General features: G+C 40.5%; 3 protein-coding genes and 1 long non-coding RNA gene across 8 annotated transcripts; 2 read left to right on the top strand and 2 right to left on the bottom strand.

Annotated features, from left to right (window-relative positions):
* Positions 1-1,025: 1,025 nt before the first annotated feature.
* On the top strand, positions 1,026-28,621 carry lrsam1 (leucine rich repeat and sterile alpha motif containing 1). Of its 2 annotated transcripts, XM_076757977.1 has the most exons (26): positions 1,295-1,373; positions 1,971-2,035; positions 3,339-3,523; positions 3,817-3,873; positions 4,986-5,030; positions 5,293-5,370; positions 5,619-5,687; positions 5,785-5,869; positions 6,397-6,518; positions 6,611-6,701; positions 7,860-7,969; positions 8,096-8,125; positions 9,642-9,764; positions 16,642-16,781; positions 16,935-16,979; positions 18,084-18,154; positions 18,787-18,886; positions 20,548-20,635; positions 20,785-20,859; positions 23,045-23,125; positions 23,416-23,511; positions 23,689-23,787; positions 23,868-23,999; positions 24,633-24,699; positions 24,892-25,094; positions 26,766-28,621. In XM_076757977.1, the coding sequence occupies exons 3-26, from the start codon at positions 3,452-3,454 to the stop codon at positions 26,886-26,888; spliced, it is 2,202 nt and encodes a 733-aa protein (XP_076614092.1). In that variant the 5' UTR covers positions 1,295-1,373; positions 1,971-2,035; positions 3,339-3,451; the 3' UTR covers positions 26,889-28,621. The 2 variants fall into 2 exon arrangements, with proteins under 2 accessions (XP_076614091.1, XP_076614092.1); XM_076757976.1 differs by lacking the exon at positions 1,971-2,035 and having other exon boundaries at positions 1,026-1,373.
* A 7,814-nt stretch (positions 28,622-36,435) lies between these two features.
* LOC143338182 (uncharacterized) lies at positions 36,436-38,287 on the bottom strand. Of its 2 annotated transcripts, none has more exons than XR_013079225.1 (3): positions 37,836-38,287; positions 37,520-37,621; positions 36,436-37,374 (listed from the first exon to the last, which is right to left on the bottom strand). It is a non-coding gene; the product is annotated as an uncharacterized LOC143338182 (long non-coding RNA). The 2 variants fall into 2 exon arrangements; XR_013079224.1 differs by having other exon boundaries at positions 37,788-38,237.
* Positions 38,288-38,338: 51 nt separating this feature from the next.
* Positions 38,339-49,080, top strand: ndor1 (NADPH dependent diflavin oxidoreductase 1). 3 transcript variants are annotated; one of them, XM_076758035.1, is made up of 15 exons: positions 38,339-38,453; positions 39,049-39,241; positions 39,421-39,498; positions 40,509-40,606; positions 40,696-40,794; positions 42,213-42,314; positions 42,408-42,611; positions 43,074-43,201; positions 43,918-44,129; positions 44,523-44,630; positions 44,803-44,917; positions 45,998-46,141; positions 46,235-46,353; positions 46,903-46,997; positions 48,061-49,080. In XM_076758035.1, exons 2-15 carry the CDS (start codon positions 39,107-39,109, stop codon positions 48,203-48,205), a joined length of 1,782 nt encoding a protein of 593 aa, XP_076614150.1. In that variant the 5' UTR covers positions 38,339-38,453; positions 39,049-39,106; the 3' UTR covers positions 48,206-49,080. The 3 variants fall into 3 exon arrangements, with proteins under 3 accessions (XP_076614150.1, XP_076614151.1, XP_076614152.1); XM_076758036.1 differs by lacking the exon at positions 38,339-38,453 and having other exon boundaries at positions 39,022-39,241; XM_076758037.1 differs by lacking the exons at positions 38,339-38,453; positions 39,049-39,241; positions 39,421-39,498; positions 40,509-40,606 and having other exon boundaries at positions 40,702-40,888.
* Positions 49,081-50,930: 1,850 nt separating this feature from the next.
* ntmt1 (N-terminal Xaa-Pro-Lys N-methyltransferase 1) lies at positions 50,931-56,291 on the bottom strand. The gene is made up of 4 exons (XM_076758038.1): positions 56,154-56,291; positions 53,412-53,571; positions 52,141-52,393; positions 50,931-51,985 (listed from the first exon to the last, which is right to left on the bottom strand). The coding sequence occupies exons 2-4, from the start codon at positions 53,568-53,570 to the stop codon at positions 51,729-51,731; spliced, it is 669 nt and encodes a 222-aa protein (XP_076614153.1). The 5' UTR covers position 53,571; positions 56,154-56,291; the 3' UTR covers positions 50,931-51,728.
* Between the last annotated feature and the right edge of the window lie 5,145 nt (positions 56,292-61,436).

The raw sequence follows: 61,436 nt of genomic DNA, 5'->3' as shown, positions 1-61,436 counted from the left end.
AACTATTCTAACCACAATGTCTGTTTCATGTCAATGCCTTTATTTATTTATTTTGTAGTCCACTGCCTCTTGTGGTCTAACTAAGTCTGAACTACAGTCACACATCACACCTGCAGAGGTCTGTAATAAGGACAGCAGAGTTTTTACTGTCTGGAAGAGTGCTGCCCAGGGATATGGAGTGTCAGAGGTTATTTAATAGTCTTATTAACCACAATAGGCTTATATGAGAAGCCACAGGGGAATCAGTGTGTTTACTCTGTGGGCAGGAATAATAAAGGTGAAAATGAGTGTGTTATTTTGCTCCATCTACAAACAGCTGAGGTGACTATAAAACATTAAGATTTGATGTGCCTTAATATCACATCCAAACACATTTGCCTGTATTAGTTCACTTAGCTATAAAAAGGTGGAGGTTACTCACTTTTCGTCTTAATTTAACTCACTGGAGCCTAGTCAGTCAGGAAAAGTATGGTCTTATTTGATCTTATTCTGAACTCTGCAATTCCAACATAAATGTGTAAAGGCTGACCTCTGGTGGACAAACTGCTAACATGCAAGGTTGAATGTCATGCACCCTCAGGCAAGCGAAATAAAAAAAATGACGACGCATTTACTGTAATGCATTTTATAGCGGTCTCGTCTCGAAAAAAGTATTTCTTTTCTTTGTACCTTTGTGAGCACAACTCGGCGGGGGGGTGGGGGGTGGGTTCATGTGCCCGTGGCCAGGTATCTGCGGGTAGCCACAGTGAACGCAGCGTCCCCATTTTCCACAACCAGTACCAAATCGCATAATCTTTTCCAGAAAACATCATTTATATTTGTATAGTAGAATCCATGGTAGCCGTAAAATAAAGCGTTACGCCTTTTTTTTTTTTTTTTTTTTATATAAGACAAGGTGTGAACTATATACTGTTTCAGTTACTGTGTAAGTCTAACGTTAAACTGACACTTTTATGTCATAATACTACACACTCCTTCCTACAGAGGGCGATGTGCATTTTATGGATATTTACAATCTGCTGACTAAAAGAAGAAGAGAAGACGGTATTTGTTGTGTTTTCATTAAGCAGCTTTTACATGAGGAGAGGAACCAGGTGGACCGGGCCCATACAATTAAAACCATATTATCGCTGTTTATCAATCAGTAAATAAATATCTCTGTATTTATCTTATTCCCATGTACTACGAAAGTACCAAAGAATACACTTTAGATTTCCGTCATGGTTTTGACGACTGACTCGGCCAATGACGAACTAGCGTCAAATGTTAACGTTCAACGTTAGCAAACATCGGAAGTCCCCCTTTAATATTTTCAGCTAACATTCACGTCACCCAGGAGAGTGACGAGACGTAAAAACATCAACACACGTCGTGTGAGTATGAAACCTAGTGTTACTTAAACTAAACACCGTCTTCTTATAGTTTGTGGATTATTGTTTACATGCTATCTTTGTTGGCTCTAATTTAGTCAGAGTAGCAAGTGTGGGGAAGCTAACGTTATCAACATTAATGGTGAAAGTACAAGCTAGGCGTGAGGGAGCTAACCAGCTACGTACTGTAAGGTAATCACGTTGATGCTATTGAGATTATCATATGTGTCTTCACGGCGGTTATTATGTGGCGCAGAGTGCCGCTGGGTTGATCACACGTTAGCTATATTTGTGCTAGTTACGCCCCACAACCATGTAGCGCTAATGTTAGCTAAATTACGTCATTTACAACACATTTGCCCACAGAGCTCATCTCACTTAGACAGCTAGATACTGACATAAAACGCACTAAAAGCGTTAAGTATCTATAACAAATGGAGTAGAAGAGTTTAGTCTCTCAAGAGGCGTTGTTAGCTACAAATGTCACTGAAAATGTGATAAATCAAAAGTATAACTTTAAAGATGAAAGAATGAGTACCTGAAATGTGTTTAAGAAAACTAACGTCATATATTTCCTTCTTCCCTCAACCTGTCGAAAAGAAAAGAAAGCCTTTCCATTATCGTGATATTTCCCGGCCCCTTGCCTCCATACTTCCTGGTCCTGGGTGTGTTACTGCTCATCTTTATTCCATTTTACTCACTCCACTTATCTAAATCCACTTGGACTGATTGCTGCCAGATGACATCTCTGTTAGTAGTGAGACATAAAATCTAGGTGTCCAGATAGGACAGATGAGTGGGTCATGAGCACGGTAGACTAACTGCAGTTTGAACGTTGTAGACACAAATTGGGAGACATGGTTGTGGATGTCTATTTCTGCTTTTCACTGTCAAGTTAATTTCTTGCAGAATCAACACTATCTTAAGCATGTTTTCTGCAGTTCAGTTGTATAATCAGTTCTGCATCAAAAGCCCCAAGGCGAGGTCCATGTATTTTTCTGTTCTGTTTGTTGCTACCTTGACCTTGGAGTCCAGCATCAACAGTATGATTTGCTGCATTGGCGGTCTGTCCTACATGTGTTAGCTGTGTTAGTGGTAAAACATTTTTAGTAGAATGTCTCACCATACAATTTGTGTTGCTTTGACAGTGTCTTTTGTTTTGTCCACTCTCATATTTGGAAATTGTATTATACACCCTGCATGGGAGGCTGCTTTTCTGGTGGTTTGTTGCTGTGCAAACAAAGCTAAGTCCCATTCTCAGTATGTCAAAATGAAATGAAAACATGCTTGTAGACCTTTACCATGTAGCACCTGCAGGAAGTCTTGACCTACAGTACCTACCTTACTGATAAAAGCTGGCCAATATGTCAGTTTGAGTATTTCTATTACCACTTTTTTTCAGCCAGGCAGGTTGAAACATACTGAAATGTTAATCAAATGAGAGCTCAGATCAGAAAGCAGGGAGCTTACTGAAGGATGAAAGAGTAAACAACAACAACAACAACAACAACACAGTTCGCCTTTGGAAAGCCATACAGATCCCCACATCTTCTCATCATCAGTTTAGGTAGTGTTATACCCTAAACACTCACTAACTACAGTGTATGGCATTTGTTGTGTGAAATAGCCCCTCTGCTATTTTTCCAGGGTGTTAATATTTGCAATCAGCTGTTTTGGAGGCGATGGAAATGGCTTTTTAGAATTTCTTTTTGATACCACATTTATGATTGAGTTATGATTTCTGATTGAATATGTAAATAGACGCCAAAGCATTCACAGTAACAGTGTTTTAAGGTGACAATATGTTGCTCTGATTAATTAAATCAGCTTTAGCCTGCATAATTTCCAAATTTAATTGTAGTTATGACTCATCATATTGCATATTGTGGAACTTCAAAAACAATATGAGTTCAAGTCATATTGCGTCGTCTGATTAGTCCTTAATGTTACAATTCTCTTAACTTTCAGTGTCGTCAGTGTTTTCCAAAAGGTCCATCGGTCCTCTGGAGCAGCTCTCATTGAAGTGAAGGGGCAGTAAAGAAGTCCAGCAGAGAGAGAGTGAGAGACAGGCAGGACTCAGAATGCCTCTGTTCTTCAGAAAGAGGAAACCCAGCGAGGACTCACAGAAGAGGCTGGAACATCAGCTGTGCCGGGTAAGAAGAGTGTGTTTATGTCACAGAGTTCACCAGCTAACCTGCAGTCACCAGCTCACAGCTTTAGAAGACCCTGATACTGGTCTGAGGGTTGCATCGACAACCTGCATGGTAATGCTCGAGCAACCTGCAACCATTATTGTGGGATTATGAGTATTCTTTTTTGATTGAACAAAAATGAATCTCCCCCAGTGTGAAAGAAGTTTATTTGTTAACATTATGTACCATTGCTGTCTAAAAGAAGGAATATGTTTTCTATCCAAACCCAATAACTGCTGTTCCTTGTTCTTTAGTCTAAGGAGGTAGGTGCTGATGATATCCTGGACATCTCAGCTTGTGAGCTCTCAGAGGTGAGTATATTACTGTTGACAGGAGTGAGACAAGCTTCACTGATGACTTGTCATGATAGTGTCTCATCAACCATTTGAAAGCCACTGTGCTTTAGGATAGGTTGAGTTCTACAACGGCACTATTAACTTAAAGGACAAGTTCAGTATTTGGGGATTTTATTTTTATCCCTTTTCCATTTTTCCATCTCTGTCTTTCTTCGAGGGAGATAAGTAGATGGATATTAATCTCATGTCTGTGTTTAGTACAGAGTTAGAATCACGATGTGGTTAGCCTAGCTTAGCATGAAGACTGGAAGAAGAGGGCAATGGCTACTCTGGCTCTGTACAAACTTTAGAAATACTCACTTTTAGGATCAATGTCAGCTGTAAATCAGAACTTAACAATTCTTTATTAAGATCCCACGATTTGCTTCTACCCCTGTGTGTGTGCTGTGAGCGTGTGGCAACACCTGAAGGTAACCTGTATGTAATCGAGCTTCTCGTGTCTGGACTATTACAGTTGGATAATAAGATTGTTGTTCACCTGTCTGTAGCTAACTATACAGCCAGTGCTGCTCATACTGCTACAGAAAATTCATATAGCAGCTGCGCATGAAACAGATTACTAAACACGTGTTTGTGTTTTCACAGCAGTCATTTTAAATTGTCATTGCAGGAAAAGCACGGGTGTTATGAACAGCATTAATGATGCTCTGTTCTATTCAAGTGTCCCAGTAAGTCATGACAATGTGACAGTGAGTCTGCATGAACAGTACCAGGACCCTAAAACTGAAGCAGCTAAATGGAATTCAGCCATCTTTCATTCAATTAGCTATTCTTACTGCCACATGCCAAAATGTGTTCTATGAAAAAGGCCTGATACCAAACAAAAGACCACATCCAAGTTTTAGTTGCTGTTGAGCGAAAGCTGTTTCATTTACATTCGGACTGAAAGCGACTTGGTTCATGCTCTCGTGTGTAGCTGTTGACTTAAAGGTTTGAACAATTGTTTAACCTCCATTTTATGCATTATAGCTCCACCTTCAGTAGCAACTTCTTTGTACCACATATTGTATTAATTAGTATGTGTTCAGTTCTGAAGATGATGACCTGTATGTTCTGTTCTGCCACAGGTTCCCCCAAGTGCCTTTTCCATTTGCAAGGTGCTACAGAAGAAGGTAAGAATGCAAAATGGAGATAAAGAGTTTCAGGAACATACCTTTTTACCTTTATGTCTGCTTATTTCTGCTCCACATTTAAATGTATAGGCAGGTGCAGAGATCCAGTTTCTTTAAGATAATTTCTATTATATTTATGTATTAATTACTTTCCAACCAATGCTTATAGAACTCCCCGTGTCAGTATGTGCGTGCGTGCGTGCGTGCGTGCCCCTGGTTGAACAGTCAGTAGTCAGACATGTCCTCTGTTGCTCTCCTTCAGGTCCTTATCCTCCATAACAATGAGCTGCGGTCATTGCTTCCCAGAGGAAGTGACATCAGCACTCTTGCCTCTTTAAAGGTAACGTTAACTTAATACAAGCACCATAGGACATCTGAGTGACTGTTAAAACATACAATACAATGATATATGATTTGACCGTTTTGCACATTTGTGAAGATGATGGTGGCGAGTTTGCTCTTGGTTTCAGTTCTCTTTCCACTGCTAATATCCAACCCAACAGTTAGATTAGATTGCTGTTTTAGCAAGATTTACTTCTTCATCTCTAACAAAGAAAAGACTGTGACTGAGTGTGTCTACTGCCAAAGGTTTTGGATCTGCATGAGAACAAGCTCACATTGCTCCCAGAGGACATTGGGAAGCTGGCGTCACTGCAGGTAAAGCCAGTCTAATCTTGAATCCTGTTACACAGGAAATGAATGAATGAATGAATGCTGCTCACCATCCATGAGTGTCCATTTTGTGTCTCATCAGATTCTGAATATGGAGAAGAACCGTTTAAAGACCCTGCCGGAGTCCATTGGGGATCTGAGGCTTCTGCAGACACTCAATTTGAAGGGTATGACTCTAACAGCTTCCAGCTTACTCCCATGAGTGAGAGGACATGCACAAGTCAAATTGTGACATTGTGGATTTCGCTAGATTTCACCACATGTGCACATGGTGTTGAATTGAAGTTAATCTTATTGTCTCCTGGGCAGCAGAATTAGCTTGGACTAAAAGTGTCAACGAAAACCACTAGAGGAATTCGGGACAGGGATTTTATGTATTTATTTTTTTGTTAAAGTCTCATGAATATTTTGGTGTTGCACTGAGATTTTGTGTTTGTGTTGTTCTTGTTGGATTGATTTTGCCAGGTTTTGCATGCATGTTTTACATTTTGATTGTTTTGCATATTTTCATGAAGTTTAATTAAAATTTTTGAAAGAAAAAGAAAACTATGAACAAAACAAAACCTTACTGAGCGATCTTAAATGCCAAGAGGGAGACCTGGCTGGAACCATTAAATCAATAATAAAATACAACAGTCGAGCTGTCTCAGAATGACTGCTTATGTTTCTCCCTGGTCGTTTTGTATCTGTGTAGGTAACTGTCTCAGTGAGCTGCCTGCGTCTGTTGGTTCATTGAGCAGCCTGCGCACCCTGGACCTGAGTGACAACAACATCGTCCAGCTACCCAAAACTCTGGCCTACATCCGCACACTCGAGGTGTGTGTCTTTGGATTCAAACTTAAAGGAAGACAGAAAACCCTTTGATATGTTTTTATGCAAACCCTGTGTGTGTATGTGTGCTGTGACAGAGCTTTACACTTGATGCCGCCATGATGTCCTTCCCACCTGTGTCTGTGTGTACAGAGGGCACAGAGAGCATCCAACGTTTCCTATGCTCTGGTAAGGGTTTGCTTTATGGTACACCCTGCTTACATGCAAACACACACACACACACACACACACACACACACACACACACACTTAACGTTATTGTCATTCAGTAAACAATGAGTGTATGCCGAACGAACCTGTGGTGTTAACAGTGGTGCAAAAATGCTCATTTCGAGTTCAGTAGTCTGATGGCCTGAGGGAAAAAGCTGCTACAGAACCTGGTGGTTCTGCACCGAATGCTGCAGAACCTCTTTCCAGAGGCCAGCAGGGAGAACAGACCATGGTGGGGGTGTGAGGACACAGACACATAGTAATGTCTCCATCACTTTTGGGGACATTACATAGACTTACATAGCCATAACGCTTGCCCTTCCCTTAAGTTAAACTTAACCTTAACCTTATCCTAACCTAAACCCAAGTCTTCACCCAAAAATGTAAAAATTTTCATCATGGGGACTTGCGTAATGCGTGTCCCAGTAAGGAATGTGGGTCTCCACAATATCACTGTGTAAACAGACTTATGTCCCTGCAAATTGGTAATACACATTCTTACATACACCCACAAATTCTCCACATTGTCAACAAAATGGGATCAGCTTTTTCAGATTGAGTGTAAATGGACTGTATTTGTATAGCACTCTTCTAGTCTAAAGACCCCTCAAAGTGCTTGTACAACTCAAGTTTGCATTTACCCATTCGTGCACACATTCATACTGTCATTTACAAGCGTTATCCACTCACACACCGATGGCACAGCATCTGGGGCAGTTTCAGTATCTTGCCCAAGGATACTTCGGCATGTAGACTGCCAAGGCCAGGATTGAACCACCAACCTTCTGGTAGCTGAGCCACAGCTGCCTTGTATCCAACAAGGATTAGGTTTTGATAGTGCTGTGGTGACAGAGAAGTTCTGTAGCACAACTAGCACAACACTAAAGGTGCATCAAGTCGAGGCTTCTAACAGGTTTCAAACTTTGTCCAACAGACGTTGCCTTGATTGATGGTGATTTAAGACTAAATTAATCCCTGCCGGTGCAACTCATCAGGAGTTCTTAAATTTTATTACTATAGAAGGGCATGCAATCCTTCAGTGGAAATGAAGGTTAAAAGGTGTAATGTGTCACTGCGTTAGACTATATAAGAGAATATTGTTGGATTGGTTTTCAGAGCTTGGAGAGGAGTACTGCCCGCCATCCCAGTATCTCCTTCCGGTGCTGGAGAGTGACTGTGGCAGTCAGAACTCTGACTGTTTGGATGGATTGGAGGAGGCCTGGCAGGTACAGTAGGTGACACACTAACACACACAACCCTATACAGGAGTAGAATGCCTATGTAGTGCTGTTTATTTATGAATTGATTAACTGGATGTCTCATTCAATCTTTTCTCACACTTTCTGTTGCAGAGCAAATTCAGTGACTATGAGAAGAGAAAGGTGAGCGACACAGTCACTGTCAGATTCAGCCTGGCTCCAAAGGCTCACACGTTTCATTTTCGCATATCCACAGGTTATACACATCGTCAACTTTGGTCATGGCCCATCGTATAGACTTCAGACAGCTTAGTATAGTGTCCTTTCTTCAGCACTGTCTCTTGGGGGATAGGTTTTGCAGTACCTTATTTTATTTATCAATATTATTATTCTTTTTATTATTAAACTTACAGTTCATAGAGAAACAGACAGTCCAAGGACTAAATCAGCTATTATTGCAGAACAAAGTCACTGAAACAGCTACATCATCATTCTTCTTCTTAAATGAGAGTTGCATCAGCACCATGGACAGCACTATACATCAAACAAACAAGACTATGATGGCAAGTATCTCAGGAACCATTTTGTTGTACTCTCTCTCATATCTATATCTACATTTACTGATACTGGCAAACATACACTGAAAAAGACCAAATATCTTTAATGACATACAAGCTGGAAGACATTTCAGGAAACTGCTTACCTACTTACTACATTTCAGTGGCTTAGACTGGGACTAATAAAACTGCAGCAGGCGTTTCTCAGATGAATGGAATCTCCTCAGGAAACTGTCTTTCCACTGTCTTGTTATTTCTTGGTCAGGTCCTTCTCAAAAGCAAGAGCTTTGAATGAAATTAGCTTTCCGGGGATGTGACATGCTTCTGCGGTGCATAGTGAACACAAGTGAAAAAAATGTTCTCACAGCCTTTTAAACTGTAAACTTAAAGTCCAGTGACACATGAGCCCTCAACTCAAGCCAGGGTCTCTTGAACTGGAAAACTATCCAGGATGACCTGTTTGGGTTTATCGATCTCAAAGTCATCTGGAATTTTGCTCCTTAATTCTCCAAGATGAGGCTTCGCTCAAGGGCTGCTAACAAATGCACAGCGGTTAGCTGCTGGTGGCAAAAACATTGACGCAGGCCTCGGCAGTAGTGGTGGGAGAGGAGATGGCGAGATAGATGGCATTGTGGTCGCTATAGTAGACCTGGTCCGTCATGTTAGAACAGGTATTTTGCTGTTGACAGCTGATTGAGAACACCTACTGTGACAGCACTGATTGTGCAACGTCCCGTTCAGCATGCTTGAATTAGAATATGATGAGTTTACAAATTCCCAGCCACAAATATCATGAAATACTGGTAGTAATTGATGCTACTTTTAGTTGCTGTCCTAAAGGTGGCTTTTCATTGAAGATTCTAATTGTGTTTTCAGTCCATCACATTAATGATTACCTTAGCATAATGTTGTTGAGCTCAGTCATGCCTTTAAAAGCATTTTACAGCTTTCTTTTTAGAGAAGTTGTGGCCCATACTTCATAAGAAAACAAATGAAGATACTGTGTAAGTTAACATTAAGGATACACGTATATTCACTGCTCAGAGGGTTGTGACACTGTGTGAATGTGGAGATACGGTGTGAAACTACACATTGTGTAGAATGAGTATGAAGATGCCCTGACTTGTCCCTCTGTCCTTCAGGAGCAGAAGCAGCAGCAGAAGCTGGCCTTTGAGCGGCACCTGGTGGAGAAGCAAAATGAGCAGACCCAGCTCATACTCTTGAATGCCTCACGCAAGGAAAACATGCTCAACTCAGTCCGACAGGTACACAACATGTTCACTCACACCAGTGTTGGACAGATGCGCATCTTTATCGACTCTTTGATGGAGCTGTGTCTTTTTATGTCGTCATCTTGTTGGATTTAAAATCCTACATGACTCCCAACTCACTGTTGTGGTTTTGAAACTCAACTGTGAACTGTGTTGTCTTTCAAGATATTAACATTGGGCTGAGGAGGCATTTGTGGATTTGGTGGCATATGTGGCCCTGTAACAAAATTAGAAATTGAGCATTAAAACCTTACACAGGTAACTGATTAGCGTGGCAACAGTACATCTTTTCACTGTAGTTTACTGTACAGTTTTCATGCTAGATTGATCTAATCTTTCCTGATGTGATTGTTTTGTATATGAAATATAAATGTTCATTTGAAGTTAGCCTAGCACAAAATTATGGCTTCAAATAACTTGTTTTTCTGTCAAGTGGTAAAAAAAAAAAACAGACTCAGTGTTGAATATACAGACAGGTGACAAATTAAAGTTACTGTGGGATTTTCAGAAAACCCTTGTTTTTCATGACACTGGTGGCTGTTAAGTGAACTGCAGTCAGCTCATGCTCACACTGGAATCCTGAAATGAACAATGAATGCTGGAAAATAAATTCCAATCATTTTTAGAACAACTTAACTCTCTTTAATATCCTATACTTTATTTGGATCGTTGGCTCCATGATAATAACTAGCTTGCTTTTTGCAAATTACTTTATTTGCAAACATTATGAAGCGACCACTGCCAGCTCCATGCCACGTAGCTAAGTTACACCTAGCTTAGCTTAGGTCACACTTGGCTAGTTGGCTGCAGGGAAAGCAATCTTTAGTTACCTTGCTTTGTACTTTTCCATAATTTATCATTAGCTTAAGTCAACTTGGTACCATTTGCCATAATATATAAGTGCCAATGGGGGAATTGTTGGATATCTGTGTGATTTAGACTTGCTCTTAGAGTTGCCACCCGTCCCGTTTTTCCCAGAATTGTTCTCTTTTTTTACCAGCTGTCCCGGGGAAAAAAAAATCTAATTTGATTTCCTTCGTTCTGTAGTCTAGAAAGGTCCCCTGTGCTTCTATGGTCATTTAAAATTGTCTCTGTTTGCTTCCCGTCTATGCGTATGTCACACACACGTGCCCCAGCGCTGAAAGTGGCTCACGCAAGCCAAGCAGGGAGGGAAACTTGACGGAAGAGAGACAGAGCAAGCTGAATTACCAGGCGCCCGTCTTCTTTTCACCAAGTTTTGGCGTCTTAATTTGAAATGGGAGGAGAGACGACTGACGAGGAAGGAGAAGGAACAAATTCATGTAAGCCACCGGCACGAAAAAACGATATACTCATTACAATCCTCACTGGGCGACACTTTGGGTATGGCCAACCCAGGAAGACCATTTTTCCGCCTCTTGTGTTTTGTGTCTGGCAAAAATCTCCATGAAATATGAAGGAAAAAACGCTTTGGAAATCCACGCGAAAACAAAAAAGCATCAAGTTGTGGTATCAAACAGACAAAAACAGGCAGCCATTGCAACTTTTATGACCAAAAAAGGTTCACCAGAAGAAGACATTTGGTCAAGTGTCCCTTTTTTTCACAAATCCAAGGTGGCAACCCTACCTGCTCTATATGAAAAAAGTGTCCTGAATCAACTTTTGTTGGGATTTGGCAGTATCAAAATAAAACTGAAATGAAAATTGAATCAATATAATGGGTCACTTTAGCTGATGAAGTAATTTGGCAGGCTAACTAGCTAACATTTTCAGTTAAATTCAGTTCAGTTTTATTTATATAGAACCAAATCACAACAGAAGTTGCCTCATGGCACTTTCCATGTAGAGCTGGTACAGACCATACTCTGTATATCCACTTGTAGTATTTTGCTAGCAGTAATGTTAGTAAGCAAGCTAAGGTAAGCTAGCCAGCTGTAACTACGCTGCACTACATGGATCTGGCAGTGGTTGTTTCTTAATATTAGCTGATAAAGTAATTTGCAGTAGAAAAGGGAGCCAATTTACCAGCCAGATCAGCCCCTGGAGTCTGAATGAATTAGGTGACATTATCCACTCAAGACAGTATTTGGATACATCATGTATCTAGCAATTTGTCCATGTTACTAAGCAAGCTAATGTTACATAACATTAGCAAGCTAAAACCATAATATTACAATATATTTCACATGTTTTGCCGTAATGTTAGCTTTGACTTTGGACTTTGTGTGTTGAGGTGGCTACTGGTCAATTGTTGATGCTGGTGGACATTTCTAAGCTAACATTAGCTAGTGTTGTACATTGTTGGTGCTGTAGGGGAGCTTCAAGACACCTGGGAGCATGCATAAACGTCACATCCTTTGATTTCACGGAAAACCATCTTGTGTCTTTTACATAGAAATCAGTCGTAATACTAATATGCAGCTGAGAAAGTAAGGGAACGTTTCCTTTTTAAGTTCTGTTACAATCTATTCATGCATTGTCAATTCAGAGAGATTAATACATATAAAGTGCTTCACACTCTTACATATTTTACCATTAGAGGAAAAACCTGAATAAATGAGTGGAGAAACATAACAAATGCAGATGCCTCCACACGGGTGCGCTGCATGGTATAATTAAGCAGTTAACGTCTTGTCATGCTCTGTGGCCTGTATAGAAATGCTGAGCAGCCCCAGTTGTTCTAATTTTGTATCAAGATGACAAGAGGTGGCTAAGTGACGTTGAAAGAGGGTTCATTGTAGGTTCCTGGATGGAAGCAGCTTCAGTCACAAAGACTGCTCAGCTGGCTAGTTTTCTATTAGGAACACTGGCTAAAGAGACATCTGCATTTAGATCTGTGGGGAAAACAGTAAATGGAGTTGGACATTGTGGTCAACTGCGCACGGATTATGCCTGTGATGCTTGTGCATTAGTGTGATGTGTAAGGGAAAACGGAAGGGCAGCTCTTCAACCATCAGCTGACTGAGAATGACAACACAGGAGGTAATCAGACTGTGTCAGCAAGAACAGTCCATAACATAGACATTTTATAGTTACGTTACACAGATGAATACACATGTGAGAGTTCAGTGGTGCACAGACCATATGGACTGGCTGACAGTTGTGGAAAAAAGAGAAATGGTCAGATGAGTCATCCTTGACTATAAAGAATGTGAAGATACATCACACTGTGTTGCATGCTGGGATGAGAACACCATCTTGTGAGTAACAGGCTTTGTAACTGGTGCCTGCTTTGTTGGATAGCTGCTTACCTGTGGTTTGATTGACTGAAACATTGGTTAAACTGGTTAACATTGATGGAGGAAGGAAGAGATAGAGAAAGGAAAGGAAAGAGAAAAGGTTCCCCTCTGGGAGGAACCGAATGCCAAGCAATGGTATTTGGACAAAGTAAGCACAATAAACGACGTAGATGTATATTTGGAAGCCCAAGACTCCATTACAGACCATGATGCACTCCCTCCACTGACATACCGGTCATTGTAAACTATCCCATTTTTGGACTGGTCCCGGAAAGCTCATGAACAGTTTTGTTGCGGCTAGGTGCAAGATCTGCAAATTCACAAGCTGGGCTAGCTGCGAGAGCACAGTCATACTTGCAAAGGTAAGGTGACACTCCTCTTTTTGGCCCAGTCAGTAGACCAAACAAAACGCAAAACTTTCAAAATTATTCAGGGGTTATTTTATTGTCATTGACTGTAGTTTTGAGCTTTTGGTATGTCACAACACTAGTTACACAGAGCAGATGTTCTATGTAATCACTTTCTTCTTCAGTAATTGATTGAACACATTTTTTCTTATTATTACTTTGGTTACTGAGCAGTCTTTCCAACTACATATGCAAGTGACTATATGAGATCAGTAAATCTTTCAGTTATGTTCCCATAGTAAAGTCAGGATAAAGTCTATTACAGGCAGGCACTGCCTCATTTTGGTGTCACTGGTCTGATGAAACCAATGTGTAGTCAGGATAACACACAGGGGCAGAGGTTACAATACTCAGAGGCTACTGTCAGTTGCTTCTTTTTATCAGAGATAATTGCTTGACTAGAGTTTTACATTGTCTGGTGATTCATACCGTACAGTCCGCCCCCACATCCTGGTAATTACTGTAAATTATATTTGAGCAATACATCACGGACTGGAGTGATGTATTGCTTTTATAAAACGGTTACCAATAATGGCAATATGAAAGAGTAATACACAATAATTTTCATGTAGTTTTTAATTAAACAGAAATACATATTATCTAATAAAATAGCCCCGCTGTGAAAAAAATAGTCCCACCTCTCCGTACGTTAGCTCTGCATGTCGTCTATTCCTCGCCTTTTTTTCGGGAGAAAGTCACTGCCCAATCAACTCGACCATTGTTAACCCTATCTGGAGGTGAAAGTTAACCTTAAACATGTGAATTCAACTAATTTAGTCTATTTGTTAACGTTGTCAAAACACTGCAGCAACTTTTTGCTACCTACTCTAACAGTTTGTTGTCATGGATACATTGTTGCTTCTCTGACAATCAGCCCCGTAACGTAAACATGCAAGGCCCCCCCGCAGTTAACTATGAGTGAGTGGTCCCGAAGAATCCACCCAAAACCTCAATGAATGGGAGTTTTTTTAATAGTTTTAGCTTTGAGTGATCACTGACTTTATTAAGCCGACTATATGTGACATCGCGGCAGGCACCTGGAGACGCAGCAGCGGCATCTGAATATCATGACACCAAATTACTTGCCTTTACGAATTTCGTTAGTAAATAATGTGAAGGATTGTAAAATATCATTTCCATGAGGCTGTTCAATCAGACAGTGACAGATCACCCTATGGAGCCCTAAGTGTCATAGTCGCTGTCAAGGTGCTGATCCTGTGACTGACCGTGAACACGTTTGAATGTTGTTAACGCCTTAAAAAAATGGACATCAAAACCGGCTACTTTTTGCTGCGTACTGTAATGGTTGTTGTCATGGAACCATTGTTTCTTCCATGAAGCGGAGTGATATGCTGTGATAAGGCTTTTTAGAATAGTAGCTGTGGTATACGCTCGTTATATCACAGTTAACATCCAATCAGATTGCCGGATTTCACCTTTCCGTTTTATCAATTATTACATACTACATGCACATGCTAACACATTATGTCTGTCACTTTAACTCCTCACAACAAATACTTTCTACTTCACTGGGCTCTGTGGGTCACTTCTCACGAGTATGCCTGTAAAAACAAACATAAAACCGAGTATGTGTAGAGAGTTTAGGCATGAATACCAATCTAACATTGTGTGACAGAGACATTTAAGTACTGTTATCAGAATGTACCTGAGAAAAACCACAGCAGGGTCCTCACAACATGGCAGCATAAACAAAATGATGTCAGTTATCCAGAATTTAAGATGAAGTGATGTCAAGTGAACATTTGCTATTCTCATCAAGTAGTAAGTGCATGTGTGGTATACACCCAAAAATGGTAGGCCTGAATTCTCCACCCCTACAGTGAGGGGTTGTTCTGAGTGATCACATTTATCCTATGATAAAACATGTCTATGCAGATGGGAGTGGTCTCCTCCAGGATGACAATGCCTCAATCCTTAGAGCATGAGGGCTCACTGAAGAGTTTGGAGAGTGTGAAAATGATCATATGCCATAGCTTTCACTATCACAAGATCTCAAACCAATTGAACACCTTTAGGAGATTTTGGACTGACAGCGCTCTCCACCACGTCATTGGGATATCAAATTAGCATCTTTTGGAAGAAGGGTGTTCTATTCCTCCAGCAGAATTCCAGAGACTAGTAGAGTCAATGCCTGGTGCCACATCGTGTAACAGCACCTTACTAAGTGGCCACTATATGTTGTTTTTCCTTTAGTTTGTCACCTGTCTGTACATATCGAGTCAATTTTATTTACATTGTCCGAAATCACAAATTTGCCTCAAAGGGCTTTACAAAAAGTACAACCTATGACAACCTTTATTTTTAGGCCCTTGATTAAATCATCAGATCTAACGTGGAAGTTCATGCTGGAGATGTAGATCACAAATATATAGTTGTTTTTTCAAAAGAGACTAAATAACCTCCAGCTTTAGCAAATGTTACTCAACATGTGGAGTACTTGTTGGGAACTTCTCTTTCACTGCTGAAAGTTGGATTGGATACAATGGATTAATATACATTTGCACTCTAGTGAGTATTTGCAGCAGCAGGAAGGTTTATGTGGCATTGAGTCACAATAATCTATAGTGTCTGTCTGTCTGTGTGTGTGGGTGTTCATGGTAATGAAGGAACATGTCTCCCAGTGCCACAGTGTGTCTCACTGGTATGTTTTAATAGTTTCTGGACAACACTGGACCTCTATGGCACAGAGAATAAGATGTATCGGGCTGTGATACACACACACAATACTTGTTAGTAGGATACATTCATCATTGGTTTTGGTTTTTCATGGGATATGTTTACAGTAACAAAAATAGAGAGTATCACCAGACCTGTCCTTTAAACAGTCAAACGACAACTGAACTACTTGTTTCAGCACTTGTACATTGCCGTTATAATGTGCCTGGGGGACTGATTTAAGTGTAGTGTTGCCTTTTGTGGAATGTTGTTTGCACTGGTTGGAGCTCTCTGCCTTGACAGTCTGCGTGCCTGTGTGTGAGCAGCCTTTATGTTACTCATTTCAGTCCATCTGAGTCCCATGTGGATGATATTCTGCATGACCAACCAAGTGTATGGTAGAATGACATTCTGAGTAACTTCATTTCTGGTGGCTGAAATTTGCAACCCAGAGACGTCAGTACAGCTTGGGAGTTTGTCCTTTTTTTCTTTGTGTTTTGAAACCTGTTCCTCTGTTTGTCTTGTGTTGATTTCAGCTACATTCATGTGTATAATCTGTCTGATGTTTAGGAGCAGGAGCGTCTGGAGCAGGGGGTCAGCCAGCAGCAGAGGGCTCAAGAGGCCGAGAGGCTGCTGGTGCTGGAGAAAGTCCGACAAGCTGAAAACACCATCAGCAGTCGCATCGGCAATATGCTGATGGATAAAAACAGGTAGAACCAGTAGAAACTGGCAATGTAGTGTACTGCTTGTTTTGTCATGAAGAGTTGGTGTTTGTTAATCTGTCACATTATCGATGTTTTATGCATAAAGTGTCCACAGATGAATCTCTGTTAACTACAGTATATTTATTTCAATCTATCCAGGCAGAAAAAAAGTGCAGAGTTTCTTCAAGCCATGGAGGAAGATCGGTGAGTGGACAGACAACTGATCCATAACATCCAGATCTATTACAGCCAAGAGTTATGAGGCACTCCAGCACATGGAAGCACTCACCTAATTGTCCACTTACCAGACTGAGCCTATTTATAGCACTTTCCAAGTAAGATGCACAAAGTGCTTTCCAAGGGAAGGCAAATAAGAACACAATGACAAGCCACAGGAGGTCTTCACACCTTTCAAAACTATACAACATAGAGAAGTAAAACCCTGGCACAGCATGTAGCATGGAAAATAAATTCAAAAAATGAATTATGTATTAAGAAAGTTCATTCTGTAAAATTGAGTGCTTTGAAAAAGTGGTGTTGGATGGTGATTATACTGTGGCTTTACTTAACACCCCAACCGTGCCACAGCTTTAGGTGTAACGTCATTATTTAACGTTATGTTGATATCATAAGTGTCCTAGAAATATCTCATTCTGCCAGCTGCCAGGGTTTGATCAAAAAGAGACGGGACATTTATTCTCAGAGTCTGTGGTTACTTTTAGGTAGGTAAACAGTAAATTCCTTGCCCAGAGCTGGGTCTACACTGTCTGCCTGTGTATACACACCATTACACCTCTGTTTATAGTGCAAGTCTCATGTAAGCAATGGGGGACAAAATCTAGTCTGTCTAGTTTCAGAGTCCTAACATTTAGTTCAACTGAAGCTAATAAGATCCTCTACAGCTGAAGATCTAGTATCTTAAGATACAACACTAAACAGCATTGGGTTAAGTGAATTTGCTATTGGATGGATTGCCATGAAATTTGATTTAGACATTCATGTCCTCTACAGCTTGAATTCTAATAACTTACGTCATCATTTAATTGTTATGTTGATATATTCAAATCCTACACTTTACTGTGATAAAGACATTTGTCGTCTGTACCTCAGTGTCATTCACACAATTTATAGATTAATTGCAAAAATGTATTTATTAGATTAGAATTAATATAAACTGAATTTATATTCCAATTTACACATTATTCCTGATCATGTGTTTGCATTTTACCTGAATTGTTTGGTGTCTGGCCCTGTGCTTACTGTACTCTGCTTACAGGCCATTACTATAAAAATGTTGTTCCTCTTCAGGATCCGTATGGAACATTTGGCTGCCATCACACAGGAAGAAGCCAATTCACTGAGGAAGAAGGAGGTGGCAGGTAAGCACTTTGGCCGATACATAGTGTTCTGTAAGTCATTGCTGGAGTGCCCCTGTTTTTCGTAACCATTAATCAAAAAACTGACTTCATTTTATAATTGTAAATGTAATAAAACCTGGCAAAACACTCATTTAAATATGTCAAAGTATTTCAGTGAATTTACCTATAAACAAAGAAATATATGGAGCACACCGTCATTTCATTAACTGAAAGCCAGTTTAGCGTAAACCTTAAGGGGAATAGTTATATCAGTGTAAAGGTCTCTCCCCCCATTTCCATTATTGTTCAAGAAGTGTTTTGAATAGTTTACTGTGTAAATTCAAGTTCCCTTCGATTTTGGTCAGCTTTTCTCTTGTGTCACTCTCATGACTTAATGTCAACTGTGCACATGAGATATCTCATGAGCAAATTATCATGAAAATTGCTGAGCACATTCATGCTCCTGAGGGGATAAGGTAGGTTGGAATTACCTCATAAACTGTCATCCAACTCCAGTCTCTGAAGAAGGTATGTTTGCAGCAAAAAACAAAGTCAGTGTGGTATGTCATCCAGCATTTTCTCATTATTTGCCATTCATTCCCCCACAACACATTTTCTTTTCCCTCTCCTCCCTCTCCCTGTGTGTGTTTTAGCGGCCATGCAGAAGATGCTGTCAGATAGCTGTGCTATGAGCCTCCTGCAGGAGGCCAGTGACTTTCGCAGACGAAGCCTGGTGTCCGAGGCCTACAGAAGGTTCAGCCTGCACACACACAAATATAAACACCAGATCTGAGCAGATGGTTGCCAATATTGCAAACTGGTGTACAGTGCCTTGCAAAAGTATTCACCCCCCTTGGCTTTTTACCTATTTTGTTACATTACAACCTGTACTTTTTATGTTTTTTTAATCTGAGTTTTATGTCATGGATCTGCACAAAATAATCTAAGTTGGTGAAGTGAACTGAGAAAAAACTGAAAATTGGTATGTGCATATGTGTTCACCTCCTTTGCTATGAAGCCCCTGAAACGTTCTGGTGCAACCAATTACCTTCAAAAGTCACATTATTAGTGAAATGAAGTCCACCTGTGTGCAATCGAAGTGTCACATGATCTGTCAGTATAAACACACCTTTTCTGAAACACCACTAAGCAAGAGGCATCACACCATGAAGACCAAGGAGCTCTCCAAACAAGTCAGGTACAAAGTTGTTGAGAAGTACAAGTCAGGGTTGGGTTATATAAAAAAACATCCTAATCTTTGATGACTCCTGGAGCACCATCAAATCTATCATCTTCAAATGGAAAGAACATGGTACCACAACAAACCTGCCAAGAGATGGCCACCCACCAAAACTCACAGACTGGCAAGGAGGGCATTAACCAGAGCGGCAGCACAGAGACCAAAGGTAGCCCTGAAGGAGTTGCAGAGTTCCACAGCAGAGAGTGGAGTATCTGTCCATAGGACCACAATAAGCTGTACGCTCCATAGAGCTGGGCTTTATGCAAGAGTGTCCAGAAAAAAGCCATTACTTAGTGTTAAAAATAAGGAGGCACATTTTGAGTTTGCCAAAAGGCATGTGGGCGACTCCCCAAATGTATGGAGGAAGGTGCTCTGGTCAGATGAGACTAAAATTGAACTTTTTGGCCACCAAGGAGAACGCTGTGTTTGGCGCAAACCCAACACACGCCATCACCCCAAGAGCACCATCCCCACAGTGAAACATGTTGGTGGCAGCATCATGCTGTGGGGATGTTTTTCAGCTGCAGGGACTGGGAAACTGTTCCGAGTCGAGGGAAAGATGGATGGTCCTAAATACAGGGATATTCTTGAGCTAAACCTGTTTCAGTCTGCCTATGATTTGAGACTGGGACTGAGGTTCACCTTCCAGCAGGACAGTGACCCGAAGCATACTGCTAAAGCAACACTTGAGTGGTTTAAGGGGAAACATTTAAATGTGTTGGAATGGCCTAGTCAAAGTCCAGACCTCAATCCAATTGAGAATCTGTGGCCGGACTTGAAGATTGCTGTTCACAAGGGCAAAAATCAGAGTGGTGAGATGTGACAAACTCATCAAGACTTATCCAAAGCGACTTGCAGCTGTAATTGCCACAGAAGGTGGCTCTACAAAGTACTGACTTTAGGGGGGTGAATAGTTATGCACACTGAAATTTTATATCATTTTGTCCTATTTGTTGTTTGCTTCACAGTCGTCAAAGTTGTAGGCATGTTCTGTAAATGAAATGATGTAAACCCTCAAACAATCCATTTTAATTCCAGGTTGTGAGGCAACAATACATGAAAAATGCCAAGGGGCTGAATACTTTTGCAAGCCACTGTAAATCTAACAAATCAAAGCTTTAAGAAACATGTTGTAAACTTGGCATGCCATTTTTCTTCCCTTGTCTTATGACAGTATGGAGAGTTTAGACAGGAAGTTTGATAAGATGCTGTCCCTTCAAGTTTTGGACAAATCTAAAGCCATTGCCCACATCTTACAGGAGGTATGTGGTGCCTGTGTATGCCTTCTATAATGTCATGTCACCAGTGTGTGTAAAGCTTGGAGAAGAAATGTAACTCAGTATGACTCAAAATCAATCACAGCTTTTCAACAGCCGTGTGAGCCGTCATGTCCTCTGATCGTTCTCTGCAGGAGGAGATGCAGAAAGCAGCGTTCCAGGCCCTGCAGCTGCAGAAAGATGCCGTACACGGTTATATCCGCAACCAGGTGTGTGTGTGTGTTGGGGGCCGCTGGGGGCTCAACCCTGTCACTGGTCTCTGTTTTTGTATGGCGCTGACAGAATGGAGGTCGTCATCACATGAAAAGCTGTGCAGTAGAGGATGTAGATCCATGTTTTTGTTCAGTCCAAGGCTCAACGAGCTCTCATAGTTTACAAGTATCCCTGTTTATCATTTTGTTGTTAGTTCAAATATTTTTTTAGATATACTCTATTTTTCAAAAAATAAAATTACTCCTAAATTATCTGGAGGTGTGGCTCAAGCTAAAGTACCTAAAGTGACTTTTTGGTGTTCCTGGAAGATTACAAAGAATAGTTAAAATAAAATAGAACATCACCAGAGCCATACTCATCTCTTATTGCTCTTCACAGGAACAAATTGTGCCTTTCATTCCTCAGTTTAATATGCTTTTTCACTGGCCTCATTATGACTGACCAGGGACCCTAAAAGTGGAAGCTAGTTAGTGCAGTTTGCCAATATCAGCACTGGTTCTCACTGGACTACCTTCAAGCATGTTGTTTCAAGACCTGCCGTGTCATTGACAGCTCCTGCAAAGAGCTGTTTGTCTTGCTTTGGAAAAGGTGGGGTCTAGCTAGTGTTAGCTGTGTCTGTCATTGGTCTAGTTGTGGTGATGGCAAATGATCAGATTGTCAGAACACACAGAATCAAGTCGTCCTGTGAACTCAGCATTTCATCTGTTACCTGATGATTCCAATCATCACACAGACCAGTGCACAGGGAGCTGAAATCACAAACATTTCCCCCTCAGCCTGTTAACCTGCTTTTAGGCTGTTGATTTTAAAGTGAAATAAGTAACTGTTTTTATTAGAAATTGGTTGTCATCCTTTACATAGTAATGTTGGTATACCAAAAAACTAGCGACAAAGGCGAAGATGAAACATTCTCTTCAACATTTTATGTAAGATAGTTGTATTATTTTTGTTTTGTACCATTTCGGAGGTAAAAAAAAAAAAAAAAGGAAAAGAGCACCATCCAAACATTTGTGCACCCCAAGAGATTCGAGCTCTCAGATACCTTTAACTAAGATCTCTGACGTAATTAGCTTGATCGGGCTGTGGCTTGATCACAGTCATCATTCGGAGGTCAGGTGATGTAAATTTCAAAGCTTTCTAAATCCTGTGACTCCTCAAACCTTGTCCCAACAATCAGCAGCCAGGGTCTCCTCTAAGCTGCTGCCTAGCACTCTGAAAATTCAAGTAATGGAGACCCACAAAGCATGAGAAGGCTATAAGAAGACAGCAAAGCATTTTCATATAGCTGTTTATGCAGTTTGTAATGTAATTAAGAAATGGCAATTAACAGGAACAGTGGAGGTCAAGTTGAGGTCTGGAAGACCAAGAAAACCAGAGAGAACTGCTTATAGGATTACAAAAGACCTTCAGGAAGATTTAGCAGACTATTGACTATTTAGCAGACAATATTACTGATTGGCAGAGACACACAGCTGTGAGGCGGTAATTTCATCATTGTACACAGAGCAACAGGATAACAGCATGGCAGGCTGTACATGTTTATAGAGTCTTTACTCGAAGTGACCAAACTGAAAACTAACTGATGGAAACAGAAAGAGGTCATGGACACCAATGGCAACCCTTTGTCAGGTTGTACCACCGCACACTGCCTGCCCATCATCAGGCATGCAAAGTTTGCTGAGTTTGAGTTGGTAGAAACCAAAAACAGAGCTAAAGAACACAAACGCGACCTCAAATGAATGATAGTGCTGCTCCGTGTCTGCTGGACGTTTAGATAAGTTGTGTACGGCTTGTTTTGCTGCCCCCAAGTGGCCAAAGAATTCTGTTAATGTAGGTGTAAGAAAATCACTTCAGTTTTTTATTTGGAGATGGTGGTTAGAAACTTTGCTTTTATTGCTGGCAGTTAGGAGAGATAAAATTATGCTGATAGAGCTGAAAGTAAATACTCTGGACACTGTGCATTATTGCCATTTTTCCCCTGTTTTGTTCTTTTTTTTTTCACCTGTAGCCCACCAATAGCTAATTCATTTTTACTCATCCTCATTAAGTAAATTATTCTGACTTGTTGGAAACCCTGTGTACCGTTACTCACAGACAGAAAATCATTTCATCAATGATTTCATCCTGACAGCATGTCCCTTCTCCCTGCTCGCTTCATGTTTGCTTCTCCACTGTCCCCAGATCAAGCTCATAGAGAGTGAATTAAAGCAGCTGACTAAACTGGAGATTAAAAGACGCAATCTGGATGCTGAGAACCTGCAGGTGGGTGTCACCGCCTTCTTTCTTTGCCTTCCCACATTGACTTTTTTTCTTCCTGTGATCACGATATTATTTCTTTTGGCTACTGTCATGTCATTTCTCCATGTCAGCACTTTGTAACAGTGCACGCTGAGTTTCAAGAAAATAATCAGAAGAAAAGGGATATTAAACATGATTTCTACTGAGTGGTAATAACAGTCATACATTAATCATGTCATAGCCTGTTTACCAGTGAGTGTGTATTGTCACTCTACTTCAGGGGATGGTGTATGTGTGTATATGTGTGTGTGCAGGAGGTTCTGGTGGATCAGCGCACGGCACTCAGTGATTTGTTGCAGCAGCTGCTGAAGCAGAGAGACCAAAGAGAGAAAGAGCTGCAGCAGGTTCTGGTGAGGAAACAACTTCTTGGGCCAGGCCTCTATTGGCACCACGTCTCCTTTCTTATATAGAATAGTTCATGCTTTCCCCTCTTACATGTTATCAAAATGGTGCTGCTCTGGAGGCAGTGATTGCTCACCTTTGTCCTCTGTCCAGTCATTTACACACACATACTTTGTTTTTTCCAGGCGGAGATGGAGCTGAAGTCTGAGTCCAACCAGCGGAACTACTGGATGATCCAGTACCAGAGACTGTTGGATGCCAAGCCCTTGTCACTGCGCATGCAGGTACAGAAAAGAACAGGGAGGACACAAAGAAACATCTGGAAAGCAAATTGTGCTGTTCTTACACTGTAATTGTATTGCAGGAAGCAGGCCTGGAGAAAGAGTTAGTCAACCTGTTGTGCAAACTGTCAGCTCAGCACTACCTGCCCATCCTAGCTCATCATCGAGTGACATCTGAGGCCCTTCGTCACATGAGCTCCTCTGACCTCAAGAAGGTCTGTCTGCAACATGATTACTAACATATTTCTATCCCATGCCACTTTGACATTGGACATCTTTGACGACATACTGCACAGTGACAGCCAGTTTAAACGTCAGCTGTCTCACCACACCTGTACAGAAGTTGCTGCACCGGTACCATTGACTTGCAGCCTGGAGAACTGCACACCCTCCATTATAATCAGAATAGCACAAAACGGATGCGTCTGCACTTATTCATCATGATCCCCTGTCCATCATTAAATTGTGCAAACTTAGCCTGTAAGTTAGACTGAGTTACCATTTAATGATCAGTTCATTTACTGTGACATTGTGTTCATGAAGCAGCTAAAGAGCTTGACATTTTTCACAGGAATGGGTAGTGACCAATAACAGAGCTAAAAGGAGAGTGCATTTATCAGGTGGACACTAACATGACTCCAAATGAATTCTAGTGTCGCTCTGTATTTTCTGGATGTGTAAATTGGAAACTGATCAATAACATGTTTGCCCTATCAGCTTAGAAGGTGATGTGATTGCTCTGTTTACGGCTTGTTATGCTGCCCCATGTGGCCAAAAATGTAATGCAGATTTAACTATTAATGATTGTATGGAAAAATCAGCATTATTCATTTCTTTTTTTTTTCCAGCTTGGCATTAATGAAATGGGAATCCAGAAAGCTCTTCTGAACTGGGCTCGTGAACACCGCCCTGAAGGTATATTACACACATCTTACATTTCTATATATATTCCACAGTTAAGCTCTATGTACTTCAATGAATCACCAGTTTTGCAATCTGCATCCTGATGTGATTAGTCAAAGCAAAAAAACATGAGCATTGAAACTCATTGGAGGTCAGTGAAAAACCAACCTGTTTCTGTCCACTGATTTTCTCCTCTTCTACCAGGAGCTTGTAAGGCTGTCCAGCAAGACGAGGAGGCAGAAGTTATCCCCACAGCTCCATCTCCGTCCTCCTCTCCATTGCTTCCCAACACCTCGACCTTCCAGATCAGCCCACCACTCACCCCAGGGACCCCTGTCACCCCTTCAGCCCCCAGTCCTGTGGAGGGACCAGGGAGCTCAGAGTGTGTGGTCTGCATGGAGACTGGGGTAAGAAAAACCTTCAGCAGAACAAGAAAATAATATCTTTAGTCTGAGTAATAATTAATGCTGCACTGGTTGTTTCATACTGTTATATTACTATTGGTAGTAAGCCAGTTAGCCAGACATGCTAATAGTTGTAACTCACTTTAGAACTGTGAGAGACTTAGGCCAAGGTTCTGTGTGAGGTGGGACAGGAGTATGCTGCCATTCTAGACAATGCTTGTGATTCCACCAGAGGCACCACAGCACGTTTCAGAAGCGACTCCCTGACTCATATGAGAAAACACCTGCAGTGTCTCTGCTATGTATTTGGGCAGAGCGCGATGTAAAAATCCAGCTGTCTCGTAAGATCATGTGATTTGAGTGTGATAGTTGGTGGTGATAATGATAGAATGTTTGTTTTACTGTTTTTAAAATCAAATGTGATTAAATATATTACAACTGGGTTACTTCACTATTTTATCTTAGATTTTATACTGTTACTGTGGCATAGAATGAAATATACTGTGATAGAAAACGTTGGCCCCCATCGCCCTCCCCTCATGTCTGATTTCAGTTTGCATTAAGAATCTGAGTAAAATCTGAACTCAGAGAGATGATAGAAATGCAGCACCAGTCAAAAGTGTTCATGACTTTTATTAAAGATGATTTACTAAGATTTTTTCACACATTTATTTATCTATTTATGACATTGTTTATTTTATATGTAGTTTCATCCATCAAAAGTCAGGGTGGAGTCTGCCCTTCAATTGGTCGTTGAACTTGAATCTACTGCTAATTCAAGATGGCAGCACCCGGTGTGGCTCTGAAGGAAAACTTGCTACAGTGGTAGATTCAGAAATAGCACAGAAACATAGGCTGCAGGGTGACAGGATGGAGCAGTAGTGCTAGTTGTCATAGCCGTCCTTGTTTTAATTGACTGACTGGCACAATTGAAAATTACATGCTGAAAATCCAAAGATGTCTGCAGTGTTTGAGCGTACCATTAGTAGGTGAATGGAGCAGAGCAGTATCAGGTCAGGGCCGAGGGCCGAGTGGCTGACCTGGGCAATATTCCTGCATGAACAGCCTGAGTGGCTTTGCTGAAGAATCTAAAATATAAAACATTTTACTTTGTTTACACTTTTTTTTTCTTACTACATAAATCTATATGTGTTGTTTAACAGTAACGTCTTGATCTGCAATTGAGATAATAGTAAAAATAAAGAAGGTATGTCCAGACTTTGGACTGGTGCTATATTTTTAGAGTCAGTTTGACTTTCGTTCTTTCATCTTTTTGCCTTCTTTCAGTTTTCTTAATTATCAAAGTAAAACTTCTGATTAATAGTAAATGTCTGAAATCTCCATTTACAGCTAACCATAGAGTAAACTAATGAGTGTCCAGTATATAGGGAGTGGTGAATGAATGAACGAACAAAAGAGTGATTTCGTACACAGAAGCGAACTCCATGGCAACATTGTATTTCCTGTTTGTTTCCTCCAATGTTGCATTTGTCTCAGGTTTGTCTGAGGGGAGCCCACAGTGTCAGACTTTGGAACCCCTGTGTTGGAGCAAACACAGTGTTCATCCTTACACTTTTTGCTTTCGTGTTTTTAATTCATTAAATGTTAAACTTTAGCACACATGTACACACTTGTCCAGATGACTGAATGTATCTTGTCTTTCTGTTTCCCCAGTCCGAGGCAGTCTTCCTGCCCTGTGGTCATGTATGCTGTTGTCAAGTCTGCAGCGACGCTCTGCAGAACTGCCCTCTTTGTCGTAGCATCATATCCCAGCGCTTACGCCTCTACTACAGCTAGAGCCAACTGCAACACTGTGCTAGTCCTTCTCCAACTGCAGCTCTCTTTATGTATGCATGATGACAAGGGGCTGTGAGCTATGTATGGAAAAGCTTTTATCTGAGTTTTCAAATAGCTGAGCCACTTTCCTGTATTAACCATGCAGTACTATGTGTTGTATATGCAGAAACAAGTTTGAATTGAACTATTTTTAATGGTGTTGTGTTTTTGGTTGTCACTGGCATCCAAGCATGTAGTAATTTTGTTCTTTTTAAATTCTAGAATTTTTAATATACACTAAGAGCGGATCACACCATTCACTGGTTGAAAACTGACTGTTCTTTGCCTTATTATACCTTCTCAATTGATGGGTGCCTTTTTCTGGAACTGTCTTTTTTTGTTTTTACAATACTTTATTGTTGTCAACCAAGTAACACCTGTCAAACATCTATATAAGTTAACTAATACATTATCTATTGATTGTTACTGCTTTTTGTTGTCATTGCTGGTTGCCATTGTACCACTAATGCAACTTCATGTTGTCGCTCTTCAATCCATTACACAACTTGTCTTGTCCTCACCGCCAGAGTCCCCCAGGTCCCTCTGTTCCTGTTGGAATCATTTATCTAGTGTTCTGTTACTAGAACAATAATAGTATATCATGCTATTGTTCATGACCCCAGGTTTTCTGTGGTTTTCTGTCTGAAATCCAAAAAAGATGAAGAAATATGCATCATGTAAGCATATTTGAAATAATGAAGAGCTAAATTTTTCTGTCAAGTTTAATTTAAGTTGCGAGTACTACTCGTCATGTAAAACTGTTGTACATTTTCTTTGGCTCTAGAGAGAAAATCACCCTGATTATGTCATCAGGGTTATCTCAGCTCAGGCTTGGAGGCAATAGATTTCAACAGAAATCCGGCATTACAAAGTGGGGGCATGGAATTTGAAAGATAAGGAAGGGTATTTATCTGACTGGCAGGATCTAATGAAGGACGCTATTGAGGGATTGCATTGTGGGAAATGTAGGATCCAGTGTTCTTGGAGCTTGACCCATATTAAAGACTGAAAGTCAGGATTGCTCAGCCTCTGCTGCTTGATTTAGGTTATTCTTGTGTCTCATCCATTCTATCTGTATGAAAGTGCAATACCAAAATGTGAACTACTCCTTTAAACCAGATTCTGACAGATAATAAGGCAGGATCCACCTTGTCGTGCCAGTTTTATTTCCCAACAAAGTTACAATTAATCAAATGTCCACAATCCATTTGCAGTACAGTCCAGCTGGACCTTTTAGGAGCTCCTGGAGGTCTGTGGTCCCTGGCCAGTTGCATGCTTACTTAGGTGGTAATCCAGCCTTGTACCTTATTTTAGTTTCTTTTCCACTTGTCTCTGGCGTATCTTTTAATTCCACTTGTATTTGTCGTACTGTATATGTTGCACATGTATGAACTACCAACACATCACCTGTCTGTAGCCATCACTAATGCTATTGTACTCTTTCAAGTGCTCTTAACTTTGACTTCTCTGCATGTTTCAGGAAATAACTTAAATGTAGTGTGTAAGAGATTCCACCTCCATATAAATGAGACATTTCATGTCAACGAACACTGTGGTATAAAGTAAATGTGTGTCATTTTCCTGCTCTCACCTTGTGGTCAATGTAGCTTTGTGTTGCTGAGGAGGAGATGCACTGCTCTGCAAGCAGCAACATCTGAAAATGAGCTGAAATACAGTTTACAGGCAGAGTGTTATTGTGTCTCCTGTCATACTTGCTGTTGGTCTTGTAACCAGCCTATTTGGAAGCAACTGGTTCAATTACCGCTGAAGGTTCTGAATAGGAATTCATATTATAAGTGTAACATTTGTAGAACTGTTGGTGACAGCATACTGTCGTGATGACATCTTTTCTAATAATAGACGAAAGTTGTAATAAAAATACTCATGGAAGAAGTGTTTAGATCCCAAAGTAAAAGCAGCAATATTACAATGTAAAGTACTCTATTACAAGTGAAAGTCAAACATTCTGAATCTTAAGTAGAAGTACAGAAGTGTTATCAGAAAAATGAAACTTAAAGTATAAAAAAGTGGTAAAGTGGTTTGAGTCGTAGGGGTCAGATCCCAAAGAGTCACAAGATAAATATGAGGAGTCATGAAATGACTTTAGAAATGAACAATATTTGCTTATTCATAGATTCTGGACTTTTCAGTGAGGGAGAAGAAATATATGTCATTTTAAGAAGTTTTAACATGAACAATAGAATAGAATAGAATAGAATGCCTTTATTGTCATTATACGTGGTGTACAACGAGATTTAAGACAACTCTGGTGGTGCTGTGCTAGAAAAAGAATAAATAGCAAATGGTAAATAGTAAATAGTAAATAGTATAGTGCAGAAGAGGCATTATCAGTATGATAAATGACATTTAACAGTGTGATGAATGACATTTAACAGTATGATAAGAGATTTAACAGTATGATAAATTTAACAGTAGACAATAGATAGATAACAATAGACCTCAGAACCGTGACCTGACCCAAGCATGACAATCTTCACACACAACATAGAGCTTTTTTGTGGAGAAATTATGTCACACAAATTATTCTACCAATTGGCTCACAAACCCAAAGGTTGGAAACCGATCATGAAATCTTTCACAATTCATATATTTAGTGAGTGTTCTTTTTTTTTCATGTAAAATATTAATCTGTGACTAGTAACTACAGCTGTCAGATAAATATAGTGGAGTAAAAATTCCAATGTTTGTTTCAGAAGTATAAATCAAAAGCAGTCATTCCTGTTATTAGCCTGCAGAGTTACAGGTTACGGGCTCTACAGTCACGGTAAAGCCACTACATTTAAAGGTGGGCATCCCTCCAGACACTATGACCAACATATGCGATCATCGCAAAGGGGCTTTCTTATCTAGTAATGCAAAAGTACTCTAATAAGTTACTTTTCTGAGCTAATAACATTATAACGAAACAGGATACTTTTTAATAGCAGTAATTGTAGTATAATTTTTTCCAACAGATATATGAAGAATTGAGTAAAACACTGTAACCAATGGTAGATGATAGTAGCAAATATTGTAGTAGAAGTTTAATAGTTCATTTGCTTAAAAGTACAGGAGAAATAAAGAAATGGAGAAGAAGCACATAAAAGGTCAAGATGGTGATACTGTGCAGGGATGATACTGTACAGCAGAGATCACGAGGGCAGGGCGCCTGTATCATGGATCTTTGGGGTTTTCCATGGCCTTGCAGGTGTCTCTGCAACTGTCTTAGCTGGTCTTAGCCGGTTTTAACCGGTGTTGTTTGTGACCTTACAGAACCCTGTGTGTCCTTATATGACCTTACTGTATTCAATCCATGTTTGAGTGTCTGTTATAATCATGAAAGACTAAATGGTCTTATAATCACACTATGATTTACTATGCTTTAATGAATGCTGGTTTGGGATGACTCAATATACTTTACTATGTTTTAATATACTCTCAAAGTGCACTTAAAGATAATGTGATTGTGTGACACGTCTTTAAACTTTATATGCAACTATGGCAATAAATTGTAATTTGGTAATGTTTTTAAAAAATAGAGCCCATGACAATCAGAAGCTAATGGTGTCATTTCAAAAGAATAGAAAGAAAATAAAAAAGCGCATCCTTAAGATGCACCTTTAATGTGTCAGTACAGGTCTGAGAAAGATAGGGAAAGCCCAGGCTGAACAGCGGCCAAAAGATAACGTAATGGTGTAAAAAATAGAAGAATCTTAGAAAAAAGAGAAGATGCCCCAAGGGTGGGGTAGACCTTGAGCTGAACTGTATAAAAGATGGAGCACTGACCATTGTAAGTTGGAACTTCTTCAGAATTGCACTCTGTGTGTTTCTGGATGTTTTCCCCTTTGTTGCCGGCAATAAAGTATTTTTGCTTCTCGAACTCTGACTCCTGCAGACCCTTTTTGAACATTTTTCTGGGACAGCTGAATTTGACTTTTTCTGGCCTGTTGTGGATCGTACATTTGGCCTTCACATTCCATAACATAATCTTGTAATGAAACAAGTTACTTTTAAAAGTAATGTCACCCAGCACTGCTCAAAAATGTATTTAAGTAGAGTTCTTCATTAAATTTACTGAGTTACTTGTACTGAACTGCTTTTCTCTCATATTTTACTTAGTAAAACTCCTAATCCATTACTCATGGGTTTGACTGAAAGTGAGTTTGTCATAACTTGGTTTATGTAAGTGAATTAGTTGATTTAGTCTCTCATAAGATCTTTCATTTATTTTCATTGTTTTTGTGGTAGAAATTGGCTTCTATAACCTGTGACTAACTTAAGAGCTATGGTAAAAAAAAAAAAAAAAAAACATTCAGCATTTGGTAAAACCTTACAGCACTTAAAGACTGTAGGTGGTGTGCTCACTGTTAAGACAAACAAATTAAACCTGACCAGTTTGATTCTTGAGCATTTTAATATTAGAAACCAAGTATATTTAGTTTGTCCCAATGTACACCAAAGAAGAGCTATAACACGAATGTCTGATTTTCCTTGTGGGGCGATGAATGTAGCACCATGTAGTGAGATGAAGCTTCTTGAAGCCTTGAAACCATAGACATATACATGACACCGCATTGACCGCTGGAGTCCTACGTCAACCTCGCCGCCATATTGAATGTGGCAAGAGCGAGCAGAGAAGATGCCGCATTCTTGTGCAGCGTGGAATTGTACTAACAGGTTTACACTCCAAACTCGATTGCAAGGTATTACCTTTCACAGGTAAGAATGAAAAAAAAAAAAAAAAAAAAAAACCTTTTGATTGTATGTGGCCATTATGACATAACTTTACGTACAGAATATGCTGACTTTGTGGCTATAACATGAAGTCCCGCATATAAATACTGCGTAAGTAATACGAAGTAACTGCGCTGATTGTTGTTAGTTGGTTAACTTTTCATATACTCTGTAGGTTTCCCAAAAATAAAGAGCTCAGAAAGAAGTGGGAAACAGCTGTCCGGCGGGAAGGGTTTTCTGCTGGTCAGTCATCCGTGCTCTGCAGTGAACACTTCAGACCAGACGATTTTGACAGGACAGGTCAGACAGTCAGGATAAGAGACGGAACCTTTCCTTCTGTCTTCAGTTTCCCAGCTCACCTCCACAGGGTAGGTGTATAGGCTGTAAGGATTAGATCATTCAGTGCCACACTATGCTAACAATGTTTTCCCTTTCTGAATGTGAAGGAGTCAGTGATGTATTTGGTTTTACACTGTGAGACCATTTCTATATTTCATCCTTCACTTTAGCCCTTGGTTACCAGGACGTCTCAGACCTCAAAGAAGGAACAGGAGACCTTGTCACCGTACTGTTCCCAGCTTGTCCAGGAGACCGAACCCCTGCCTGTGCCCAGTGTTGTTAGTAATAAGTGCTAGCTATGCTTCAAACAGCTGCAAGCTGGTTATATTCAAACTTCTTGTCACTCCCCTGTGCCCTTACAACACCTACTACTCTCTGTCACTCTTTCAGACAGACTCACATACACATATGCACATACATTGAACATTGAAACATGCCAGTATTGAATCTGCAATTGAACCTTCACACACACACAAACATGTGTGCAAACACACACACACACGCACACGCTGCTGGCAGTACAATTGAGCAGAGCTAAAACTAAGAATGTAAGAATGTGGAACATTGGACAGCACATTGTACTGGTAAAGATGTTACGGACTGTCACTGAGTGATGTAATGATGTACCATTTTAATCATCATTTTAATAAAGAAACAGTTTGTTCATTTAAATGTATTTCTCTCTCTCTCTCTCTCTCTCTCACACACACACACACACACACACACACACACAAAAACCAGACATCTCACATAACCTGTTGACATGTGTCCCATATATACCGGCTCAGTTCAGTACAGTCTTACACTATCCTGTTAAGAACTGTTTTGCACAGCTTCTTGCGTGTGCTGGCACTCTGTAACTCCAGGGTAGTTAATTTTGCGACATGGTACAGCCTTACTTTGTGAAATACAGAGACAACAAATGACACAAGCATGAAATGATGGTTCTCAATTCCGAATTGGGTTTCTGCAATGTGCTTCCCGAGTAAAAATACATCTTCTGAACCAATCTCAGCCCAAACGAAATGGTTGACAAAGGACACACTGACACCGCGTTCTGTTGAGTTTTGGCGAATCACACGCTCTGCAGCTCTGACCACCTTCACTGTTCCCTCTGAAGAGATCATCAGCCCACCATTTAAGTTGAAGCAGGTGGTAGCTCTGGTTAAAGGATGAGGGTACAGCAGTTGTGACAAGGCTTGCACGGCACACCTCACATAACAGTTTTTTCAGAATTTCTGACAACAAACCCTGAAATGTAGACCAGGGCATTGTCCACAAGACCACCAAAGCGGGTGGGCAGGTAACTGTGGTCACATATGACTGCAGAAATGTTTGCAAATGGGGACGGGAGCTCTTCCTCTGCCATTAAAGCAGAGTGCATGTCTGCAGCTGATAGGGACACAGTCTCATCTTGTACTGCCATGCTGCCTGACCCACTTGGTGAGACACCACAACAGACCATCAGATGGCGGAAAATGCCCTGGAACTGCCCTGCAGTGGGATTGTTATTCCAGCCTCCTAAAAAAATTAAAAACATTTACACACTTAGTTTACAGAGATGTTTAATGAGGACAGTCAGAGTTATAAAAGATATATCTTCTGAGGGTAAGCCGGGAAATTGTATAACCATTTTTTCCCCACAGGTAGGCTATAAAAGGTAAGTAAGGTAATAATTGTATAACCATGTTTTTTTCCACAAGTAGGCTATAGAACGTAAGTAAGGTAATAACTGTATAACCGTGTTTCTTCCACAGGTAGGATATAAAAAGATACGCACTGGTGTCTGAAGTGCCGTTTACTTTAGGGGGTGGGTTACTTCATGAGGTGATAACCATCAATAGGTGACCAGTCTGAGAGGTCTATCACATCAAAACATACTGTAAACTACGGATGTATAGGTATAAAAAAAATCTCTACTTGAATTTGCCCACCCAGATCGTACCGATATCCGGTCTGGCCCATGGACTAAAAAGACTAATTATAAATGTGAAACTTCTACCTGATGCCCTGACAGAATTGAACAAAAGCTCCAAGTGATCGTGACTGAAGTGGTATGTGCAGACATAACGCTGAACTTGGAGCAGGTCAGGAATCATCATCAACAATGTGTCCATGTTGATGACAAAGCCGATGACTGACAGGTACCTTCAAAAGAAAACGTTTCATCAATATGATCGTGGCAAAACAAGACACCTCAAGAGCACCTGGTAAATTTAGTTATTGAAAGGCGTTAATTGACTTTTCTACAAATATTTATAACATGTAACACAACACATGGTGACAGAGATAGTGGCAGCAATACATGTTTCGCTCCAGTAAAGTCCCTGATCGGTAAATGATTTAAATGCACTACAAATCTACTGTGTGCAAAATTACTGGGTGCTTCTTGAGAGTATAAATCAGTGTCAGGATTAGCATCCTTGAAATAAATTATTTACATCCAGGATGCTAAAGCAACTAGGAACTATATTAAAACTGAACTAGGAGAGCTTGAAAACAAGAACATGCCATACATACCATTTGACACCTCTATGACCTGAAAAACACAGAACACAAGAAGATTCCAACATACACATACAAACATCATAAACAAGAAGAAATAGGGCAATACAAGATATGCTCCTAAAAGCAGGAGGGACTCACATTACCTTCCGCCTCCGGTTTTGCACACAGCAACATCATATGAACATACATACCATTTTTGACACCTGTCCTGTATGACCTGTAAAATACTGAACAGAAGAGTCAACAGAAACAAAACTGCTGAGAGCAATAAGATCCAAACAAGAGAACAGAGCATCATATGAACTTATGATGTCGTGAACTTTTCATGGAAACCATTCACTATTTTAAAAGACCTCTTTGTTTGGTGGAGGAATGTGCCATCTTAAGTGCCATCAAGTATTCCCTGCCTCTCAACAAGAGCTCTGCTCTCTCTGTCCAATTCAAAGCACCCAGGGGAGCTCTGAATCGTTTGGCACGTGGATTGCGGCTGTTCAGGATGTCAAACAACCTTTCAATCATCTAAAAAAAGCACAAGTTATGATATGATATATCACCCCAACAGTGGTATCGTAACAGGGAGGTCAAATTACTATCTAATTTCAATATATACAACAAGTAAGCATTTAAGTACACAGCTCTGCTTGGATTTCCCTCTACAGGTAAGTATAAACAGAGTTAGGTTTCATGCAGAATATGCAATGTTATATAACAATGTTTGTATGTTGTATTACCTCAATGAATTCAGCTGTTGCTTCACAGTTTTTAAACTGTGAATAACCAAGGTCCCTCAGTGTGGGCAGTGCTACCGCTACAGAGTGACTCTGTTTGTGCAGCCAGGGACACCTTCATCTTCTGGCCATCAAAGTGGACATGCTTGTTTGTTATCTTGTTGGCCACATGCAGTCCATCTTTTGTTTGGACATTGTTGAGATCAACAATGTATGACCAGCTGATTTCTCCAGTGGTGCTGGTCATCGGGCTGTAAGCCTGCAGCATGTTGCGTGCCAGTTTCAACATGTGACAAGCGTCCATCAACACAAACACCGTCAGCAGTCACTGGATGCTCATGAGGGTTTCCCTTTAGCTGACACCTGAGCTGGTTGCACATGTTGACATTGGAGACATGCCCATCCATTGTCATGCAGACCACTCTTATGCCACGTGCATGCAATTCCTCCAGAGCATGGACAACCAGGACCTTCTGTGTGTCGGGTGACAGAGACTTGGTGAAGTAGTAGGCAACTGGAGCTTTCCAATGACCCTGTAAGTCAACCACCATAAAAAACAAGCACCTCCGTGGCTACATCAGTCTCATCCATGCCATCCCCCATATCCACATATCCACATATCCAGACATTTTCTGGGTATAGGGATTGTACTGGACATGTCTTTTGATGGCCATGGCATCCAACATGAGGGCCACAGAGCCATATTTAGCAGGGTCTTGACGTCTTCTCTGCATCATGTCCAACATCACTGTGTTGAGCCCAGGCTTGGCATCCACTGATTGCATCCACCTTTACAAAAAGAAAATAAATAGCTATTTAAGTGCTTTAACCCTTGGATCCCTATTTTGGGCACTTTTTCTTTCTTTCATTTTTTTCTAAGATTGTTCTTTTTTTTCCCAAGACTTTCAAAAATAGTGAAAATAGCACATACAAGCTCAAAACTTATACATCAGTTCCCTGTTTGTTGTACAACATAGTATGCAGGGCTGAAGTGTTTTAAGTATTTTAACCAGTATGTTTAAAAAATGTAATCAAAAAACATGTACTACACCTTTGCAATGTATGTGGATGTGGCAGGGGAAGATGCAGAGAATCCCTCAGGTAACTGTATGCTTTTGGACCATGGAGGTGCAGTGTGAGGGCAAACTCTCTCTGGTCCTTCATATATTCAATTCAATTCAATTCAATTCAATTCAATTCAATTCAATATTCCTTTATTTGTCCTTACAGCAGCATCAGTAGAGCAGATTAATATAAGAAATGCATGCAAATTAGAAACATCAGAATATATACAAAAGAGTGAGAATTTTAAATAAAAATAAAAAGAAAGAAATTGTAAAAAATTGTAAAAAACTGTAAGAAATTGTAAATAGTATTTACAGACTGTTATGTACATGTTTTATTGCATAGACTATTGCACTGATTACTTGGAGCAGTTTTTATTGTACAGTCTGACAGCTGCAGGGAGGAATGACCTGCGATACTGCTCTTTCACACACTTTGGATGTAGCATCCTGTCACTGATGGAGCTCCTCACTGCAGTGAGTGTGTGTTGGAGGGGGTGAGAATCATTGTCTGTCATGGAGGACAGCTTGGCTGTCATCCTCCTCTCCCCCACCTCCTCCACCAGTTCCAGAGGGCATCCCAGGACAGAGCTGGCCTTCCTGATGAGTTTGTCCAGCCTCTTCCTGTCAGCTGTTGTGATGCTGCTCCCCCACCAGACTACACCATAGAAAATGGCAGAGGCCACAACAGAGTCATAGAAGGTCTTCAGGAGTGCCCCACGCACCCCAAAAGACCTCAGCCTCCTGAGCAGATAAAGTCTGCTCTGTCCTTTTTTGTAAAGTGCAGCGGTGTCATGAGTCCAGTCCAGTTTGTTGTTCAGATGAACACTGGATGTTCACTGGTGATGGTGAAGAGTACAGGCGCCGACGAAAGTCCACAACCAGCTCCTTGGTTAGGTACCACGCAGGACGTCTTCCAGAGGCGTGGCACCCTTCCCAGTCTCAGGCTCAGGTTAAACAGATGTCCAGTAATCCCGCTCAGCTGATCAGAGCAGGATCTGAGGAGCCTGGGACTGATTCATGGCCCCACTCACATTCATGGCCCCGCTTTGAAAAAGAGGTCTATCTGAAGATCTGAAATTCAGTTAATACAAACTAGTTAGTAAGTTCCCTTGAAATAATACCTTTATAAAGTCTGACAAAGAGTGTAAACATAACATAAAATTCAAAGTTATCAATTTATTTTACCTGAGTGGAAATATCAAATACAAATACTCACATCATTGGGCTGAGGTTCACTTTCAGGGATATGCTGAGAAAGGTCCACTGGTAGGGTCTCTTCAGCTTTCCTTGAAGTTTTTGTGTTCCTTGTTGCTACAGGCTAAAATATAAGAAACATTATACTTAAAAACAACTTCATTAAAAACAACTTGAAAGGGTTTTAGTATCCCACAGTGCATTGTAATACATGATACATCACTAATTCCTAAACACGCAGAAAGATCTAATGTGGAAAGCATGCAGAGGCATGTAGAGTAAAAATGCACCTTCTCTTTGGAGGTGAGACGGGAAGTTGAAGACAGATGGGGTCTCACCTTCTCTAAGCCTGACAATCTGACCCGTCCTGTCAAAGTCTTCTGGCTTGAAGTGCTCACTACAGAGCTTCGATGACTCAGTAGCAACAAAACCCTCCCTTCTTATTGCAATTTCCCATTGCCTCCACAAGTCTGTGTCACTGGGAAACCTTCAAAATGTGAAGAAAAAAAAAACAGCTCGAGATAATGAGAGCGAGAGTACCAGTTCCTGCTGTTAGGATTTCGTTGATAGCCAAATAACGTTAGTTACGATGACATAAAATTATATTGGTCAAATAACCAAAATTTTTGTGAAAGGTAATCCCACGTGATCTGCTTTCAATATTGTGCCGATTATTGCAACCGTAGGCTGCACAAAATACGGGCACAGCTGCTGTCTTCACGTTAACTTCTGCTGGCTCTGATGCTAGCCTAGAGTGAGGAGATCCAACCAATGGCGGCGACGCTGGATTACGCTCCAGCACGTAATGAGGCGTCTACGTATGGTACGACCCATCACTACCGTAAAGTGTGACGTTGATATTTAGAGCGTATGTATTACAGTGAGGAGATGTCTCCTCTGGAGTTATTTGTCAATTTTATTAGCGGTGAAGGTTATTGTTGACAAAGACCGCAGCGGCAAGTAGCTCGTTTTCCTTTGTATTTGGCGATATGTGTGATTTATAGAGGAAATTGAAGAGGAACAGAAATAGTTGACCATATTTCCTAACCGGTTAACCATTCCTGCTAGCAGGAACTAGCCATGGTCATGTAGTTACAACAGAGTTGTGATGTAATTGACTACTGTGTCGAACTTTTATTGTCTACCTGAAGAAAAACATTTTGATGAAGTTAAAGCAATTGCTGCGTAAAAGACGGACACGTCACAAAGAAACAATACAGTACTATGCTTAAATTGAGCATACTAAAAATACATTGATTACACCTGGTTCACTTAACAGCACACTACACTGTCTGAAGTGACCATATGCAGAGAAACATCCATTCCAGTAACATGATGAACGTATTACAACAGTTTTTTTCATCTGTTATAATTGATTTGTGAAGCCTTGGTGCTGTGCTGCATCACTACATGCACAGCAGAAGTCTTAGCAGTATTTCTTTCAGTTGTTAGAAGTGAATCCTCTTCAAGCTCTTTAAGTCTTATGTTTCCTTTTTTGTATTATTTTTCACGAGTCCACCACAATCTAACAGAGCATTTTGTGACTTTCAGTTCAATTCAAACCTTAATAGTGACTGGAGTGGACTGCTGATTGCTTCTCTCAGTCATAATGTCAAAGCCCAGCCTTTGCGTCCTGTATGGGAGCCAGACCGGTTCGGCCCAGGACACGGCCCAGAGAATAGCGAGACAGGCGAGGAGGAAGCAGCTGCAGGTCCAGGTGCTGCCTCTGGATGCTTACACAGTGGTGAGTAGTATGGCGAGGACAGGGGATTATTATGGCTCTGACCATTTCTCGTTACAGCACCAGGTTTGGGGATTGAACTCATTTACCTGCAGGGTTTATCCCTCTCCACACTTGTTTGGGTCTTGTAAAGCCTCCATGGAAGCACTGTGCCCTAATGTGTGTTTCCTCTCATCAAACAGACCAACTTGATCTCAGAATCTCTAGTTGTTTTTGTGTGCTCCACCACTGGCCAAGGGGACCCTCCAGATAATATGAAGGTAATGAAAACAACAACAAAAAGACATGGTAAGAGGAACAGGAGTTAAATGTTGAGGCAACCTGCCCTTTTGAATGTTTCTTAGCTGGTGTGGAACTCACATGTGCTTTGTGTCTAGTGTTAGTAAAATGTTAGATCCATGATTGCTGAAACAAGCTGTTTTACATGCTAGTCAATGATTGTTAAACTAAAGGGAAGTTTTTTTCTTCTAGTTTCACATTTGTAGTTGTCTCAGTAAAGGCTCAGTCACACCAAAAGGTGGCACAGCAAAATCTATCTGCACCTGTCTGTGAAATGTGGTGTGGTTCTGTGTGGTGATGTAGTGACTCCTTGCTGTTGGTAAACTACTGTAGCTGGTAAACTAACACAGCCAGTAATATGCTTGGACCAGTTCCAGATTTTTTGCGCTTCTATCTGTCTTTCTTCTCTATATTTGTACCAACAACTCCTGTCTCATAACAGAGACTGGGCCTCTTTTGTGGAGCAGTTTATACTCCAACAGAGCAGGTTAAGTGAAAAATGGACAATGCAACACAGCTAATGAACTATGATGGCTTCCTTCATTTTGGATAGTCCCGATCTTCAGTCGCTCAGACATCAGCGCTGTCAAGATAATGTGAAAGATCATGAAGAAGTTTATTTTGATGCAAAAACATTTATGCAGATGTACTCCACCTCCGCAAGGCAGTCCAGTGAATTAATGTGGTACCATTTGAAATAATTGATTTCAGTGAATTTTGCCGTTTGAAGTGTTGGATGTGATCAGGCCTTAATTCTTTGCCAGTCCCCACTGAAACCCCTAAAATTCACGTGAATATGGACGTGCTTCAGTATTGACTTGAGTGCATATGATTTCAATTTAAAAGATGTAATATCAATAGTTTTGTTTTGATTTTCTTAATTTTTACCAGACCTATTAGATTTGCCAAATCACATAGAAATACATTGAAATAAGAAACCCCATAAATGAATAAATGTTCACTTGCATGCTTCTGTGTACTTTCTTCAAAGAACTTCTGGAGGTTTGTCTTTAAGAAGTCTTTGCCTGTTGGCTCCTTGAGTCGGCTGGACTGTGCCATTCTGGGCCTTGGGGACTCCTCCTATCCAAAGTCAGTCTTTTTCAGGTTTACAGTTCTCACAGTACACGTTCTGAGTGGCTCACGGTCTTAATAAAAGCATTCACCACTTTCACCCATAGGTTCAATTATGTGGCGAAGAAGCTTCATAGGCGCCTTCTGCAGCTGGGTGCCAGCATGCTGTTGCCTGTCGGGCTGGCAGATGACCAGCATGACCTGGGGTGAGAAGCACAATGTCTGAAGGAGCTGGTGAATCATGGGTTACGTCATTAACTGGGGAGGAAAAATAAAGCACAGAATGTTTTTTTATTCCAGGTATTTTTATCATGTGTTTCTGCATTAGTTGAGTGGAATTGTACACATCAGACAGAAGTTCACACAAATTTTGTCTGCAGTTGTACCTGTTTGCTGTGTTTTTCATGCACTTTGGAAAATGTTAACACAAATTAATACATGAAAGAGAATGCTTTGCTTGGCAGTACTGGGAATTAATAATAATAATAATAATGATAATATACAATATTGATACAAGTGATAGCAGTTTGATAACTGTACAGTTATAATTAGCTTTTGGGGCCACTATGCAACAAAAGATTTGGAGTTTTGAATTTGAGATAAGGGAAAGACACACAGTTCATAAAACAGGTGAGTTGCAGGAAATAACTGATATTTCTTTGTGTTTGTTTGTTTTACCTCTCTATCTCAAAATTACATTGCATATTTCAGTAGAATGTTATGCGTAGTTTGGCCATGGCTGATGTCAGAACTGAGAGAGTGTTGTTTTATAAAGCACTTTAAATTGTGACTCATACCTGTTTAACATAAAAAAGAATTTTGCTTTCACACCTCATGGAGGTGAGATCCACTCTGATTCTTGGATCAAGTCCTTTCCTATGCAGATTTTAATCCATTTATTATGTTTTTGCTGAATGCAACACCTGAATGCATTGTGCAGTGGCAGCCTGAGTTGAATGAATGCATCAGCTCAGGGTGAGCCTGTCAGATGATGCATTTGGCACACAGATGTTACTTAGATCCAGATGAAAAAATTCCCATTGTAAATTCAGCACAATATACGTTTCACAGCAACAATGTCCTTTTAGTTGCTGAAGGACTTGTAGTGGGACACATCCTTGCAGCAAGTGGGGAGTTGCATTAAATGCAGCTTTACAGCAATTTAAATAGAAACACACAGAAATTGAAAGACATGGGCAAAATGAGTGAATTAAAACTTAAATTAGTACCTGAAATGAACTTAATTCATCTCCGGAGGCAAAGGCAAATTTATTTGTACAGCACAATTCATACACCAGGCAATTGAAAGTGCTTTACAGAAGCATAAAAATACATTAAAATCATAAATAGAAAATACATTTCAAAGAAAGAAAGAAAGAAAGAAAGAAATTTGAAGAGAGTAGAAAGATAAAAATAAAATATATTTAAAGGAAAATTAAAAACAAGAGCCAGTAAAAGACAATAATCCGGAGGGTCAATTGGTTAAGTGCTTGTATGACTCAGTGATTTTTACATCCTGACAGGATGATTTCAGTGTTGACAGGGTTGGAGTGGTGATGTCTCAACAGTAAATGTTCCCAGCTGCTGGTATGTGTTTGCTCACCTCAACATCTGTCTGAACTAGGTCAGATGCTGTGATTGACCCGTGGCTCACATCATTTTGGGAGAAAGTGTTTGCTCTGTACCCATCTTTGGCTGATGTGATTCCACTGAGGGACGATGAACCGTGAGTATCCACTTGATTGGACACAGTGTGTCAGTGTTTGGGTTTTGTGTTAAATCCTAGTTGGAATGCTTCTTTGCTGGTTTCTTGTGGCAGGCTCCCTCCAACATACACTTTCCACTTCCTGGATAATGTGAAAGAGGCGACGGACGACAGGCTGAGGATCCCCACGGAGCGAACTGCCCCCTCCCAGTCCTGTCCCTTTCCTTCCAGACTTGTGTCTAACAAGAGAGTAACGGACATGTCTCACTTTCAGGACGTGAGACACATTGAGTTTGATATCACTGGATCCAACATTGAGTGAGTAGAGTTGAGCCCCTTTAAGACGTGCACCCCTTTAACATGTCAGTCTCTTGCTGGTATCAGTCTTATTAGGTTGGACCTGTAACATTTCTCTCACTCTTTGAACACGACACAAGTCTGAAGTGAATGGTGTCATATTAACGTGATGCAGCAGCACAAGATTAAACATGCAGAGATAGAGAGATGTGCATCTTATACGATCACTGTGATATATTATCTCAATATCCATCTGCACAAAGTTGGTGAGATTCTTCTCATATCAGATCAGTCACTGTGAGAAGCAGGAGCTAGTGTCCCTCACCCTCACATGGTCAGTAATTAAGACTTCAACAGCAAAAAAGGTCTCAGAAAACACCAACAGACAACTTAGTATGGATTTTCTTCTTCTGCTCTTGAATGTAAAATGAAAGTGGTGTGCCTTCTTGAACTTGATCCATTAGTTGTGGTTTTGCCATGTAGATTTGCTGCTGGTGACGTGGTGATGATGTATCCCTGTAATGCACCAGAGGACGTTCAGCAGTTCTGTCAACTGCTGAGATTAGATCCAGAGGCCAGGTTCACTCTGAGGGCCACAGACAACACTGCAGGTAGGTGTGCGTGTGCGTGTGTGTGTGTGTGTGTGTGTGTGTGTGTGTGTGTGTGTGTGTGACCTGTGTGACCTGTGTGACTTTTGGTTCATAGTAAAGAAATGGATGAATAAGTTTGACTGTAGATTTAAGAGTATATTCCAGTTCCAGAAGTGATAAAGTAATAAATTACTTTCAGTTAATAACCTGCTCTGTCATGAGTACCTCTGTACCCTTGTGACAGTCATGAGCCTTCATCAAATGAAGCCTCAATGTTCAGTATGAAATAAAGACTATGAAGACTATGAATGAACTTTTAAAATGATTTAAGGAATTATTAAAACTCAACCTTACCATTATTATTATTTCAAAATGCACATTTTAAACCTTTTTCATATGACATTTATTTCATGTCTTGTTGTATATGACTCTTTTATAAGGTCACATTTTAGGTCATAATTTGACTTTTCATGACATTGGAATGAATTCCTGCTTCTTAGCTGCTCACATATTGCCCAGCAAGCTGGCAGATATATATTAGCCTTTCTTTAGAGAGCAAGTTCAACAACAGCTACAAGTCCAATATTCACTCTCCTTTTAGCTCTGTTTTTGGTCTCCACCAACTCCTTGATCCACTGTTGGTATAAATATACCAATTGGTGCAGCTGTAAAGCAGAATTGTCTCACCTAAACAGATGGTGAAATGATTTCTTTGAATTGAGCCTCCATCTTCTCAGTCCCAGCCAGGCTTCCTCAGCCCTGCACTGTGCGCCACCTGGTGGAGAGCTACCTGGATATTTCCGCTGTGCCTCGTCGCTCCTTCTTTGAGCTGCTGTCTACCTTTGCCACCAATGAGCTGGAGCAGGAGAAGCTGGTTGAGTTCAGCTCAGTGGAAGGCCAAGATGAGCTGCACACCTACTGCAACCGGCCCAGACGCACAGCACTGGAGGTGACGGCTCAGGGTCAGGGTCAGGGTCAGAGTCAGAGTCAGAGCTGGGCTGTGAGCTGGGAGTTTAGTCGTGTCAAGGAGAAATATGACACTCTGCTCTCCAATAATTCCAAATGAAACTTTGGTTTCACTTTTTAATTATTTTAAAGCCAGTGTGTGTCGGATTCCATGTGATTGGAACATCTTTTAGATCAATTTAATTGCATTTTTTTTTGTAGAAAATCGGCTGAAAATCGGCACAGTCAGAGCATTCCTTTTAATATATCCATCATTGCTGTCTGCCTCAGTGTCAGGAGAAGCCAGACATGTTCAAATCTTACACATCGCAGCTTTAAATATGTAAGCCTTTCCTTTGACCTGCTTTCTGAGTGTGTTGTGCTCTTGCTGCTGCAGGTCTTGGCAGATTTCCCCCATACTACAGCAGAACTCAAAGCAGACTATCTCCTGGATCTGTTCCCTGAGATCCAGCCTCGCTCATTCTCCATCGCCTCGTCTCTCCAGGTAGCTCATCGTTCATGACAGCTATTTAACTGCTGTGACACAGGATGTCATGCTCAATGTGTGGATGATTTAAGCTAAGCTGTAGATGTTATTCAGTGAGTAGGAAAGACAGGTACGAAAGAACTCACAGTGAGATCTTGATTTATTCTAGAAAAGACTTCTCTCCACACAGGCTCACCCACACAGGCTTCAAATTCTGGTCGCTGTGGTTTATTACAAAACCAAGCTGTTCAAACCACGAAGAGGCCTCTGCTCCACTTGGTTAGCCTCTCTGGACCCCGTACAAGGTCTGTCACCACACATTACATTACACATTACAACTTATATCACAGCCGCTTTTGTGTTCATTTCAGAAATCCATGCATTGTTTTCCGTTGTATGCCTCCATGTCAGTGACAGCCATGCATGGAGGCATTATGTTTTCAGGTTGTTCGTCCATCCCTCATCTGACACAAGTCATAATGCCTTGAGCTGAAAGAGCAGCTCACACAAAACCAGTTTTATGACAGAAGCATATTATGCAGAAACTTGGGAAGTGAAAGAAACTACAGAGTCAGAATTAATAAGCCGCAGGTAAACACCATGTGGCTACATGCCTCAGAACAAAGAGTCTGTAGCATAGCCAGGTACAGACAGTAGAGCAGGTGTAGGGGGAGTGTCTCCACACATTTAATTCAGATTCAGACCTTAATATTCAAATCCTTGAATAAGCCCAATCGTTCAGTTGGCTCCAAAGTTGCTCTCACTGACTAATAATATCAATTGTCTCATTTTGCAGTTGTGGTTTTGTTTTGTTTTTTGTTGAAATTAAGGTACTATCAATGATACTCAGCACTTCCTGTAGATGTTTCATATTATTCAGGAAAGGCAGTGATTTTACACTTTTAGCCACAGGAAGGCCTTTAATGTGAAAAATGTATGCAGGAAGTCTAGGGTGTCATTGTTGATAACTACAAAAAAACAACTACAACTATCAGTTAGTGAGTGAGAACAGTACTTTTTTTTAAAAAAAGAGAAAGCCAGAGCAGCATGGTGGTGACATTACTGTTGAGGTAGACATTACAGTGACAAGAGATTAATAGAGAACAGCTTCAGCAAGATCAGAAGATGGAGAAATCTCACTAAAATATGATTAAGTATATTCACAAAAATGAATGAATGTTAATGTTAGAATGCAAAATTTGGACTATTTTAAATAAAAGCCTTGTTCTCAAATATTTGAGAATGTGTGAATGTCCTACAGTTAAAAAACCAAGCACATAACTTAGGTAATAAGTGCTTCTTAATGCAAAAATGCTGATTAGCTGTTACGTGACAAAGGTAATTTAAAGCCATGTGACCAGTCATTGTACTAAATGGCATTGCAGGAGACGTGTATGTGCCCTTGTGGGTGAAGAAGGGAAGTCTGAAGTTCCCTGAAGAGGACACCCCTGTGATAATGGTTGGACCTGGAACAGGAGTGGCCCCCTTCAGATCAGCTTTACAAGAGAGGATTGTTCAGGGAAAAACTGGTGAGAGTTTGACCTCTCTGACTTCACCTCTTGCCTCACATCATTTCACACCTCTGACATGACTCACCTCCTCTTTGTCCTGCTGCCGTGTAGCCAATGTCCTGTTCTTCGGTTGTCGCTCTGAGTCCAAAGACTTCTACTTCAGTTCAGAGTGGGAGGAGATGATGAAGGCTGGACACCTGACCCTCTTCACTGCCTTCTCACGTGACCAGGTCAGACACACACACACACACACTCAGTACCCGCCAACCATTACAGGAAAGGACAGAAACTTTGCCGTTCATACTGTGTACTACTACATGAACTTAAAAGAAACAAAAGAAATACCAAAGAACTACAAATGATGTGATTATGGATTCTCTTTATTCTAATAGCCTAAGTTTGATTTGTAGAAAAATAAAAGAGTCCTGGTTAAAATAGATGCACTTTACATATTGCTTTCAGCCCTTTCATCCCCCCATCAGTGTCCATTGACGTCCGCTCACTTCCACAGTGTGTTTTTATATTACCACTGGGGGGCACTGAAGTGAGCCATTATCAAACTCCACTCATTGTCTCAAAAGAGCTGTTTCATCACCGGTTAAAGGTGTAAAATTGACTGTATTTTTCTGTTTGGTGTGTCTGGTGTGTGTGTGTGTCGGTGTGTCTGTGTATATGTGTGTGCAAGTGGTTCCAGGTGGAACCTCAGCCCCTTTTCAAAGCCTTTTTTAAGAGTGTACACTTTGTGGCTAATCATGAAATGGAATGTTTTTGTATTTCAGGAGGAAAAGGTGTATGTGCAGCACCGTGTGAGGGAGAACGCCAAGCTCCTGTGGGACCTGATTGCTAATAAAAATGCTTGCTTTTACATTGCTGGGTAAGTGAAACGCACCAAAACTAAACATCTGGGTATTTAGGATAGGCTCACAATTTTTCAAGTCTATCTTAAAACAGTCGAGTGCCCATATGAACATGGAAACAGGTTCTGCTTGCTGTATTCATTCATCCTGATCATACTTGACATTTAGAAAATCCTTCCTGAAGAGTTTCCAATAGAAGAGCTACAAGACAAAAGTCCAAAATCCATCTGAAGCTAAACCGAGGCTGCAGCAGTGTGACTTAGACAAATCTTTTTAGACAAGTCTTTGGCAGATGATTCTGAAGGGACACTAGGTCTGGTTGACACAACATAATGAAGCCTTATTTTATTTTCAAAACATTTCTAGTGGGAAATTTCGATTGATGCTTCTCTCTACACTGTTGTTGTTCAGCTAACTTTGAGTTGAATCCAGGCCCTCTGATTTGATGACGCTGGCTCACTTGAGTGTGATTTTCTCAAACAGCTGGTCACTGTAGTTTTTAACAAATATTGCTCATACAGGAGGAAGTAGTGCATTTGTTGGGGACTATTTTCACCTATGGATTAATACACATTAGTGAGTGTTTGGGCAACAGGACAGTGTGGGATTGAGTTCAAATGAAACACAATGTATGTGTTTGTGATAATGAAGGGACAACAGTGTGGGCCACTGATGTGAGCTCTGTGCCTCAGAGGAAGAAGATACATACAGGGAAGGATACATGCATTGTTGGTTTGGGTCTGCAGGTGAGATTTGTTGACAATAAGGAAAATCTAGAAAATCACCAGACTTCTCCTAAAATGTGCTGATGCTTTACTAACATTTGCTCTCTCATGTCTCTTGATAACCATCTTCCTAAGACCACTTGTCCAGACTCACTGAAGCTGGAGAACTCAAAGAGTGCCTTCGTCATACAGACCTCAGAATCCTCAGCGGGGATGTGGGCCATAATTAAATCTACCACATGTGTTTCATGCTGGCATGTAGCTGAAGGACTCTCTTTGCTGTGTTAAAAAGGGCCAGCACGAGCACCGAGTGGCTGTGAACACACAGTGTTGACCTTGTTTCTCTTCTCTACAGAAATGCTAAACAGATGCCAGCCAGTGTGTGCGACGCTCTGAAAGAAGTGTTCCAGCAGGAGGGGGGTGTGTCCGCCGAGGACGCCGAGCAGATGCTGGCAGCCATGGAGAGATCAGGCCGATTCCAGAGTGAGACTTGGTCCTGATCGCTGACCTCAACCCGCCACTCCTCAAAGTTCATATTAACCTTCTGCTGCCATGTTGACTGTGTGATACAATCGCTGCTGAAGAATCAATGTAGATTCATCTATCAGCAAACATCAGCATATATGGGCATGGAAGTTTAATCTTGACCAAAATAACCAAACCTCAAAGGTCCACTTACAAGCTTTCTGGAGTTTTCACCCACATCTTACAGTCTTTATTCAGTGAAGTAAGCAGGCTCAGTGGTCACATGACTGGAGTTCCATACTGTGGTTAACATCACAGCCTGTCATGTAGCTTTCAGACCCACTTTAGCCGGGATTGAAAAAATGCAGATAGCTATGGCAGTGCAACGTCGTCCAGCGAGGCATTATTGGTAATTACTTTGCAAGATGAATGCAGTATTTCTGTGTCTTTGTTATGAAAGATGAAATAGTTGCTGCCTTGATAACTTTGTGATAATGCTGATTGATTATGCTGTGCAGTGTTTTGGCATCTGATTGGCCTTAAAATACATTCATCTGTTACTCCAACTGGACTTCCCAGACTATTTCATGTCTCACTGGTACCTGAAACAACACACAACCTGTGACGCTGGGCTGTTTTCAGTCTGAATCCTCTACATTGACATGCAGAAGACACCGTCTTCTCTGTCCCTCTGTCTGTCTGTCCCTGTGTGCTTTCTCACTGGAGTCCTACATGTCCATACAGTGACAGCTTCAATTTCAATTTCAGTCACACTGTAAATGATGTAAATGCAGCTTTAGTGGTAGGTGGAGGCATAAAGCCGCGAGGCGTCTCTGTGGTGAGCACCTGTGTCTATCAGCACTAAATGAGACAGTAATAGACTTGAAATGGTGCTATAAATGAGCCATTGTTTTTTCATTGCCTCCACCTTCCAATAAGGCACTCGGTGCTAGACGACACCATAGATTGTAGCTCTCTGTTGAAGAATGAGTCAGATTGGTCAGCCAGCAGTCGGTGGATGGGTGGAGACGGTTAAGGGAGGACATCTCATCCAATGGCAGACACCATCTTTGAACAGAGAGTGTTACTATCTCCTCTATACACCACCTGTTATCACATCACCAGGTGATAAGTGAACCTTTGTGCTGAGATTAGTTTGTTACGTACACATAGTTATGTTCACTATACGTAACAATTTTAACTATTAACTACTATTAAAAGTACTTGAGTGGATGAATCCTAACTTCATTGGTTTGTTTTAGTTCTTGTTTACTGAAAAATGGCAATAATCTGATTAGGAACAATTAGTTAAAATACTGAATGCTGAAACAAATTTCTCTTGATCATAAATACAAACAAATTTAGTCTTCATTATCAGAATTGCATAAAGATACCAACTATCTGTTCTGCAAAACTGATCTTCACATACTGTCATCAATGTGGTACAGCTGAGTCAAACAATGTTATAGCATCCAGGATGAAAGCTTTCTTGTAAAAGACGAAAAGTCCACAGAGTGTTTAAAAAGGACACACTTAAGTTTTACTCAAACACAATTATGTATCATAAAATCACCATTTATACTCCTCTAGAGGGGCACAAGGAACAGTCACCTTGTATTTGGAGTGGTCTCTTCAACTGAACCTCCTCTCTGATTGGGATTCATAATGGATCAACAGCTGCACCAATGATGGAATCATAATGAACTTTCCTTAAGTGAAATATACTTACCCACATTTTCAACCACCGCTTTCTAGAAATACAGCTCCCATGTCTGTTGCTTCATGTTACACAAACGTATCTGTTCTGAATGCAGCTTTGTTCTGCTCTGTTGAATCCAGTAGTGTAACACAGTTCAGGCTGATTTTTGAAGAAACATGTAGCAAGAATGTGCAACACTTCTGATGGACCTGTTCAGCTGTAAAACGAATGACTTTCTGGGTTTGAATTCCTACCAAAGTGCCATAGAGCTTCAGTTGAGTGCTGTCACTACATTTCCCAGTATTCACTGAATACGGCTGTGTCACTGCTTGTGGAGATGATCAGCTGTTGTTCATCCACTGGATGAAAGACTGGAGTGGCGCTCTCTTTTGCCAGAGAAGCTCTTGCCTCTGAAGGATCACTTTTGACTCTATAAATGTCTGTTCTATGTCAATGCACATGAATATTCAGTGATCGCTTTTTAGATATTGACTGACAGCGAAAGCAGTTCTACTTATTTAAATCACTTCTAGCCCAAAGCACAAGTACTGCTGTGATTAATGGCTGCAACCAGAGATTATTTTCTTGATGATCCATTAGACATTTTGTCTAAAAACACATTTTAAGACTCCTGGAAGGCATTCACAGTGTTGCAATTGGTTGTTTACATGAAGGCCGACAGGAATAGTGTCAAGGATGAAAAAAGAAATGACAGACAAGTTCAACTGCTGGCTACTATCTCACCGCCACACAGCTGACTGATCACAGCGTGAAGTGGGTGTGCGTGTTGAATCGCTGGTTGTCTATGAAAAGAAGCATCACTGTGTAACATCTTTATATGACCATGAGTGTTTCAGTAGGTCCAACACAGTGACGGGTCTCCTCTGTAGTGGACTGCTTCATGTCAGTTTTGGAAGTTGCGCTCTCACAGTTAAACTTTCATCCCTATCCTGTCAATAACTTAAGCTTATCAACTTAATATTTTGGAACCAGCACCTCCAGTATTTGGATCAAGTAACTTGTGAAAAATCAGGTGGACTGAATTTAGCAGGCTTCAGCAGTTATTCCAATATGTCAGACGCATTTAATCAACATTCATGTGAATATTTTCAGATCAGACTCAGGATGGGGTCCCAGAAAACTTGATTGGGACACACCTAATTAAAACCAGTAAAACACCACCACAGTAAGTTTCTCTTACCGTATTGATAAGACATTACCTGAAAACATTTTTAATAAGCTGTAAAACATCAAACTCTCCATGAAACAACTCTAAACAATATGAGGAATGTGTCCGCTTAAGAACAGACAGCTTGAAGATGCTCCACAGCTGACACACTGTCAGTGCACACTGGAACCAGAATGTGACACAGCTGAATGGCCACTGAGGTAAGTGTACGGTCACATTAGCCCTCTGTTCAGTGAAACTGAACCACACTCAGCTCCAACACAGGATGTGATGTCACAGTTCCAATGCTGGGTAATAAATAGATATTGAGCAAGGTATTATAGTCTGTCAGTATCCATACAGCCAAAGTTGGACAAAGATGAACTTTGACTTGCGGTCCTGCTGTAGATCACACTGACACAGGAAACACAGGCTAGAATCTGACCATCTTGAATGGGACACCAAGCAAATATTCATAAGACAGATGTGTAATGTGGCTCTACCTTGAGGTATGCTAGCCCAAAAAGATGCTGCTGCTTAGAGTTAGCAACACACAAACACATCACACTGCAGGTCATTTCCAAAGAGATTATAAGTGGATTGCTGACTTGAAAAACATCATTTCCACATTAGAAATACTTTGTATACAAGGCCCCCCTTCTCCCTATCCCATGGAGGAGGGAGCAGTCCTTTATCTGAGAGCCAGTGTGTGGACTTGGTAGATCTCTTTCGGGAAGTTCATTTGTTGCTCCTCATGGATAATGCGGAGGCCTGCTTTGCTCACCAGATTGTGAACTATTTCCAGGTCACGGCACACGCTGCTGTCCACTTCATCAGGGACCACGCCCTCATACGACACATTGTCCTTGATCACGATGAGGCCGTTGGGCCGCAGGGCTTTCTGGCAGCGTTGCAGGAACTCCACTAGGTGGGAGTCTGTAAGGTGGCCTGATGGGAAAAAAGAGCAGGAAAGATGTTCAATGAGGAATGGACTTAGAATTAAGTCACTGTTGTTAATCTAAGTATGACATGCAACCATTGCCCACTGGTGGCAACCATTGAGACAGACTTTTTTTTTTTTTTTTTCATTGAGATAGACTTACCAATGACCCATTGGATCCAGATGACATCATAGCGTCCTCTCTCTGGTACAAAGTCCTGCAGGCCATTGCAGATGTACTTCCCCACCCTCTTGCCCTCCTCTCCCAGGTACGTTTTGGCTTTGTTCAGGAACTCCTGTGTCACGTCCACCAGGTCCACGGTGTTGAACAGAGGGAGCAGTAAACGTTTGGTGATCCTCCCGATGCCTGCACCACAGTCCAGAGCACAGCTCGTGCCTGTCTTCCCCTCCCCTTCCTTAAATGGCACACAACATCACAGGTGGGTAAAAGCTGTGACACAAGCTGCTTCCGTCAGGATGAAGAGACTTCAACACAGTACAGAATCCACTGGCTGTTCCAACTGTAACAAAACTATTACTATTAATATTCAGAATTTTTCTCATGTAAACAATGAAAATGAACGGCTTCAGTTGGCTGAGCAATGCAGCCAAACTCAATATTGCAATATTCTGGGAAAATTTTTCCAATGTGGCAAATGATATAAAATAATCCCACTGAAGTCCATTCATTCTACATGTAAACTGTATGTAATCCACAGTATCTGGACACTTATTGAACATAAATGTTATTGCTCTGAGGGGAGGTTGAATAGCTCCAAGAGTAAAAGATAATGCTGTTTCAGTGGCAGAGAACTTCACTCAGTATAAATAGATTTTATCAAATATAGAGAAATATTCCACACATCTCAACTAGCAAAACACGCTACAGCTGATACAGCAGTTGTAGCAATGAGCAGCTAAATGTGCAGCAGAAGGCTCAATGGGCAAGCTGATTGAGTGTTTCCTGTGCTGTCCACATTTTCTCTGAGAATCTGGATCTCCACAGCTACAAGTTTTTCACATCAGAAGTAGACAAAGCCACAAGTATTAGTGTTGGCGATGGAGTTTCGAGTAAAGTCCCAAGTCAAGTGCAACAAGTACCTGTGACATAATAACTGTCATCTGTAATTTCTGAGTTTAATATTTTGTATATTGTTGTCATCTTTTGTTTGGAAAATGAAGAGTTGATTTGCAGCACAGTTTTGTTAAACTGGGGGATGTCTTTCCAAGTTCAGTCACAGGTCAATGGTCTTAAAGTCATACATGAGTTGCAAGTCTGTAAATTTGCATCAGTTCTTAAGTCGTCAGATTTATGACTCCAGTGACACCGACCCAATACACACATACTGTGTGTTTAAATGTAGCCATTATTTCCCTTGAAAATGGTAAAACAAATGTGTTATCGCTGTCTGACATCTTAAAAGAGTTTCTTACGCCGAGGAACTTCTGCAGGAAAGCCTTGGATCCGTTAATATCAATGCTGGAGATGCTGCCGTAGCCTCCCAGCATGCCATCCACTGTGGGGGCAACCTCCTTCCAGTAATCCTCTGCATTGGAGTAGAAGCTGGCCTCATCTTCTGCCAAGTCACCCATCCTGTCAGAGCCCACATGGTTCACTCACAGGAAAATGTACAAGTCAAGTACAAGCCAATCAAAATGTTTGTTAAAGCTGATCATACAGGGAGATTAATGATGGATGCCCCTTTTTATGGATACTATATTCCAGTTCATCCCATAGGACTGATATTGGGATACTATGGGTACAAATTCCTAAACATCATTTCACCAGAATGTTCTTGAACCATTGCTGAGAGCATTATACTCACATAAGCATATAATATCCATGAATAGATGAACCAGAGCCCTGTTTCCCAAAAGCAGGGAGGTTAAGGTGATAGGTGCAATAAAATCCATTTTATGAACCATCTTAAGCTTCAGAGGTGCTTCCCAAAGCACAGTATCTTAAGAAGTAGTAATAAGAAGTATTAATTATTAGACCTCTGCTTGGTCTAAAAAAAGTAACTGTTACTGACTACCACAATTTCTTTTCTTGATTTCTTTTAGTGTTTCTTAAAGCCAGAAAGTTGCCATTTGAAATGACTTTAGTTTTGTGTCATGTCTGTGATCTACTTTTTCTCCACAAAATTAAACAACTGAATGAACATCCTCGAGACTGGTGATTCCATAATTTTTGCCAGGGGTTGTAGCATGAACTGTGGCAAGATGTGACCCACGCCACACACGAGCTTGCACGATTGCATGTTAGGCATGACAGAAACAAAACAGGTACTCATTTGTACAAACACTGCTCCATAGCACTGCTAGCGGTCAAAAACACTAACACCTTTAAGTGTTGTTGGATTTAAAAAGAGTGGTGATAATTTCATTTGGAAGTAGGCCATAACTTTACAAAACAAAAAGCTAATTAATTGAACAGGTATTGATCTGCACCAAACTGGCCACTGTCATGTATCCACTGACTGACTTCCATCTGTCAGTTTCTGTAGCCTTCATCCTCCTCTCTGTCCACGGGTGATGTAAGGCTGCCTTCACCCAGATAGAAATGATCACAGTTTGATCCTAGTTTGGTTTTTCTTTGTTTGTTTTTTGAGCATCAAGTTAATGATCTTTTTCACTATTCCTATAGTATTTATTAGTATCCTCTCAAGTTCCACATTTCCCGATTTGGTTTTATTTTTTATCTCTGAGAAACAATTTCCATATGCTCACAGGTCTAATACACAAATAATGTCTGAATGGCATTATTGAGACAGATGGCCGCCGTCCCAGAGCCTGGTTCTGTTTGAGGTTTCTGTTAAAAGGAAGTTTTTCCTCGCCACTGTCGCCAAGTGCTCGTTCATGAGGGAAATGTTGGGTCTCTGTAAAGAGTTTGGTCTGTACCAGCTCTATATGGAAAATCTCCTAAGACAACTTCTGATGTGACTTGGTGCTTTATAAATAAAATTGAACTGAACTGGATTGAATCTTCATATCATAGCAACAATGAAGCCGGTGAGTAACATGTAACATGCTGCAATGTATCATAACCTTATATTTATTTATACTGACTAGTCTTTTTTCCTTCTTTGTTTTGTCTGTCCTCAAAAAACACTTTGTCACTGTATTTTTGACACTTAGTTCAGTTTTGACTGGGACAGACAAAGACATCTTGCTACTGTTGACAAGTAAAATTGACTCTGGAAGTTATTTTATTATTCCAGTTGCTAAGAGTTCATGTGTTTTACATTTACAAACTGTGCAGTGTGTCTTTGCCTATTACTAAAAATACTTGCCCACATTTCAAACGTACTGGCTTTCAAATTGCAAATGTACTTCAGTACTGAGTGTCTGTAGTTTCTCGGCTACTTATTGTTTGATGTACGCTGTCATCAGCCTGTTTTGTAGGCTGTATTCAGCTCTGTGATGAAGGGGTATTTATGCATATTCAGCTCTGCAGAGATTTAAGTGGACAGGGGGTCTGTCACCTGCTCGGCATGTAAGAGGGACACATTCAGACAGGCACTCCAGCAGCAGCCAAATGTGGCTACACTTGGCAATAGTTCAGCTGTCAGCACCCATCTTGTGACCGGGGCAGAGGGGACACATTCCCCCTGAATACCATTATAAAGATGTCATACTAATTCATCGGTGCACACACAGGTAATGACTGTCAACTTGATTTGGAAATCTGTATATAAGACATACAACTGAGGGACTTTTCAACACGACCTGTAATTATCATGAAATAACATAAATGCATGTGTCCTGAAGTTACACCATAGACTGTCGACATGACCCTTCTGTGAGCACAGAAGCTATTAAATTTTATTTTTTATTGTACACACAGTTAAATACAAGTTAAAACATACTGACAGTAATATCCTAGCTATAGTTGCTATCAGAACTCAAAGAACAGGGAGACAACCTCATGACCACTTGCATACGGGAAGTTAAAGTGGGTGTAAATAGGGTGAAACTTTTAAAATATAAGACATTTAACTATGTAAATTATGTGCGTTGTCTAAATGAACTACTAAGGCCTGGCACGTGCCAAGCATTGATGTTGTAACTTAGTTTTAGCCAACCAGCTAACGTCTGTTAGCCACCGCCAGCCTGTCGGTAAAAAGCGAACTCTATTTATTAAATACATTTGATAAAATATAAAATGACACTAACCTTCTCTTAATTCACGCCAGGCCCGACACCTTCCTCTCCACCCGCTCTCAAACCCGGTCCCTGTGTCAATGTTTCGGCTTTCTATTTGGGGCCATCTCGGCACATGATCCACGTCATTTCCTTATTTGGTTCCAGGGTGGAGAAGTGACACCAGCGCCCCCTACTGCCTAACTTCATTCATGTCCTCCTACTCACTGATTAGATAGATAGATAGATAGATGATTAGATAGATAGATAGATAGATAGATAGATAGATACTTTATTCATCCCCAAGGGAAATTCGCATTATATGTCTTAATAACATATAATTAGATTAATAACATATGGCTAAACATCAAAGAATGCATAGGTCTCAAGACATGCATTTTAATACATTTAAAGATAAATATCTAAATAAAGAAAATGTAATAAATTAAAGTAGAAAAACTAAAAACAAAAAATTCAAAATGAAAAGAAATAAACTAACTTTAACTTCAAACTAATATACTTCATAAATACTAATTTATACTATTTGCTATTTATTCTTTTTTTCTAGTACAGCACCACCAGAGTTGTCTTAAATCTCGTTGTACACCACGTATAATGACAATAAAGGCATTCTATTCTATTCTATTCTAATAGTTGAATTTATCAATTACTAAAACTCTGCTTCAACTGTTTGTTTTTCAACTGTGACTTTTGGTTTTCTGAGGTATTACTAATGAAAATAAGACTTTTGCATCTTTGATTAATTTCACTGGGTTTCACTGTGTTCATGTTGTGTCCACCCCTCTGTGTCTGATCCTGGCATATGCCAAGTACCCCAGAGAAGTGTTTATAATTTGGTGCAGAAACATCACGGATGAATGAACACATAAATGATTTGGAGTGTTTGTTAGCTTGAGAAACTATGAAAGCACACTATGTTTGGGATGTGTTTTGTGTTTTTCCAGGCAGAGATTTCAAACTTGAGTTTGGTAATTCATCATGTCTGCTTTCATTGTCGTGGAAGTCTTCAATCAATCAATAAAGTTTATTTGTCACGTGTAGTCACGTAAAGTCACTGTGAAATGTATTTCTGTCATTTCCTTCATTTTATGCATTAAAAAGAATTTTAATAAAAAGGGGATAATACGTTTCAGAGGGTTAGAAACATCTTGGCTGACATGGTTCATCTTGTAGCCTTCATCGTGGTCATCAATTTACAACACTTTACCAAGAACTGACTGACCCTTTAAGCAGCTCAGCTGCTAAAACTCTCAATTTCAAAGAAAAGATGTAGAGGACATAAACTCAGTTTCTTCAATAGTAGCAAAATCCCTGAACATACAGTACTTGCTCACTGAACATGTATTTTCTGACGCAATACATGTCAATGGTTTCCTGTATCAATACTCATAGGAATACTAACACTCAACTACATTTCTATATTTCAAATATGCAAAGGCTGAAATTAGCCAATTGATTCAATAAATTGCTAATTTGTCTACAAGTCAAACTGCAGTAGTGGTGTTTTAAAAACTAAGAAGACGTACAGATTAAATTACAATGACTAGATTCAATATAAAGAAATAATCAATAGGAGTAATCATTCATCTTTCACAGAACACATTTTGACATGTGATAGTAAGAAAAGCACAGGCATAAATGATCAAATGAACAAGAGCTGAATTCCATTTAGCTGCTTCAGTTTCAGGGTCCTGATGTTAATGCAGGCCTCAGTAGCAGAATAACACTGTGCTTCTCATGACCAACTGTCAGGTGTGAATGGTGCGCTGAGAGTGGGACAAATGTTAAAATGCTCTGCAGTACAGACTGAATACTTGACAGGTACTTTCTGTACACTACTGCAGGCATCGTCATCATTACAAAGAGGTGCAGTTGTATGATGGAGAGCTGCAGTGCAGTAAAGGAACCACAGGAGGGCAGTACAATACAGCACCATGAATAATCAGCGGTCTGTGATCCTGCCTTGGTTTGTAAACTCGTTGTCAGAGCAGTTCACTGTCAGTTTAAGTCTTGCTCTGCTTCCAGGGGCGGGGCTTGTGGACAGGCAAGCCAGGCAGTTACTTGGAGCCCCCGGCCACTAGGAGGGCCCCGGCCACTTATTTACAACAACGATTACTGATAGGCCTGGGCTTTCAGGGACCTCTGTTGGTCCCTGGACCTTACTTTGAGAACCACTAATCTATTTTTTCAGTATTCATCTCAAATGTCCCAGAAATTGTGCATTTATGTGTGCAAAAACCAAATTTTTGCGGCATGCATGGGTGGGGTGGGAGGCCCAGGGATTTTTTGCTTGGAGCCCCATGAGACCCTAGCAACGCCACTGTCTGCTTCATAGCCATTTGCATTGTGAAACTTGTATCTGCTGATATAGGACATATCACCACATGACTACCATCATTATTTGTATACATGTGCATTCATCCAATAGTGCTTTATTTCATTAGTCCTAACTTGTGTAATTTTATTCCGGGACTAAAGCCTTCACTATCAAAGAAAATAAAATCTCATCTGAAAATTGGATGTTGCAGGCGTGCAGACACACTATCAGGTTGAAAGGCTGGTGTGCATCAGAGCACACACACACACACACACACACACATGGTCAGCTTGAAATGAAAGGATTTTTACACCACAAGTGCTTGCCAAGTATAGATGCAGTTTTTCAGTCATCATAAAACAGAAATAGATCAGTAAAAGTATGTGTGTGTGTCATTTTAAGTAAGGGCCTATCACTACGTTCACAAGTGTATGCTGTGCTCTATATACTATATAATAGATTTACAAATTATGATTCACTTTACTGAATACAATCATAGCGTTTCCAAGACGACTGGACACATCCCATCCGCTGATGAAGACCATGAGATGTGGCTGAAAGCTCCAGAAGAAGCTCAGGTTACATTTATTCTGTTTAACAGATTCTGAAGTTTGGGCATTTTTTTTTACAGACACTGTCTGCTCAGTGTCTTTTCTGGTGCAACCACTGGGGGACAGAAAAAGCCAGAAAGTTTGAGAAATCTCAATGAGACTCGTCACACAAATGTTAGATTGTCTGTTTCAGGAAGTCACAAAAATCGGCAGATCCACTCCATCCTGAATCCACCACTGGGAAAATGTTTTCAGGTGCTGTTAGATGATCCAACAAGCACTGTGTTGAAACATACTGGGAACTTAACAGGCTGCTTTCAACAGTCTTCAGTTCAGTCTTGGATACAAATGAAATTCAGTGTGTTTCATTCAGTTCATTCAGCCCATATTAACCTTCTTTGTAGCATGAAGAACTCAGCAACAGACATTGTAGTTTTTGCTATATTTCATTACACTCTTAACCAGTAAGGAACACGTAATATCAAGGACGAGCTGTCATGTCAACGTTAGTGCCTCCCCTCCACCAGTGAGGGGAGCTCTAGTGCAGAAAGCTAGTATTTCAGATGGTGTCACAAGTGATTCACAATACTGAGCTTGAGCATCCTGTGCTAAAGATTTGTTCATTCCTGTACTGAACACACAGTATGTTGCTTGTAAGAAAGAGGAATATCAAAAAAAAAGGAAGAAAAAAAGTGAAAACTGTTTTCGGCTATATGAGAATACTGTGCATGTTTGTATGTGTGGTATATAAATTAAGATGCATTGCAAAGTCCTTGTGGGCTCATGAAAGAAAGACAAACACTACATGAAAATAAGATAGATAAAGATTAAAGATATAGTGTACAGAAAAGAAATAGGAAGCAAGATTCTTGTTTAGGTGGAAGACGGATGTAATACAGACAAGAGATAAGCTGTGTCCCAAGCTCATACTACAAACTAATAATATGAAGTATTCTATTGTAATTATCATAGTGTTCTGTTTTTGCAGTTAGCACACACCTGTCTGGTATTAACTGGTAGTGGTAACAGAGAGAAAGCATTTTCCTTTTCCTAAGATGTACTACTTTTTTGTGTGGTTTTCTGAGATCTTCTTGGAGCTGCGTCACCTTCATTCATAACTGATGCTGATTTTTTCACAGCTGTGATTAGCTCCTCTCTGTCCTTTGTGCTTTGTGTTGTGGGACATCAACAGCACACTCAGGAATACAGCAGAGTTGGTATGCATGCAGACATCTTTGAGTATACTTCCGTTTTTCACTTTTCCACTGTGAACACACATGCTTGGGTAACCATAGCAACAATACTGATGTTTCATAATATGTTACCAGCTAACTCACTGTTGACTCTAAACTAACCATGGATAAAACTGTGCACTTTTAAAATGGATGATGAATTGAAGACAGCCTGCCGTTTTTGGTGAGTAGCCTTGGAATGAGCTTACCTGATATTCTGCTGTCATGGCAGGAAAATGTCAGGTTGGATGTAAAATGTTAAAGACCCACCACAGATGACCCAGCTGTGGAATAGACGTGTGAACAGTGTTGTGCAAGTTCATGCTTCACAAAAGCAAGCTCATTTCACAAAAGTGAAAATCAACTAGTTCACACTAATTTCTTTGAAAGTAACCAGTCTTTCACAAAATGCTGTGAGTTTGACGTGGGTGGAGGAACTTTGCGGCTGTTGGTCAGGGAAGCTTGAAGTCAGTCATAATTGGGGGTGCTGAGAGACGGTCAGTCTATACAATGACATCATACTGAATGGAGTGCAATATTCCTGTTTTTTTGTATTGATCTGAATGGCCAGGGTAATTTATATCTAATAGCTATTAACAGTTTAAGAAAGTATTATGCTGTACAGCAGATGGCTAAGTTGAACACCAACATACTGTATGTGAAAGGATCGGAATCAGGATCGGAACCTAAATCAGAATCAGAATCAGATTTATTGGCCAGGCGTGTGTGCACATACAAGGAATTTGACTCAGTGTACTTGCAATTAATCACAGTTTCTAGTAATAAAGCCCCGTGAGAATACAGACATTTCATAGAGGAGCAGAGTGAAGCTTAACAGAGACTCCAGTCTGCAGTGTAGTTCCGGCAGTGTGTTCACACTTTTTGGACTGTGGTGGCACGAATAGGGCACTGACTTATACAGTGGCATCAAGTACTTGCAAAGTATCTTAGAGTTTCTTACATTTCTGTGTTTAAAATTGTTATTTAAACAGTCCTACCAATGACAACACAACAGACTGGCACCATACAAATAGAATATACAGCTTCTATGCTTTATTCTTTAAGTTCTCAAAAAGAAACTGTAGGCCACATACAAAGGAAAACGATGCACATTAAAAATACTCATCAAACAGTTGCTTCAAACTATGGTCCCATATCTCACCAAGGAGATCATACTTTAGGATAATGGGGTGGC

Source organism: Chaetodon auriga, chromosome 19 (assembly GCF_051107435.1).
Source record: "Chaetodon auriga isolate fChaAug3 chromosome 19, fChaAug3.hap1, whole genome shotgun sequence".
Classification (NCBI taxonomy): domain Eukaryota; kingdom Metazoa; phylum Chordata; class Actinopteri; order Chaetodontiformes; family Chaetodontidae; genus Chaetodon; species Chaetodon auriga.
The sequence above is the reverse complement of the archived record's forward strand: the minus strand, read 5'-3'. Positions and strand labels throughout refer to the sequence as shown.

What these genes read in the sequence shown, in the direction of transcription:
- ntmt1 (XM_076758038.1), bottom strand. Translation starts at nt 53,570, where the DNA reads ATGGGTGACTTGGCAGAAGATGAGGCCAGCTTCTACTCCAATGCAGAG. An exon ending in TCCTGCAGAAGTTCCTCGGC is followed by an intron (nt 52,394 to 53,411) that starts GTAAGAAACTCT and finishes GTGCCATTTAAG; the next exon opens with GAAGGGGAGGGGAAGACAGG. An exon ending in CTGGATCCAATGGGTCATTG is followed by an intron (nt 51,986 to 52,140) that starts GTAAGTCTATCT and finishes TTTTCCCATCAG; the next exon opens with GCCACCTTACAGACTCCCAC.
- ndor1 (XM_076758035.1), top strand. Translation starts at nt 39,107, where the DNA reads ATGTCAAAGCCCAGCCTTTGCGTCCTGTATGGGAGCCAGACCGGTTCG. An exon ending in ATCACTGGATCCAACATTGA is followed by an intron (nt 42,612 to 43,073) that starts GTGAGTAGAGTT and finishes TTTGCCATGTAG; the next exon opens with ATTTGCTGCTGGTGACGTGG. An exon ending in CCATCGCCTCGTCTCTCCAG is followed by an intron (nt 44,631 to 44,802) that starts GTAGCTCATCGT and finishes CTCTCCACACAG; the next exon opens with GCTCACCCACACAGGCTTCA.
- lrsam1 (XM_076757976.1), top strand. Translation starts at nt 3,452, where the DNA reads ATGCCTCTGTTCTTCAGAAAGAGGAAACCCAGCGAGGACTCACAGAAG. An exon ending in CCAACGTTTCCTATGCTCTG is followed by an intron (nt 6,702 to 7,859) that starts GTAAGGGTTTGC and finishes ATTGGTTTTCAG; the next exon opens with AGCTTGGAGAGGAGTACTGC. An exon ending in ATGCTGATGGATAAAAACAG is followed by an intron (nt 16,782 to 16,934) that starts GTAGAACCAGTA and finishes CAATCTATCCAG; the next exon opens with GCAGAAAAAAAGTGCAGAGT.